The sequence below is a fragment of the Rutidosis leptorrhynchoides genome, chromosome 3, assembly GCF_046630445.1.
Source record: "Rutidosis leptorrhynchoides isolate AG116_Rl617_1_P2 chromosome 3, CSIRO_AGI_Rlap_v1, whole genome shotgun sequence".
Lineage (NCBI taxonomy): Eukaryota > Viridiplantae > Streptophyta > Magnoliopsida > Asterales > Asteraceae > Rutidosis > Rutidosis leptorrhynchoides.
This window is the reverse complement of record NC_092335.1, coordinates 538,470,056-538,542,144: the sequence shown is the minus strand read 5'-3', so window position 1 is coordinate 538,542,144 and position 72,089 is coordinate 538,470,056. Positions and strand designations below refer to the sequence as shown.

The 72,089-nt window shown below is 31.8% G+C and overlaps 2 protein-coding genes across 2 annotated transcripts; both read right to left on the bottom strand.

The window, feature by feature from the left end:
- Nucleotides 1-35,423: 35,423 nt before the first annotated feature.
- Nucleotides 35,424-35,996, bottom strand: LOC139901983 (uncharacterized). Its single transcript, XM_071884642.1, has one exon. It carries the CDS (start codon nt 35,994-35,996, stop codon nt 35,424-35,426), a length of 573 nt encoding a protein of 190 aa, XP_071740743.1.
- Nucleotides 35,997-36,011: 15 nt separating this feature from the next.
- LOC139901982 (uncharacterized) lies at nt 36,012-36,362 on the bottom strand. Its single transcript, XM_071884641.1, has one exon. The coding sequence runs from the start codon at nt 36,360-36,362 to the stop codon at nt 36,012-36,014; it is 351 nt and encodes a 116-aa protein (XP_071740742.1).
- Between the last annotated feature and the right edge of the window lie 35,727 nt (nt 36,363-72,089).

Sequence of the window (72,089 nt, the reverse complement as noted above, 5' to 3'; positions counted from 1 at the left end):
GGAAACCATAACCTTTATATATAAATGGCGGGCTGTTTTCCTAAATCCAAAATAATCACATAACTGGGCTTGGGTACAATTTTTGGGCCGATTACTTTTATCATTTGCACATGGGCTTAATAAATTGATAGTTAGGCTTTTGAAGTTGGGCAATTATCCTTCTTGTTGCCATCGAGACTTAGCTATGTTTCCTGATGGAAACGATTTATTGATGATGATAGTTGATGAAAATAATGGTGATTATTTGATGATACGTGACTAGTACAGATGATGATAATGTGAGGAATCGAAGATGATGATGGTGTCATGAAATGATAAGGTTATGATTTTGTTATGATATCATGCTAGTTTAATTTAATGAGGATAATGATGATAGTTTAGGTTAAGGATAGTAATGATGCACGAAGGTGATGATTAAACAAAGATGGCGATTAAGTAATGATAGTAGAGATAAAGATAAAATGTTAATGAAGATGTTAATTAACAAAAATAATTAAGATAATGATACATAATATGATTTGATAATGATAATGGGTTTATCCTGAGGAGAAGAAGGAGAAGAACGCAGAAATATTGATTATATAGTTGTGGTTTGTGAATTATAGCAGAAAAGCGAGATAGATCAGATGGTTAGTAGTGTGAGTCTGGAACGGAAGGTTGTAGTTTCGAGCCCGGGAAGCGGTGTTTATTATTTTTAAAGCTCGTTACTCTAAGGTAGTATTTTTATTATTATTATTAATTTTATTATTATTATTATTGTTATTATTATTATTATTTTCATTATTAGTATTGTTATTAGTAAAAATATTATTATTATTATTACTATCATTAACATTATTATTATCACAAATATTATTATTATTAACATATATCAAACTTTTGATTTTAAATATAATACTAAACATATATATAGATATACTAATGAAACTAAATGTATAGATATTAATTATTTTAATTATATATACAAAATAAATATATATAACATATAAGTTAAGATATAACGTATATAAATAAAGAATATGTTTCTAAATGAAATTTGGAATAAATTCTATATAACTACAAAAATATAAATATTATATGACTAATAAATGAAATTATGTGACTTCCTTTATATATTTTAATAGATATACATTTGTTATAGGTTCGTCAATCCGAGGCCAACCTTGCATTGTTCAGTTCAGTCGTATGAATATTTTTACTACAAAATATTGGATTGTGAGTTTCATTTGCCCTTTTTACTCTTTACGTTTTTGGGCTGAGAATACATGCAAATGCTTTATTAACTGTTTTACAATATTTATATGCGTGAGTTTCATTACTCCCCTTTTAAACGTTTTTGCAATATATATTTTTGGGACTGAGAATGCATGCGCTTTTATAAATGTTTTACGAAATAGACACAAGTAATCGAAACTACATTATATGGTTGAATGATCGAAATCGAATATGCCCCTTTTTATTAAGTCTGGTAATCTAAGAATTAGGGAACAGACACCCTAATTGACGCGAACTCTAAAGATAGATCTATCGGGCCCAACAAGCCCCATCCAAAGTACCGGATGCTTTAGTACTTCGAAATTTATATCATGTCCGAAGGAGGATCCCGGAATGATGGGGATATTCTTATATGTATATTGTGAATGTCGGTTACCAGGTGTTCAATCCATATGAATGATTATTTTTATCTCTATGCATGGGACGTATATTTATGAGAAATGAAAATCTTGTGGTCTATTAAAATGATGGAAATGATTACTTATGTTAAACTAATGAACTCACCAACCTTTTGGTTGACACTTGAAAGCATGTTTATTCTCAGGTATGAAAGAAGTCTTCCGCTGTGAAATTGCTCATTTTAAAGATATTACTTGGAGTCATTCATGACATATTTCAAAAGACGTTGCATTCGAGTCGTTGAGTTCATCAAGATTATTATTAAGTCAATTATAGTTAGATATATTATAAAATGGTATGCATGCCGTCAACTTTCGATGTAATGAAAGATTGTCTTTTCAAAAAAGAATGCAATGTTTGTAAAATGTATCATATAGAGGTCAAGTACCTCACGATGTAATCAAATGTTTTGAATCATTTATAATCGATATGGACTTCGTCCGGATGGATTAGGTCGGGTCACTTCAGATACGATACTATTTGGGTTATTGTTGACCGCCTCACCAAATCTGCACACTTCCTAGCGATGAAGGAAACTGATACAATGGAAAGACTTGCTCAGCTATACATCAAGGAGGTTGTATCTCATCATGGTGTACCTTTATCGATCATCTCCGATCGCGATCCCCGTTTTGCTTCTAAATTTTGGCGTTCTTTGCAAGAAGCCATGGGAACCCGTCTTGACATGAGTACTGCTTATCATCCTCAGACTGACGGGCAAAGTGAACGAACGATTCAGACCTTGGAGGACATGCTGCGTGCATGTGTTATCGATTTTGGAAAGGCCTGGGAAAGGCATTTATCACTCGCCGAATTCTCGTACAACAACAGTTATCACTCTAGCATTAATGCTGCACCTTTTGAAGCATTGTATGGCCGTAAGTGCTGATCTCCTATTTGTTGGACCGAAGTAGGCGAAAAGTAAATCACCGGACCCGAGGTAGTCCATGAAACCACGGAGAAGATTGCTCAGATTCAAGCTAGACTTAAGACTGCCCGTGATCGCCAAAAGAGTTATGCCGATCTTAAATGAAAAGACTTTGAATTCAACGTTGGTGATCGTGTAATGTTGAAGGTTGCACCTTGGAAGGGTGTGATTCGCTTTGGAAAATGTGGAAAGTTAAACCCACGATACATTGGTCCTTTTGAAATCTTGGAACGTGTTGGACCCGTTGCTTACCGTTTGGATCTGCCAGCACAATTGAGCTCAGTTCATCCTACCTTCCATGTGTCGAACTTGAAGAAGTGTCTTGCTGCACCTGAACTTATCATACCACTTGAGGAACTCACGATTGACGACAAACTTCACTTTATGGAAGAACCAGTTGAGATTATGGATCGTGAGATCAAAACATTGAAACACCCCAACAAGATTCCGATCGTCTGAGTGCGATGGAATGCCAAACGAGGACCTGAGTTTACTTGGGAGCGAGAGGATCAAATGATGCGGAAGTATCCCCACCTTTTCCCGACTCCTCCATCTACCTCAGCTTAAATTTTGGGACGAAATTTTCTTTAACAGGTGGGTAATGTAACGACCCTAGATTTTCCAATGTTATTTTATTAATAATTGTTATTATTAATATGTGTGATAAAACAAATGTATGTTATTACATTTACATGTTACCATGATTGCCCGAACTTGACTTTAATTGCCCGAAACGTCTTTGTGACACCCGGAACTTTCACGAATAATATTTTTAGATATTATTTACATTCATGATTAGTTTTATTAATCATTTTAATTAACTATGGTGATTAGTTAGTTACTTGGGCTTTAATTGGTTTAACTTGTGAATTATTGAACTTGGGCTTGTTTAAAGTAAATGGACTCATGAATAAGGCTTATAAGCCCACCCTACATATTAAATAGACTTAATTAGCCCATAAGACTTGTAAGTATTACTTGTATATGGTAACTAGTTAGTTAAGGAGATGAGGAATCTAGTTAACTTGCCATTCCCATGTAAACACACCAAGTATCCAACTTTTGTAAGGCTTTACAAGCTTGTAACCAACAAACAACTCTCTTCCCCCTCCCCCACTCCAAAACCAACGGCCTACGGCCATTTTATGTGTTCAAAATCTTTTTTTTTTTACTACTTGATACACTTACTTCTCTCATTACACTTCACATTTAGCAAACACACTTACTTTCTCTCAAACTTTCTCTCATTTTCTTTCAAGGTTTTCTTTCTTCTTTGTAAGTAACTTGAAGCATTTCTTCTCTTTTTCTTTAACCAAAACCGAAACCAAGAGACACATAATCATCATCATCATCTTTTGTTACTTACTTGTTTGTTATTATTACTTACTTACTTTGTGTTGTTACTTACTTACTAGCTTTCAAGAATCAAACTTGTTAGTTTGATTCTTCATTTTATCTTGTTAAAACAAGAACAACAAGAACATATACTTTCAAGTTATGTTCTACATTTGTTATTTTTAAAAGCTTTATGTTCATGTGTTGATAAACTCATACTTGTAACTCATGTTAGTATACTTTAAAAGTTTACTTTCTTAAAGATCAAACTTTAGTTTGAATCTTTAAAGTATGAACAACCATGAACAAATTACATGTTTACTTAGTTTACTTCTTGCACTTTAATTTCATGTAATTAGTTTAAATGGTCAAGTACTACAAGTTAGTCTTGATCTCATTAATCTTGAACTAAAAGTTAACTTGAAAGTTCAAGAACATACAAATAAGTTTTCTTTAAATATAACTTTGTATACTTATGCTTGATCTAGAATTTTGGGTCTTGGATCTTCAAGATCTAACTAAGAACCATGTTCTACACCTTAAGATCTTGATTAGTTAGTTTATTTTCAAGTTTAGAGTTCCATATTTCTATTATAGTTCATGTAAGTGTCAAACCTAAGACTTTGATGTAACTTTGGTTCATCAAACTATATGCAACTCTTAAGTGAGTTGTGCTTCATGTCTTAGACTTGCACTAGGGTTATGATGGTCAAGACTTGGTTAAGATGATATAGATACATCAATGAGTTGTACACTTGAAGCTATATGTATCAAGGATGAGAACCATGATGAACATCACGCACCAAGACCACCGGAACTCACTTAAACTTACTGTTTCTGTCCAAACCCTACTGACCTGCTGTTTCTGTAACAGACCAGTAGACCTGTGAAATGTCCCGTTCTTATTGATTAAAAACGTTCCATATTAATTGATTTCGTTGCGAGGTTTTGACCTCTATATGAGACGTTTTTCAAAGACTGCATTCATTTTAAAACAAACCATAACCTTTATTTCATCAATAAAGGTTTAAAAAAACTTTACGTAGATTATCAAAAAATGATAATCTAAAATATCCTGTTTACACACGACCATTACATAATGGTTTACAATACAAATATGTTACAACAAAATAAGTTTCTTGAATGCAGTTTTTACACAATATCATACAAGCATGGACTCCAAATCTCATCCTTATTTAAGTATGCGACAGCGGAAGCTCTTAATAATCACCTGAGAATAAACATGCTTAAAACGTCAACAAAAATGTTGGTGAGTTATAGGTTTAACCTATATATATCAAATCATAATAATAGACCACAAGATTTCATATTTCAATACACATCCCATACATAGAGATAAAAATCATTCATATGGTGAACACCTGGTAACCGACATTAACAAGATGCATATATAAGAATATCCCCATCATTCCGGGACACCCTTCGGATATGATATAAATTTCGAAGTACTAAAGCATCTGGTACTTTGGATGGGGTTTGTTAAGCCCAATAGATCTATCTTTAGGATTCGCGTCAATTAGGGTGTCTGTTCCCTAATTCTTAGATTACCAGACTTAATAAAAAGGGGCATATTCGATTTCGATAATTCAACCATAGAATGTAGTTTCACGTACTTGTGTCTATTTTGTAAATCATTTATAAAACCTGCATGTATTCTCATCCCAAAAATATTAGATTTTAAAAGTGGGACTATAACTCACTTTCACAGATTTTTACTTTCGTCGGGAAGTAAGACTTGGCCACTGGTTGATTCACGAATCTATAACAATATATACATATATATCAAAGTATGTTCACAATATATTTACAACACTTTTAATATATTTTGATGTTTTAAGTTTATTAAGTCAGCTGTCCTCGTTAGTAACCTACAACTAGTTGTCCACAGTTAGATGTACAGAAATAAATCGATAAATATTATCTTGAATCAATCCACGACCCAGTGTATACGTATCTCAGTATTGATCACAACTCAAACTATATATATTTTGGAATCAACCTCAACCCTGTATAGCTAACTCCAACATTCACATATAGAGTGTCTATGGTTGTTCCGAAATATATATAGATGTGTCGACATGATAGGTCAAAACATTGTATACGTGTCTATGGTATCTCAAGATTACATAATATACAATACAAGTTGATTAAGTTATGGTTGGAATAGATTTGTTACCAATTTTCACGTAGCTAAAATGAGAAAAATTATCCAATCTTGTTTTACCCATAACTTCTTCATTTTAAATCCGTTTTGAGTGAATCAAATTGCTATGGTTTCATATTGAACTCTATTTTATGAATCTAAACAGAAAAAGTATAGGTTTATAGTCGGAAAAATAAGTTACAAGTCATTTTTGTAAAGGTAGTCATTTCAGTCGAAAGAACGACGTCTAGATGACCATTTTAGAAAACATACTTCCACTTTGAGTTTAACCATAATTTTTGGATATAGTTTCATGTTCATAATAAAAATCATTTTCTCAGAATAAAAACTTTTAAATCAAAGTTTATCATAGTTTTTAATTAACTAACCCAAAACAGCCCGCGGTGTTACTACGACGGCGTAAATCCGGTTTTACGGTGTTTTTCGTGTTTCCAGGTTTTAAATCATTAAGTTAGTATATCATATAGATATAGAACATGTGTTTAGTTGATTTTAAAAGTCAAGTTAGAAGGATTAACTTTTGTTTGCGAACAAGTTTAGAATTAACTAAACTATGTTCTAGTGATTACAAGTTTAAACCTTCGAATAAGATAGCTTTATATGTATGAATCGAATGATGTTATGAACATCATTACTACCTTAAGTTCCTTGGATAAACCTACTGGAAAAGAGAAAAATGGATCTAGCTTCAACGGATCCTTGGATGGCTCGAAGTTCTTGAAGCAGAATCATGACACGAAAACAAGTTCAAGTAAGATCATCACTTGAAATAAGATTGTTATAGTTATAGAAATTGAACCAAAGTTTGAATATGATTATTACCTTGTATTAGAATGATAACCTACTGTAAGAAACAAAGATTTCTTGAGGTTGGATGATCACCTTACAAGATTGGAAGTGAGCTAGCAAACTTGAAGGTATTCTTGATTTTATGTAACTAGAACTTGTAGAATTTATGAAGAACACTTAGAACTTGAAGATAGAACTTGAGAGAGATCAATTAGATGAAGAAAATTGAAGAATGAAAGTGTTTGTAGGTGTTTTTGGTCGTTGGTGTATGGATTAGATATAAAGGATATGTAATTTTGTTTTCATGTAAATAAGTCATGAATGATTACTCATATTTTTGTAATTTTATGAGATATTTCATGCTAGTTGCCAAATGATGGTTCCCACATGTGTTAGGTGACTCACATGTGCTGCTAAGAGCTGATCATTAGAGTGTATATACCAATAGTACATACATCTAAAAGCTGTGTATTGTACGAGTACGAATAAGGGTGCATACGAGTAGAATTGTTGATGAAACTGAACGAGGATGTAATTGTAAGCATTTTTGTTAAGTAGAAGTATTTTTATAAGTGTATTGAAGTCTTTCAAAAGTGTATAAATACATATTAAAACACTACATGTATATACATTTTAACTGAGTCGTTAAGTCATCGTTAGTCGTTACATGTAAGTGTTGTTTTGAAACCTTTAGGTTAACGATCTTGTTAAATGTTGTTAACCCAATGTTTATAATATCAAATGAGATTTTAAATTATTATATTATCATGATATTATCATGTATGAATATCTCTTAATATGATATATATACATTAAATGTCTTTACAACGATAATCGTTACATATATGTCTCGTTTAAAAATCATTAAGTTAGTAGTCTTGTTTTTACATATGTAGTTCATTGTTAATATACTTAATGATATGTTTACTTATCATAGTATCATGTTAACTATATATATATCCATATATATGTCATCATATAGTTTTTACAAGTTTTAACGTTCGTGAATCACCGGTCAACTTGGGTGGTCAATTGTCTATATGAAACATATTTCAATTAATCAAGTCTTAACAAGTTTGATTGCTTAACATATTGGAAACATTTAATCATGTAAATATCAATCTCAATTAATATATATAAACATGGAAAAGTTCGGGTCACTACAGTACCTACCCGTTAAATAAATTTCGTCCCGAAATTTTAAGCTGTTGAAGGTGTTGACGAATCTTCTGGAAATAGATGCGGGTATTTCTTTTTCATCTGATCTTCACGCTCCCAGGTGAACTCGGGTCCTCTACGAGCATTCCATCGAACCTTAACAATTGGTATCTTGTTTTGCTTAAGTCTTTTAACCTCACGATCCATTATTTCGACGGGTTCTTCGATGAATTGAAGTTTTTCGTTGATTTGGATTTCATCTAACGGAATAGTGAGATCTTCTTTAGCAAAACATTTCTTCAAATTCGAGACGTGAAAAGTGTTATGTACAGCCGCGAGTTGTTGAGGTAACTCAAGTCGGTAAGCTACTGGTCCGACACGATCAATAATCTTGAATGGTCCAATATACCTTGGATTTAATTTCCCTCGTTTACCAAATCGAACAACGCCTTTCCAAGTTGCAACTTTAAGCATGACCATCTCTCCAATTTCAAATTCTATATCTTTTCTTTTAATGTCAGCGTAGCTCTTTTGTCGACTTTGGGCGGTTTTCAACCGTTGTTGAATTTGGATGATCTTCTCGGTAGTTTCTTGTATAATCTCCGGACCCGTAATCTGTCTATCCCCCACTTCACTCCAACAAATCAGAGACCTGCACTTTCTACCATAAAGTGCTTCAAACAGCGCCATCTCAATGCTTGAATGGTAGCTGTTGTTGTAGGAAAATTCTGCTAACGGTAGATGTCGATCCCAACTGTTTCCGAAATCAATAACACATGCTCGTAGCATGTCTTCAAGCGTTTGTATCGTCCTTTCGCTCTGCCCATCAGTTTGTGGATGATAGGCAGTACTCATGTCTAGACGAGTTCCTAATGCTTGCTGTAATGTCTGCCAGAATCTTGAAATAAATCTGCCATCCCTATCAGAGATAATAGAGATTGGTATTCCATGTCTGGAGACGACTTCCTTCAAATACCGTCGTGCTAACTTCTCCATCTTGTCATCTTCTCTTATTGGCAGGAAGTGTACTGATTTGGTGAGACGATCAACTATTACCCAAATAGTATCAAAACCACTTGCAGTCCTTGGCAATTTAGTGATGAAATCCATGGTAATGTTTTCCCATTTCCATTCCGGGATTTCGGGTTATTGAAGTAGACCTGATGGTTTCTGATGCTCAGCTTTGACCTTAGAACACGTCAAACATTCTCCTACGTATTTAGCAACATCGGCTTTCATACCCGGCCACCAAAAATGTTTCTTGAGATCCTTGTACATCTTCCCCGTTTCAGGATGTATTGAGTATCTGGTTTTATGAGCTTCTCTAAGTACCATTTCTCTCATATCTCCAAATTTTGGTACCCAAATCCTTTCAGCCCTATACCGGGTTCCGTCTTCCCGAATATTAAGATGCTTCTCCGATCCTTTGGGTATTTCATCCTTTAAATTTCCCTCTTTTAAAACTCCTTGTTGCGCCTCCTTTATTTGAGTAGTAAGGTTATTATGAATCATTATATTCATAGATTTTACTCGAATGGGTTCTCTGTCCTTCCTGCTCAAGGCATCGGCTACCACATTTGCCTTCCCCGGGTGGTAACGAATCTCAAAGTCGTAATCATTCAACAATTCAATCCACCTACGCTGCCTCATATTCAGTTGTTTCTGATTAAATATGTGTTGAAGACTTTTGTGGTCAGTATATATAATACTTTTGACCCCATATAAGTAGTGTCTCCAAGTCTTTAATGCAAAAACAACCGCGCCTAATTCCAAATCATGCGTTGTATAATTTTGTTCGTGAATCTTCAATTGTCTAGACGCATAAGCAATCACCTTCGTTCGTTGCATTAATACACAACCGAGACCTTGCTTTGATGCATCACAATAAATCAAAAAATCATCATTCCCTTCAGGCAATGACAATATAGGTGCCGTAGTTAGCTTTTTCTTCAATAACTGAAACGCTTTCTCTTGTTCATCATTCCATTCAAATTTCTTCCCTTTATGCGTTAATGCAGTCAAGGGTTTTGCTATTCTGGAAAAGTCTTGGATGAACCTTCTGTAGTAACCAGCTAGTCCTAAAAACTGGCGTATGTGTTTCGGAGTTTTCGGGGTTTCCCACTTTTCAACAGTTTCTATCTTTGCTGGATCCACCTTAATACCTTCTTTGTTCACTATGTGACCGAGGAATTGAACTTCTTCCGACCAAAATGCACACTTTGAAAACTTAGCGTACAATTCTTCCTTCCTCAATACTTCTAACACCTTTCTCAAATGTTCACCGTGTTCTTGGTCATTCTTTGAGTAAATAAGTATGTCATCAATGAAAACAATGACAAACTTGTCAAGGTATGGTCCACACACTCGGTTCATAAGGTCCATGAACACAGCTGGTGCATTAGTTAAACCAAACGGCATGACCATAAACTCGTAATGACTGTAACGTGTTCTGAAAGCAGTCTTTGGAATATCATCTTCTTTCACCCGCATTTGATGATACCCGGAACGTAAGTCAATCTTTGAATAAACAGACGAGCCTTGTAGTTGATCAAATAATTCGTCGATTCTCGGTAGTGGGTAGCGGTTCTTGATGGTAAGTTTGTTCAACTCTCGGTAGTCGATACACAACCTGAATGTACCATCTTTCTTCTTGACAAATAAAACAGGAGCTCCCCACGGTGATGTGCTTGGTCGAATGAAACCACGCTCTAAAAGTTCTTGTAATTGGCTTTACAGTTCTTTCATCTCGCTGGGTGCGAGTCTGTAAGGAGCACGAGCTATTGGTGCAGCTCCTGGTATAAGATCTATTTGAAATTCAACGGATCGATGTGGGGGTAATCCCGGTAATTCTTTCAGAAATACATCGGGAAATTCTTTTGCGACGGGAACATCATTGATGCTCTTTTCTTCAGTTTGTACTTTCTCGACGTGTGCTAGAACATCATAGCAACCTTTTCTTATTAGTTTTTGTGCCTTCAAATTACTAATAAGATGTAGCTTCGTGTTGCCCTTTTCTCCGTACACCATTAAGGGTTTTCCTTTTTCTCGTATAATGCGAATTGCATTTTTGTAACAAACAATCTCTGCTTTCACTTCTTTCAACCAGTCCATACCGATTATCACATCAAAACTCCCTAACTCTACTGGTATCAAATCAATCTTAAATGTTTCGCTAACCAGTTTAATTTCTCGATTCCGACATATATTATCTGCTGAAATTAATTTACCATTTGCTAATTCGAGTAAAAATTTACTATCCAAAGGCGTCAATGGACAACTTAATTTAGCACAAAAATCTCTACTCATATAGCTTCTATCCGCACCCGAATCAAATAAAATGTAAGCAGATTTATTGTCAATAAGAAACGTACCCGTAACAAGCTCCGGGTCTTCCTGTGCCTCTGCCGCATTAATATTGAAAACTCTTCCGCGGCCTTGTCCATTCGTGTTCTCCTGGTTCGGGCAATTTCTAATAATGTGGCCCGGTTTTCCACATTTATAACAAACTACATTGGCATAACTTGCTCCGACACTACTTGCTCCGCCATTACTCGTTCCGACACCATTTGTTCCTTTCATTCTATTAACCCCTGGTCCGTAGACCTCACACTTCACCGCGCTATGACCATTTCTTTTACACTTGTTGCAAAATTTGGTGCAGAACCCCGAGTGATACTTTTCACACCTTTGGCATAGCTGCTTCTGATTGTTGTTGTTGTTGCGGTTATTATTGTTGTTGGGATGATTGTTGTAGTTGCTGTTGTTGTTGTTGTTGTTGTTGTTGTTGTTGTTGTTGGGCCGTTTGTTGTAGTTGCGATTGATGTTGCGATTGTTGGGATAATTTTTGCGATTATTGTTGTAATTGTTGTTGTTGTTGTATTGGTGATTCTTATCACCGTTTTCCTCCCACTTTCTTTTGACTTGCTTCACATTGGCCTCTTCAGCAGTCTGTTTTTTAATTCTTTCTTCAATCTGGTTCACTAGTTTATGAGCCATTCTACATGCCTGTTGTATGGAGGTGGGCTCGTGTGAACTTATATCTTCTTGGATTCTTTCCGGTAATCCTTTCACAAACGCGTCGATCTTCTCTTCCTCATCTTCGAATGCTCCCGGACACAATAGGCACAATTCTGTGAATCGTCTTTCGTACGTGGTAATATCAAATCCTTGGGTTCGTAACCCTCTAAGTTCTGTCTTGAGCTTATTGACCTCGGTTCTGGGACGGTACTTCTCGTTCATCAAGTGCTTGAATGCTGACCACGGTAGTGCGTACGCATCGTCTTGTCCCACTTGCTCTAGATAGGTATTCCACCATGTTAACGCAGAACCTGTGAAGGTATGCGTAGCGTACTTCACTTTGTCCTCTTCAGTACACTTACTTATGGCAAACACCGATTCGACCTTCTCGGTCCACCGTTTCAATCCGATCGGTCCTTCGGTTCCATCAAATTCCAAAGGTTTGCAGGCATTGAATTCTTTGTAGGTGCATCCTACACGATTTCCTGTACTGCTAGATCCGAGGTTATTGTTGGTATGTAGCGCAGCCTGTACTGCGGCTATGTTTGAAGCTAGAAAAGTACGGAATTCCTCTTCATTCATATTCACGGTGTGTCGAGTAGTTGGTGCCATTTCCTTCAAAATTATCAAATGGAACAAGTTAATCATACAGAATATTAAGAGTAGTTAATAGTATTTCGTAGCATAATATGAACTCATTTATAAAAGCTTTTTCTTCATATTAGCGTTTTATAAGTTTAAATTCGGGTAGTACCTACCCGTTAAGTTCATACTTAGTAGCTAATATACAATTCAACTACTACAATTCTATATGAAAAACTGATTATAATAATATTTCGCGTTCAAACTTTTATACAATATTTTACAAACTTACAATACCGCTTATTTTACATATAGCAAGAAATATAGCACACAATAAATTTGATACAAGATGGTTGTGAAGATAATTCTAGCTAGTACACAAGTCGTTCAGCAAAGGCAATAAAGACACGTAATTCATACGTCCAGAAACAAGTCATGCATTCTGGTTTTACTAGGATTACTTCCCATCCTTGATCTTGTGGAACATAACCGTTATGGCCGTTGATAAGACAGCGTGTTGTAACGTCGTCAAAGGGACGAGGGTTACGTAATGTCCAACAGTCCCGTAACAATCTAAAAACCTCATTTCTTACCCCAATTACCGACTCCGTCACTTGTGGAAATGTTTTGTTTATTAGTTGTAGCCCGATGTTCTTGTTCTCACTTTGGTGAGAAGCGAACATTACTAATCCGTAAGCATAACATGCTTCTTTATGTTGCATGTTAGCCACTTTTTCTAAATCACGAAGTCCAATATTCGGATATATTGAGTCAAAATAATTTCTTAACCCATTGCGTAAAATAGCATTTGGGTTCCCCGCAATATATGCGTCAAAGTAAATACATCGTAACTTATGGATTTCCCAATGTGATATTGTAACGACCCGGAAATTTCCGACCAAATTTAAACTCTAATCTCTATATGGTTCCGACACGATAAGCAAAAACCCTAAAGTTGACCCGCACTTTTTCGATCGTTCTATACTTATAAGATTAATATTTACATAAATTAAACCTTACCAACATGATAAGTAATCCAAATTGTTGAGACTTATGTTTTCGAAAAGAGTTTTACACAACGTTTGACCGTCTAGTTTGACCGATGATATCACGAACTATACAATATATGATAATTATACGTTTGTGTATATATATGTATATATACATATTTAACTTGATCTAAGAATGTTTTAATATCTCATTTTGTATTAATAACAATAAGTTATAAGTATATTTTGAAACTACTAACTTAAGTTTTCAAAACGATAACCATACGTAACGTTATTTGACTTAAATACTTATGACCTATAATGTTTATACATATATCGTATAAGTAATGTATTTAATCACTTTTAAAGACTTAAATACATAAAACAATATAAGTATATTTACAAAAGATAGCTATATTTGAATCCTCGTTCCGTTTTCTCAAAGATTTCTATACGTATACCTAGGGTATATGTACCCGTATCATACGCAGCTTCTAGATGTATTTACTATTGGTATATACCAATAAAAATCTGCTCCTTAGCAGCCTTAAATGATTAAGAAACATGTGGAACCAACCATTTGTCAAGTAGCATGAATTATTTAGCAAGAAAACAAAGTTAGGTATTTTTTTTCCTTTATAACCTAAAAACGTTTTTATGCATGCACACCATTTCTTCACCCCATTTTCTCATACTTACACTTCCATTTCTCTCTCAAAATACTCTTAACTTCATACTTGATCATCTCTAAGAATTTTCCCCATCATTTAGCTTCAAAAACAACACTTAAACCTCATAAGAAAACCTTACAAAAACACTTCAAGAAATCCTTCCAAGAACACAAACTTACTTCCAATCTTTCATCCAATTCCATCACCCTTTTGGTTCTAGCTTTTTACTCCTCTTTTACAGCAACCTTGTCCAAGGAACTTGAGGTAGTAACTATGTTCATAACTTTATTCGATTCATATATATATAGCTATCATATTTTGTGGTATACAATTTTAACAACAAGAACATAGTTTGAAAGTTTTCAAACTTGTTTGCAAACTAAATAGATCCTTCTAACTTAACTTTTAAAATACTTCAAGACCTGTAATATAACTTAAGTATATGCTAATTTAACAAGGTATAACTTGGTTTTTCAAAGAACACCTTAAAAACTATTTTTACGACGTCGGAGTGCAACCGGGGGCTGTTTTGGGTTGGATAATTAAAAACCATCTTAAACTTTGAATTGGAAGTTTATTCTCTGGAAAAATTATTTTTACTATAAATATGTTAACACATAAAAATTTCATGATTTAATTCAAAGTATAAGTATTTTTAGAAAAATGGTCATTAAATGATATTTTTTGTAACAAAAATGTTTAACTTCATAAGTTTCACTAAAGTTTCACCTATGCCGTGTGATTTTGAATACAAACTAAGGTATTCACAATTCATAGTCTTAAAGAGGGACTCGATCCAAGGAGATGGCAAGTTGAATCAACGAAAACGGAGTTGTAACGAAGAAACTATGACCGAAACAAAATCGGATATCCAAGACTAGTTTAGCCACGAAAATAATTGGGAAAAATTAAATAAATCACATCTTGTTAAGATAACATGATATTTTATATATATGTACTTATAATTCAATTTTATATGGTTCAGGATTACCCGTAAACAACACGAGAAGATTAATCATAAGATCCCATGATTGTACGCAACACGTCATTTGACAACACCGGTACTTTATGTACGCAACACGTCATTTGACAACACCGGTACCGTGGGTCAAGATTAATCTCGACCAATACATATACGATGGGGGTTTTATTATTTCGTTGGGGGTTTATTAAACATCTAAAAATGAACCATTAAAATTGAATTACTAACATCGAACTGCTAACTACGGACTAAGGAATTATTAAAAGTATTAAAAGTATAACAAGTATATATATGTGACGTTTGTTTAAAAAGAAAAGGTATTGATATATTATATATGGATAGGTTCGTGATATCAACCGGAGACCAAGTCAAAATATATATATCTTCAAGACGAAAGTGAGTATATAGTCCCTTTTAAACTCTAAATATTTTTGGGCTGAGAATACATGCGCTGTTTTTATAAATGATTTACGTTATGGACACAAGTAACTGAAAAATATATTCTACGTTGAGTTGTACCACTGGCATACTTCCCTGTAGCTTGGTAACTAATATTTACAGCGGTATTGTAAACGCGAATCCTGTTGATAGATCTATCGGGCCTGACAACCCCAACCGGACTGGACGACCAGTATTCAACGGTTGCACAGTACTTCGTTTTGTGACTACACTTGGTACGGTGTAGTAAGATTTCATATTAAAGGGAATATGCGACGTGATTGAATGTTAAGTATGGTTACCAAGTGCTCAACCACTTAGAATATTTTTATGAAAATGTTTATATATGAAATCTTGTGGTCTATATATATATATATATCGCTGCCGGCATTAAACCTATATCTCACCAACTTTATGTTGACATTTTAAAGCATGTTATTCTCAGGTATGAATTAAGTCTTCCGCTGTGCATTAGCTCGTACTAAGGATACTACTTGAGGCTATTAAGGACTTATATCATAAGGCGTTGCATTCGAGTCATTGAAGTTCATAGAGACTATTATTAAGTAAATGGCGGTTTATATCATTTGAATATTATGAAATGTCAGGCAATTATGTCAATTCTGGATGTAACTATAGATTGCCTTTTAAGAATAAATGCAACGTTTGTAAGATGTATCATATAGAGGGCAAGTACCTCGCAATGTTATCAACTATTGTAATTCGTTTGTAATCAATATGGACAACGTCCGGATGATTAGTTTCGGATCCTTTCAGTTGGTATCAGAGCGTTGGTCTTAGCGAACCAGGCTTTGCATTAGTGTGTCTAACTAGTAGTTGTTAGGATACATTAAGTGAGTCTGGACTTTGACCGTGTCTGCCTGTCAAAAGTTTTGCTTATCAATCCTAGTCGGAAATCATCTGCTTATCATCCTTAGGGAACTGCCTGCTTATCATTCTTAAGTCTAGACACGTCTTACTGCATTTAGTGCATCGATAGTGTATAGACAAAATTCATATCTTAGCGTATCTGTTACTATAGACATTGCCTGACGTATTTCAAAGATTCTCTGTAATTCATGGGATTTTGATATTATATATACATATGTAAATTATGTATTGAAGAGTACCAAACCCAACTCCTATAATCTATTCCAAACCAAAAATTCATTTCTCCGACTATACAAGATGGATTCTTCATCCAGTTCGAATTCCTCCGACTTCGATAGCTACGCCGATATGGATTTCCATTCGAGCTCCGAGAACAGCGTCACCGGAATGGATCAACCAATTTCCCATCATCTATTTTGGATGAATTGGGGATGGGTTCGTAATATACTAAATCTCTGGAGACAAGAAGAAGGTGATCCATTCCATCCACCAAATTGTCCTCTTAACGATGAACCTGAAGCACTTACCGCGAACCTATTCGAAACACCATTTTCTCGCTCATTTCTAGAGTATCTCGTCATGATTACATACTATCCCATATTTCGAATCTTGTTCATTCGCTCGTTCCAACTGTCAATCATCCCGGTATAATAGAAGAAGTCAACGAGCTTCGCGCTCGGGTAGTGGCTTTAGAAAATACGGTGCGAAGGTTACAAACACCAGCAGCAGCACCAGCAGCATAATCTGTATCACTATCAACAACGCCGACAGTACTTTTGTCACCCCCAAAATCTCAACATCACAAACTGTATCTCGGATATCAACATCACATACCTCAAAAACCTCATCGGAACTTCGAGTATGATCTTCGTTCTATATATCGTTCTACATCGATTATCTTCGCTTTACGTATCGTTTTACCTCATTTATCTTCGTTCGACCTGGTGATTATGTAATCTCTAATGCTTTAGAAGTTATGTAATCTAGTATTAACGATAAATCAAATGAGTTTAATACTTCATTGACTCATTGAATCTATGATTACATCTGAAGAAAATATATATGCAAGTATATTTTTATAAAGATTGTAATTAAAAATTCTTTCGTACAAACTGTTAATGATGAAAATATTTTAACGGGTGGGTAGTACCCGAGGAATATTTAGAATTCACATTAATAAGTTACGTTGTACATTCTCTAAATCTGATTCAACGGTCATTTACTATCCTACTTACAACTACCGATATACGTATCCGTTCACCACAGAATAACCATTTCTATTCAAATTTCATATTTAGATTTTGATCTATCAGAATCCAACAAGTGGCATAATGAAGAAAACATTGGACAAAAATAAAAAGTGTTAGAAACAAACGAATTAATTAATTGAAATTGTGATAGGATTTCACGCTAACTGTTCCGGCTAACTGTTCCCAGTTAACTGATTAACATTTAATTTATCACAATTTACATTCTTGCAATTTTATTTATCATCATTTAATTTCTGTTATTTACTTTTACGCACTTTAAATAACGGGACACGTATGCAAGGTTTCGACTTATCATATCGACCCATCTATATATATATTTCGGAACAACCGTAGACACTCTATATGTGAAGGCAGGAGTTGGCTATACAGGGTCGGAGTTGATTTCAAAATATATATATACTTTGAGTTGTGATCGACACCGAGACCGGTATACGGGTCACGATACGTATTATTTAATTCGAATATTATATATTAAATTATATATGAATCATTGAACCATCGGACTATTGGACTGCTAACTTTGGACAATTAAAATGAATTAAATTAAAATATTGATTATAACATATGAAACTAAATAATTCTTCAAGTTTGCCACTTGATTTCATCCTAAACCTCATTTGTACTTCGACAATTATAATCCTCATTCAAATCTTTTCATGATTCTTGAAAACACCTCGATCGAGAAGTTGAACCAGCCGCACCTCGTTTACGGAAGAAAGATTTATGCATACAGTGATGCACCTGAAAAATTTTCGAAACCGAAGTTATAGTTAAAACGTATCCGCGTCGAATTCCTTATCATTCATTATCAAAAACAATCATACGATTCCTTTTCAAGAAGCTAATTTTGTCACAGCTCCACTTCGACTTCTCAGTGAGACTACTCCTATTATAATCTCGATATTTATACTTTGTCCTTTCGCCGTTGTTACCGGAGAACCTTTTTCACAACATCATCAGCAGACGTACCAGCAACTCGTTATCTCTTTGGCGAGATCCGCAATCAGTATTTTGAAAATCTCGTAGAAATTCTCCCAGTTATACCGAGAACGACTATCCCTAAGAATTACATATTTCGAATGTGAAGTTCTGAAAAAAAATCCTGGACTATGAAGTAGTTCTTGAAATGCTGAAGAAGCAGCAAAAACTGTAAACGACTTTAACAGTCAAAAGTTTAATGATGAAGTACATTGTGTTGGTAAAGCTTAGAAAAAGAGGAGAGTTGGAACTGGAAAACGGATTGAGCAAAGTATGAAGGAGGATGTAGATAAATCACAAGAACTGAATCTGCTTTCAAAGGATTCAAACGATTCAGTGCCTGCTGAAACCATTAGTAAAAACCCTACCCCTTATCCTAAACCTTTCCCGATGATATTCTTCATCATCATCTTATCCTAGATATTATAAGATATCTTCATATCTTCCGTTATACATATTCTCCATATTTCTGGAAATATTTTCACAACTATTCTTATCTGAGAATATTTATCTCTCCGTAATATCTGCGTTACAACATAAAAGAAACTGTGTTAGTTTCTAAGTTCTAAAACCTTCAAGTTTAAAATAGGAATGTTCTGAAGCAGTGTTGGGAACTGATGCATGAATTAGTATAATATAATGAAACTTGATCAACTTCATTATATTACAGTAAGTCATGTTAAGTTTCTAATGAAATGTGATGATTCACAGTACCATCATCATGTGCCATGTTACACGGCTCTTACATTCTATCCAATTCTCAAACATAATAGGAACATGTCATCCTGACAGTTCTATCTTTTCCGGGGTATTCTGGTAATTTGACAAATCAAAATTTGTCCTATTACCATTTCTTTCTTAGAGCATTAGCTATACTCATTTCGAATCTCATATCTACAAATTCCGGACCATTACTCGCTTGACTCGAAGTCAGGAAGAGAAAACGAAAGTATGAAGCTTTGAAAAATAATGAAGAATACAAAGGCCGAAAATCACCCAGGATTTACAAACCGTGTATATCAATACGTATTGCAACGTAAAGACACGGGAGAATTAAAAATATTATAATTCCGAGGAAAGGATAGAAGTAAATAGATTCTTCTGGCGATAAATGAAAGAGAAGAATGAAAGATATGAAAGTTAGAAGTATAACAAGAATTAGAACGGGATGGAGCATTTAAAAGAATACTTTAAGGTATGAGTTGAAGGAGAAAGGATAGAAGATGTGAGTTGTGGAAATAAGGAAGAGAAGGAAATGGATTTATAGCAAAATATTCGACAAAGAAATCGAAACAGATCGCCGCACTAAATCAAAGAAGATCTTGATCGCCAAAGAACCAAATCTTATTACGTAAGATTTTCCATAAATTCCGGAAATCAATCCTAATCACGTCATCGGTTACAACAATTCTATATTTACTCATTTCACTCTTTTGTGATAGCTTCGCTCGTGCGTCTCACATAACCGAATCGTTTTATCTAAATCTTTCAATAATGATAAAATTTCATTATTACCTCATATTCGTCATGAAAACATTCCTATTGTTATTTATGACAACCTCTACCAAATTTCGAGGACGAAATTTCTTTAACGGGTGGGTACTGTAACGACCCGGAAATTTTCGACCAAATTTAAACTCTAATCTCTATATGGTTCCGACACGATAAGCAAAAACCCTAAAGTTGACCCGCACTTTTTCGATCGTTCTATACTTATAAGATTAATATTTACATAAATTAAACCTTACCAACATGATAAGTAATCCAAATTGTTGAGACTTATGTTTTCGAAAAGAGTTTTACACAACGTTTGACCGTCTAGTTTGACCGATGATATCACGAACTATACAATATATGATAATTATACGTTTGTGTATATATATGTATATATACATATTTAACTTGATCTAAGAATGTTTTAATATCTCATTTTGTATTAATAACAATAAGTTATAAGTATATTTTGAAACTACTAACTTAAGTTTTCAAAACGATAACCATACGTAACGTTATTTGACTTAAATACTTATGACCTATAATGTTTATACATATATCGTATAAGTAATGTATTTAATCACTTTTAAAGACTTAAATACATAAAACAATATAAGTATATTTACAAAAGATAGCTATATTTGAATCCTCGTTCCGTTTTCTCAAAGATTTCTATACGTATACCTAGGGTATATGTACCCGTATCATACGCAGCTTCTAGATGTATTTACTATTGGTATATACCAATAAAAATCTGCTCCTTAGCAGCCTTAAATGATTAAGAAACATGTGGAACCAACCATTTGTCAAGTAGAATGAATTATTTAGCAAGAAAACAAAGTTAGGTATTTTTTTTCCTTTATAACCTAAAAACGTTTTTATGCATGCACACCATTTCTTCACCCCATTTTCTCATACTTACACTTCCATTTCTCTCTCAAAATACTCTTAACTTCATACTTGATCATCTCTAAGAATTTTCCCCATCATTTAGCTTCAAAAACAACACTTAAACCTCATAAGAAAACCTTACAAAAACACTTCAAGAAATCCTTCCAAGAACACAAACTTACTTCCAATCTTTCATCCAATTCCATCACCCTTTTGGTTCTAGCTTTTTACTCCTCTTTTACAGCAACCTTGTCCAAGGAACTTGAGGTAGTAACTATGTTCATAACTTTATTCGATTCATATATATATAGCTATCATATTTTGTGGTATACAATTTTAACAACAAGAACATAGTTTGAAAGTTTTCAAACTTGTTTGCAAACTAAATAGATCCTTCTAACTTAACTTTTAAAATACTTCAAGACCTGTAATATAACTTAAGTATATACTAATTTAACAAGGTATAACTTGGTTTTTCAAAGAACACCTTAAAAACTATTTTTACGACGTCGGAGTGCAACCGGGGGCTGTTTTGAGTTGGATAATTAAAAACCATCTTAAACTTTGAATTGGAAGTTTATTCTCTGGAAAAATTATTTTTACTATAAATATGTTAACACATAAAAATTTCATGATTTAATTCAAAGTATAAGTATTTTTAGAAAAATGGTCATTAAATGATATTTTTTGTAACAAAAATGTTTAACTTCATAAGTTTCACTAAAGTTTCACCTATGCCGTGTGATTTTGAATACAAACTAAGGTATTTACAATTCATAGTCTTAAAGAGGGACTCGATCCAAGGAGATGGCAAGTTGAATCAACGAAAACGGAGTTGTAACGAAGAAACTATGACCGAAACAAAATCGGATATCCAAGACTAGTTTAGCCACGAAAATAATTGGGAAAAATTAAATAAATCACATCTTGTTAAGATAACATGATATTTTATATATATGTACTTATAATTCAATTTTATATGGTTCAGGATTACCCGTAAACAACACGAGAAGATTAATCATAAGATCCCATGATTGTACGCAACACGTCATTTGACAACACCGGTACTTTATGTACGCAACACGTCATTTGTCAACACCGGTACCGTGGGTCAAGATTAATCTCGACCAATACATATACGATGGGGGTTTTATTATTTCGTTGGGGGTTTATTAAACATCTAAAAATGAACCATTAAAATTGAATTACTAACATCGAACTGCTAACTACGGACTAAGGAATTATTAAAAGTATTAAAAGTATAACAAGTATATATATGTGACGTTTGTTTAAAAAGAAAAGGTATTGATATATTATATATGGATAGGTTCGTGATATCAACCGGAGACCAAGTCAAAATATATATATCTTCAAGACGAAAGTGAGTATATAGTCCCTTTTAAACTCTAAATATTTTTGGGCTGAGAATACATGCGCTGTTTTTATAAATGATTTACGTTATGGACACAAGTAACTGAAAAATATATTCTACGTTGAGTTGTACCACTGGCATACTTCCCTGTAGCTTGGTAACTAATATTTACAGCGGTATTGTAAACGCGAATCCTGTTGATAGATCTATCGGGCCTGACAACCCCAACCGGACTGGACGACCAGTATTCAACGGTTGCACAGTACTTCGTTTTGTGACTACACTTGGTACGGTGTAGTAAGATTTCATATTAAAGGGAATATGCGACGTGATTGAATGTTAAGTATGGTTACCAAGTGCTCAACCACTTAGAATATTTTTATGAAAATGTTTATATATGAAATCTTGTGGTCTATATATATATATATATATCGCTGCCGGCATTAAACCTATATCTCACCAACTTTATGTTGACATTTTAAAGCATGTTATTCTCAGGTATGAATTAAGTCTTCCGCTGTGCATTAGCTCGTACTAAGGATACTACTTGAGGCTATTAAGGACTTATATCATAAGGCGTTGCATTCGAGTCATTGAAGTTCATAGAGACTATTATTAAGTAAATGGCGGTTTATGTCATTTGAATATTATGAAATGTCAGGCAATTATGTCAATTCTGGATGTAACTATAGATTGCCTTTTAAGAATAAATGCAACGTTTGTAAGATGTATCATATAGAGGGCAAGTACCTCGCAATGTTATCAACTATTGTAATTCGTTTGTAATCAATATGGACAACGTCCGGATGATTAGTTTCGGATCCTTTCAGATATCCCCCATCTTTCGAACGAAAGCCTTTTACAAACCAAGGCATTCTTGGAACGTTCTTCGAATTTCTTACAAACTGATCTCGCCTTAAATAGTTGTGTCGAAGAATTCTGACCGACTCTAGACAAGATTTCATCAATCATGTCTCCGGGTAGGTCTCTTAAAATATTGGGTTGTCTATCCATTTTGTGTTTTTATATTGTAAAATAGACAAGAGTTAGATTCATAAAAAAAAATACTTATTAATACAAGCAATTTTTACATATATTATAAAGCATAAGCACACTATATAACATATATTACACCACACGAATACAACTATCTTATTCCGACTCGCTTGTTTCTTCTTCTTCGGTTTTGGTTCGTTTTGCCAAGTTTCTAGGGATATATGATGTTCCCCTAATACGAGCCGTCGTTTTCCACATTGGTTTAGAAAAACCTGGTGGTTTAGAGGTTCCCGGGTCATTGTTACAACTTAAGGACTTCGGGGGTTGACGATACATATAAAGTTCATCGGGGTTGGAATTAGATTTCTCTATTTTTATGCCCTTTCCCTTATTATTTTCTTTTGCCTTTTTAAATTCAGTTGGGGTAATTTCTATAACATCATCGGAATTCTCTTCGGAATCCGATTCATCGAAGAATTGGTAATCCTCCCAATATTTTGCTTCCTTGGCGGAAATACCATTGACCATAATTAACCTTGGTCGGTTGGTTGAGGATTTTCTTTTACTTAACCATTTTATTATTTCCCCCACCGGTTCTATTTCTTCATCCGGTTCCGATTCTTCTTCCGGTTCCGATTCTTCTTCCGGTTCCGACTCTTCTTCCGGTTCCTCTTCGGGAACTTGTGAATCAGTCCACGAATCATTCCAATTTACATTTGACTCTTCATTATTATTAGGTGAGTCAATGGGACTTTTTCTAGAGGTAGACATCTATCACATAATATCAAACGCGTTAAGAGATTAATATATCACATAATATTCACATGTTAAAAATATATAGTTTCCAACAAAATTTGTTAAGCAATCATTTTTCAAGTAAACACGGTCGAAGTCCAGACTCACTAATGCATCCTAACAAACTCGATAAGACACACTAATGCAAAATTCTGGTTCTCTAAGACCAACGCTCGGATACCAACTGAAATGTCCCGTTCTTATTGATTAAAAACGTTCCATATTAATTGATTTCGTTGCGAGGTTTTGACCTCTATATGAGACGTTTTTCAAAGACTGCATTCATTTTAAAACAAACCATAACCTTTATTTCATCAATAAAGGTTTAAAAAAACTTTACGTAGATTATCAAAAAATGATAATCTAAAATATCCTGTTTACACACGACCATTACATAATGGTTTACAATACAAATATGTTACAACAAAATAAGTTTCTTGAATGCAGTTTTTACACAATATCATACAAGCATGGACTCCAAATCTCGTCCTTATTTAAGTATGCGACAGCGGAAGCTCTTAATAATCACCTGAGAATAAACATGCTTAAAACGTCAACAAAAATGTTGGTGAGTTATAGGTTTAACCTATATATATCAAATCATAATAATAGACCACAAGATTTCATATTTTAATACACATCCCATACATAGAGATAAAAATCATTCATATGGTGAACACCTGGTAACCGACATTAACAAGATGCATATATAAGAATATCCCCATCATTCCGGGACACCCTTCGGATATGATATAAATTTCGAAGTACTAAAGCATCCGGTACTTTGGATGGGGTTTGTTAAGCCCAATAGATCTATCTTTAGGATTCGCGTCAATTAGGGTATCTGTTCCCTAATTCTTAGATTACCAGACTTAATAAAAAGGGGCATATTCGATTTCGATAATTCAACCATAGAATGTAGTTTCACGTACTTGTGTCTATTTTGTAAATCATTTATAAAACCTGCATGTATTCTCATCCCAAAAATATTAGATTTTAAAAGTGGGACTATAACTCACTTTCACAGATTTTTACTTCGTCGGGAAGTAAGACTTGGCCACTGGTTGATTCACGAACCTATAACAATATATACATATATATCAAAGTATGTTCAAAATATATTTACAACACTTTTAATATATTTTGATGTTTTAAGTTTATTAAGTCAGCTGTCCTCGTTAGTAACCTACAACTAGTTGTCCACAGTTAGATGTACAGAAATAAATCGATAAATATTATCTTGAATCAATCCACGACCCAGTGTATACGTATCTCAGTATTGATCACAACTCAAACTATATATATTTTGGAATCAACCTCAACCCTGTATAGCTAACTCCAACATTCACATATAGAGTGTCTATGGTTGTTCCGAAATATATATAGATGTGTCGACATGATAGGTCGAAACATTGTATACGTTTCTATGGTATCTCAAGATTACATAATATACAATACAAGTTGATTAAGTTATGGTTGGAATAGATTTGTTACCAATTTTCACGTAGCTAAAATGAGAAAAATTATCCAATCTTGTTTTACCCATAACTTCTTCATTTTAAATCCGTTTTGAGTGAATCAAATTGCTATGGTTTCATATTGAACTCTATTTTATGAATCTAAACAGAAAAATTATAGGTTTATAGTCGGAAAAATAAGTTACAAGTCGTTTTTGTAAAGGTAGTCATTTCAGTCGAAAGAACGACGTCTAGATGACCATTTTAGAAAAAATACTTCCACTTTGAGTTTAACCATAATTTTTGGATATAGTTTCATGTTCATAATAAAAATCATTTTCTCAGAATAAAAACTTTTAAATCAAAGTTTATCATAGTTTTTAATTAACTAACCCAAAACAGCCCGCGGTGTTACTACGACGGCGTAAATCCGGTTTTACGGTGTTTTTCGTGTTTCCAGGTTTTAAATCATTAAGTTAGAATATCATATAGATATAGAACATGTGTTTAGTTGATTTTAAAAGTCAAGTTAGAAGGATTAACTTTTGTTTGCGAACAAGTTTAGAATTAACTAAACTATGTTCTAGTGATTACAAGTTTAAACCTTCGAATAAGATAGCTTTATATGTATGAATCGAATGATGTTATGAACATCATTACTACCTTAAGTTCCTTGGATAAACCTACTGGAAAAGAGAAAAATGGATCTAGCTTCAACGGATCCTTGGATGGCTCGAAGTTCTTGAAGCAGAATCATGACACGAAAACAAGTTCAAGTAAGATCATCACTTGAAATAAGATTGTTATAGTTATAGAAATTGAACCAAAGTTTGAATATGATTATTACCTTGTATTAGAATGATAACCTACTGTAAGAAACAAAGATTTCTTGAGGTTGGATGATCACCTTACAAGATTGGAAGTGAGCTAGCAAACTTGAAGGTATTCTTGATTTTATGTAACTAGAACTTGTAGAATTTATGAAGAACACTTAGAACTTGAAGATAGAACTTGAGAGAGATCAATTAGATGAAGAAAATTGAAGAATGAAAGTGTTTGTAGGTGTTTTTGGTCGTTGGTGTATGGATTAGATATAAAGGATATGTAATTTTGTTTTCATGTAAATAAGTCATGAATGATTACTCATATTTTTGTAATTTTATGAGATATTTCATGCTAGTTGCCAAATGATGGTTCCCACATGTGTTAGGTGACTCACATGGGCTGCTAAGAGCTGATCATTGGAGTGTATATACCAATAGTACATACATCTAAAAGCTGTGTATTGTACGAGTACGAATACGGGTGCATACGAGTAGAATTGTTGATGAAACTGAACGAGGATGTAATTGTAAGCATTTTTGTTAAGTAGAAGTATTTTTATAAGTGTATTGAAGTCTTTCAAAAGTGTATAAATACATATTAAAACACTACATGTATATACATTTTAACTGAGTCGTTAAGTCATCGTTAGTCGTTACATGTAAGTGTTGTTTTGAAACCTTTAGGTTAACGATCTTGTTAAATGTTGTTAACCCAATGTTTATAATATCAAATGAGATTTTAAATTATTATATTATCATGATATTATCATATATGAATATCTCTTAATATGATATATATACATTAAATGTCTTTACAACGATAATCGTTACATATATGTCTCGTTTAAAAATCATTAAGTTAGTAGTCTTGTTTTTACATATGTAGTTCATTGTTAATATACTTAATGATATGTTTACTTATCATAGTATCATGTTAACTATATATATATATCCATATATATGTCATCATATAGTTTTTACAAGTTTTAACGTTCGTGAATCACCGGTCAACTTGGGTGGTCAATTGTCTATATGAAACATATTTCAATTAATCAAGTCTTAACAAGTTTGATTGCTTAACATGTTGGAAACATTTAATCATGTAAATATCAATCTCAATTAATATATATAAACATGGAAAAGTTCGGGTCACTACAACCTGGGCTACTGAGACCATGATTTTAGATATAAATTTTTGAGTAGATAACTTTTCATATAGTACTCGTCTTAATCCGAGTTACTGTTTAGGATTTATGGCCCTCCGATCGTCACTATGTCCTTTAACGTTGTGCAGAAATTTACGACCTACTCGCACTTAGACCGTCGCCACGGTCAAACAAAGACGAGTTTGCTTCTGGAATTTTTACCACACTTAAGGGACATATAGACGGAGCCATGGCCACTGGTCTCACCTTAATTCAGTAAGGGTAGAGGCCGTGGTGACTGACTGAAGTCAGCCTTTGTTTTAAACTACTTTCATGAACGAAACCTACTTTACACCTTTTGTTAAATGATGAATGATGATGACCCTTAAGACCTTATTTACATACTTTTAAACCTTTTGGACGATTTACTGACTTAGTACTATTTGACTTAGGTTGAGGACTTTCGGACCGTTTACTTGCACACCTTTTCTGAACCGACTTTACGACTACATTATCATTGTGAGTTATAGCATTCCCTTTTTACTTTAACTTATTTTGGGAACTGAGAATACATGCGGATTTTATGTTTTACATACTAGGCACGAGTACTTAAACTTATATATGTGTGGGTTATACAACGGCATAAACATTCCCTTTAGCTCGGTAACGTTTAATCATTGGTTTTTGAACCGTGAACGCGAATCTTAGATATGGATCCATAGGGTTTGACATCCCCACTCGGGCTAGTAGCGCTAGCATTTAACGAGTGTTTAATACTTCGTAGACATACGCACTTACCAAGTGTACTTTCAGGGGGTATAAACGTTAAGTTAGTTACCAAGTGCCCACGGTTAACATATACTTTATCATACTGTTTTGAAACGCTCTTTGTAGCACTGAAATCTTGTGGCCTACCTTACTTACTGTTATACTTAAACTATAGCTCACCAACCTTTGTGTTGATGTTTTTAAGCATGTTTTTCTCAGGTGCTTGAGGTTAGCTTCCGCTGTGTACTAGTCGTGCTGTAGACACCCGCTGCTTAGAGTTGTCATCGCATGAACTACTTTACCTTGCATTCAAACTTTTGTACTTTTGAACTATGACTTGTAACGACCATTGTGGTCACATACACTTATTATTTGCTTCTACTTAGTGAAGCATGCTTTTGGATTGTAAAACATTTGATGTTGGTTTAAACATCACTTTATTATTGAATACAAACTCTTTTTGAAAACGCATATAGTACTTAACCTTGTAATGATCCTGTTGTTGATGATTCGTACATGATGGTTTTGTACGGGGCATCACATGCAAGCAAAAGGGTGTTGGGTAGTACTCTTATGGATTCATTCAAGTTTGCAAATCGAGAATATAAACCAAAAGATATACGTGAGGATATGGGCAACCGGTTTGTCTTGTGCCTTGTGTAGTGTCTTGCGCCTCGTTCATTTCAGAAGACGCAAGACACAAGTTAATTCTTACGTCTTGCTTGTTACCTTTAATTTACTGTTATTTTAATATAACAAGCAGGTTTGATCATTTGTTCAATGTTGTCATCCGATAATCATTTTGATTGTGCGCATTTGAAGTCTGGGTACTTGGGGACTAATTTAATTTGTTGCTGCAATGGATGGAAAAAACGGAATTTTGCCATTGGCTTACGGAATTGGTGAAGGCGAGACAAATGAGGTTTGGTCATGATTTTTTGGCAACCTAAGAGATCATTTAACGAGTTTTGGTATGGGTGATCGTATGTTAGAGCTTACTTTTATATCTGATCGTGCTCCTCTAATAGCACATGGTATTTCAAATGTCTTTTATGAAGCGTTGGTAGAATCCGGCATGTCCTAGGAAACTCCGAACAGCTTTCACAGTGATGGGCTTCGGAAGTTTGGATATGGTTTCAATTTTAGCCTTGTCGACTTCTATTCCTGATTTCGATATCTTGTGTATTAAAACTATTCCTTCTTTGACCCTGAAGTGACATTTAGCCCAATTTAGAACGAGGTTTTATTCTTTGCACCGAGTGAGCATCTTGTCTAGGTTAGAAAGGCAAAAGCAAAGGTATTTCCGCAAACTGAGAAGTCGTCCATGAAGACTTCCATGCAACGCTCGATCATGTCGTTGAAAATTGCTACCATGCATCGCTGAAATGTAGCTGGTGCATTACACAGCCTGAATAGCATGCATCGATAGGCAAATGTTCCATAAGGATGGTGAATCTACAAAATCAAGCAAATAAATGCTTATTTCTTCGATAAAGCTTGAAACTTTATTATTTTAGGGCATATTATCAGGGGTAAAAACATGACTTTTTCACCGATATCACCTATCCGAATCAGACATTTTTATATAGTAATTTGTTGGTTTGATTTGTGAAGTTAACTAATAATAAGGCATTCTTTTTAAAGAGGTAAAATGTTATCCGAACAAATCTTGAATATGTCAGAAAATATTATCCTTATAATATATTTTCCCACCTTATCAACTGCAAGGATCGCAAGTCACAAGGATCGCAATGGTTTGACCATGCGACTGGAAAGCTAACATACAAACATAAGTCGTTTCAACTACCAACTGGTTAACATTCAATGGAACTTTAATGACTCCACCATCCAAACCATCCAATTACCCTTATTTTCAATGCATTTAAACATACTTCGCCCATGGCCAAGTTTAATTAATAAAAATTCTTCTTCTTCACTTACTTCATCTTAAAGCAACGATGAAATCTTGAAGGATATTCGATGGAAGATAGGTGAATGTCTATGAGTTTTTTGGTTTGAAAGATAAATTCATTGGGATATCATGTTTCTCTTTTCTAATGATTAATCGAAACATCTACCCTCACTCATACAACAATTCTATGCCAATTTTATTGCTCAACGATGACAAAAATAGTGACTTTCAGTTATTTAAAAACACCTACAATTGGATGCTAGAGGTATCCGACAGAGCCCTTGGTGTTCCATCGACAAAAACCACCTATTTCACTTCTCAACGAGTAATCGACGCACTTTCTATAGGTTTTCATTGTACGGAATTGATAAATAAGATCTTTAGTCCTCAACAGCATTCTCTTCCCTCTTTCAAACAAGTGAACAACTCTTCAGGACCAAATCATAGCTCCAACACTTTGGCATATCAATTCCCATCATTCGGAGCAACATACTTGGACGATCTCTTAAGGATGGCAACGTGACAACCACTAAAAGCGCAGTGCTGTGGTGCTTACTTGAGCACAATCACATCAACATAGCCTTTATCATGGCTAAGCTCATGAATGAAGCTCTTCATGACAAAAACATGCCTTTCCCATATGGCTTTCACCTATCAATATACCTAGAGATTGAGGGTCGCTGCACGGATACCTAGAATACCGTATCTCCTACCATTATAGGAAATAAACTTGTCCCTTGTAGATCACCTTCGTCTTTTCTTGGTGTTGTCTTTGTGTTGTAATCAATGTTTACCTCATTATGTTGTTTTTCTATTAAATTATAATACTATGTGTTTATGTGAATCATTATTCCTATGAATCATGTTTAAATCGTATTTATGTTGCTTAGCCAGAATAAGTTAAACTGTAAGAACACCCAATTAATCGAGTCACAAGGTTTCCAATTTGTCATGCAACCTTGCGACTCGTGTTGTCTGGGACATGCCATTTCACGATTAGAATTTCCTCGGCCATCACCGAAAATTCAGGATTCGCTACGTCGCAAGTAATAGGGCTTGCGACCTGCGAAGATATTTTGGCAATTACATTTTTATGAACGCGAATCCTTATAGTTGTTTATGAAAATGAACATTTTGATCAATAGGCGAATTATTTGCTCGAGGCGCCGTTAATATCAAAAGTTTAATATAAGTAAAAAATAGTAATGATTCATACTCCGTATTAAAAAAATTTCAAAAAAATTTCAAAAAAAAAAAAAAAAAAAAAAAAGATATAGAGTTATTGCATTAAATGTGATTAACAACAACAAGTGGAAATATACATCGTATCCCTTCGGCAACTTAACCTTTTGGATCCTTCACTATCATCACCGAACACTTCGCATGATGCGAACAATGGTCACTTACACTTCCCAAAACAGCCCTACAACCACCAATATATAACAAGTCATATATATACTTGTATCAATTATCCATTACTTACCTTCCGGGGGATGATTCTCACACACAATTTTTTGATCCTCACACACCAATTGAGTATTATTAGAAGAATAAAAGGTTAAAATAGGTGTGTGAGGATCAAAAAAGTGTGTGTGAGAATCATCCCCCTTACCTTAAACATTACGTAGTAAACACTACTACTATACATATCATACTCCAGTAATTAAAATTCGAAATTGTTTGTGCAAAACGCTAGACGTCACCTTGTCAAAGCTCCATAGCCATGGCTACCAACAACCAAGAAAGAAGCGTTGTATTTATCAACTGCTTCACAAATAACTATACGAGGATCCCCGTCTTGAATCACAACATGTACATCTTCCACCTGTGTATTTATCATTCATTTTAGACACATAAACCAAAGAGATGATTAAATGGTTGAGATTTTATGAAAAATTTTGTTGATTTTTTAGTTCTAAATGCCCGTTTAGTTTGAGTTCCAATGACTGGCAGCTGGATTATTCCTTTCAACTGATAGCTTGAAGATGCTTTTTTCGCTTATAAGCTATGTCTGAGACCAAGATTGAACATATAAATATGGAACTTACTGATTTAGCCTTGCAAACCTCTTTCACCTTTTGAGTCACACTGTCAGACCTTTTCTTTAAGTCGACCTCCACAAGTGAATATACTTCCGAACTTGCTGAAGGTTCATATATGTACCAAACATGAAGCGATACGTTAGAAACTAAGAAATTACACTTCTTAAATACGGAGTAATCATAAGCTCATTCAACTATATAAAGCATTTTAGACTTAAAAATTTTTCAACGTATACCAGTGATGAATTTAGAATCACAACTCAAAGTATGAGCTAATTATATTTAATGGAAGGTTTACCTAAAAAAAACCTATAAACTCCAAAAACGTACGGGTCATTTTCACATTTGGGGATATATGATTTCGACTCCATCCTCAAGTTCTTTTAAATGGGCGTAAGATAATTGCAAGTTCGTTCTTTTTAACTGGGCCTCATTATAAGCTTATGCGCGTAAGTAAATTGATCAGGAACTGTTGTATCAACATAGTTAATTATTAGACTTTTTATAAATATAAATAAATAGTATCATCGTACATAAGTGTCATTATTGGGCATACGTAGACATACGAAGGAGACAATAAAGGTTTAGACCGGGTCAAATATGTAATCTTTAGTAAGCATTTAAAATATAGAAAGGACGAGTTAATCTCCACTAAGAATAAAAAGCTTATGATATTACAAAGATCTACACAATTTTTTAACGACGGAAAGGCACATCCTTTTTGTCCACGACAAACTTCAACTTACAACTTCAAACTTAGACTCTCTTCATACCGTTAGGCAGCCTCATAAGCATCCCAAATAAATTACCTCGTGAAATTCAAAATGTGACCTCTTACGAGGAAAAAACATGTCTTACCACCGACCAACATATATAGTCAGTGGCGAGTTTAGTAAGGAAGCAACGGGGTCCGGTGACACCACTAGTTTTTCAAAATTTATCGCAAAATTATATTTTTTTCGGTATAGGACCCCACTAAATATAATAATAGGACCCCATAAATTTTTAGAGATTATAATTTGATAGTTTGAACTAATGAAGTATTTGAAATTAGCCTACTTATAAGTTATAGTATGAGTATTGAATATATTAAACACATATAATTTAAGAAAATGTCATAAAAGTTATACTTTTTATTTATTTTTCAACTTTACCTTTACGTTTTCTTTTTCTATTTCTATCTACATATATTAAAGGCATAATAGAACTTAATCTTCTTATTATTTTCTATTTGTGAAAGTGGACAATTAATTTGGAACATCCCAAAATAAAATATTGAACTACAAAATTAGGGACGGAGAGAGTAACATTGATCAACCATACCATCCATTAAACAATTACAATAACATTGTAGCAAGTAACTTTCTTGATTATCTTTCTTGTAAATTACTATAGTCAACAGCAATCTCACATAAGTGGGGTATGGGCAGTGGCGGAAGCGGAATTTTTTTCCATCGGGGACAACTTTCTTGATTATGTTTCTCTCTCAATGTTCTATGGATAGAGAGACTGCTTCTGAATGGACCTCCGACTAATAAGTAGGTTAATGGGAGACGCCATGAAATGGATTATCCAATTTTATGATGGTTGTTATAATGTCAATAGAAAAAAATACGAATAACCTTATATTTTACGATATGTTTGTGTTTTGAACGCGACCCGACCGGACCCGATTTGACCCGCCAAATTCAATATTTTGTGCAAGAAAAAGTTATCAAATAAAATTTTAGGACCCCATTGATTTTTGATCCTAGAATCGCCACTGTATATAGTGATAGGTTATGCTGGTATATGACACAATTATATTCCAATTTTCAGAGTAATCGGACCATATAATTAAGCAATAAATAATGAAAATAAACCTGAAGAACTATATATATTATAAAATTATATTTATTGTATTATAACGTGATCTAATCGAAGCAATTTATTTAATGTACCGGGTCCAGCAAGCCCAAGAACCGATACAGGAGAGGCTTTCGCATGAACAACAATGAGTTTGAAAAGTGTGTTTGAGGATTGATTGGTGAAGAAATGTTGAAGAGTCCAATCAAGTGCATATTGGCTATGAGCACTTTCGTCATAACCAACCACAATTACTGGTTTTCCCGCCATCCTTTATCAATTTCACAAAAACAATGAAAACGATAAACTGATAATGTTTAATTGTTAAGTGCCAACACAAGTTAGTTTATTTTGCAAGGTTAATATTTGTCATGTTTGCGTCCATTATGGGGGTCCAGTGATTGATTATTCTCTTTTTGGACTTCTCTTAATTATTTTGTTTTGGTGGCCAAGATTTAATATAATGTGATTTTCATTTATTTTGTCATAAATTGCTATTATAATTTATAAACAATGTTTCCCCCACATAAGGTGTTTAAATACATTTGTATCTTTTATTGTCATAAACAACGTGATATACATTTTTTTTACTTTACATTTTGAAACAAGTGATCAACATGTTCTTCATATGCATTAAATATTAGTATTTGTTTCCTTACATAAGAAAAAACTTTTTTCTATTATTCAATTACTCTTCAAAGAGATTATAAGACCATGAATAACCTGCCTGTGACGTCACAGGCAGATTGTTCACTTTTTGGCCAAAAAGTGCAATCTGCCTGTGACGTGGCAGTGTCAGCCTTTGACACCAAAATAACTTTGACGCCCCTCTAGTGTCAAATAGGTCCCACCAGTTTTATTTTTTCTTTTACTTTTTTATTTTATTATGAATACAAATTATATTATATTACATATTACATATAATTAAAAACATATAAAAATTAACCATTACATAAAATTTAACCATTACATAAAATTTAACTATTACATAAATTTAACCATTCATGGTGCGGAATGCGGACGGAAGGTTCCAAATATGCTCAACTAGATCATCGGTTAGTTGGTCGTGCACCGTCCTATCTCTTATTTCTCGGATGATAATGTCTTGATCCCGTCCTCTATTCGATATCCGTTCTGGACGATTCTCCATATCTTCAGTAATGAACTCTTCCTCCCAATCACTTAACGCAAATCCTTGATCTTCCAAAATCATATTATGTAATATGATACAACAGTCCATAACTCTCCGCATCTTGTTTACCGACATAGTGTGTGCTGCTAACCTTAAAATATGAAATCGACCTTGAAGAACCCCAAATGCCCTATTTACATCCTTTCGGGCACTTGCTTGAAACCTAGTAAACTTAATCCTTGGATCATCTGTCGGACACGCAAAACCTTTGACTAGAGTAGCCCAGTCAGGATATATACCGTCAGCTAGGTAATAGCCTTTTGTGTACTGATTACCGTTTACCTCAAATGGTGCTAGTGGAGATGTTCCTTTTTTAAGTTTATCAAAAACATATGATTGATTCAAAACATTTATATCATTGTTGGAACCCGCCATTCCAAAAAATGCATGCTAAATCCACAAGTCATACGAAGCAACTGCTTCAAGCATAATGGTAGGTTTCTTATGATCACCCCTAGTGTATTGTCCCTTCAAAGCAACTGGACAATTCTTCCACTCCCAATGCATACAATCAATACTCCCGAGCATACCCTTAAAATCATGTTTCTCCTCATGTTTACTATATAATCGTTGAACATCGTATGCATTGGAAGATCTCATGTAACGTTCTTTGTATAATGTAATAATACATTTACAAAAGTTATCTAAACAAAGTATTGAGGTTTGCTCACTCATTTTTAAATATTCATCAAACATGTCGGCGGCAGTTCCATACGCCAATTGGCGTAGAGCCAAAGTCATTTTTTGCAATATTGTAAAAGTCGGCCGACCGATAGCATCGAAACGTGTGACAACCCGGAAATTTCTGACCAAATTTAAACTTTACCTTTATATTATTCCGACACGATAAGCAAAGTTGTTAAGTTGAATCTCAAAAATTTTAAACTGTGTTCATACATTCATTTAACCTCGACCAAATTCCGACCATTCACGAACCATTATATATATATATATATATATATATATATATATATATATATATATATATATATATATATATATATATATATATATATATATATATATATATATATATACTTGAAAATGTTAACAAAGTATTAAACGTATAATACTATACATGAACGTATTTGCCTCGATATATGTTTAATATATTTATCGGCAGAATTAAAAGATAATATCAAATAATTGAATTATCAGATTTATTGTGATATGATTACGGGTCTCTGTAGTAAGGTCCATTATGATTTAAGAAATCTGTTCTTTTTAACAATATTCGGAATTATTGGTAAAGTGATTTACAAGTAAGAATAAAAGTGTCAATTAACGGGAACTAGACAATGGTTAGTGTAGTTCCTGTTCGATGTCCTATTTATATGCGTCAACTATTTAACTTTAATATTATTTAAGATGAAAGTAAAGTTATGGGATATAGATAACTTAGAAAATAAATATCGACGTTTTACTTTAAAATGTTTTCGTACGTTCATTTAACCTTTGGACTTTATCTCACGCTTCATCAATATTTAGTAATTTAAAAACTTGAAACCTATTATATATAAATTTTACTTTTCAAATACGATATAACGATTTCCATTATTTTAACCTTTTAACAAAATGATTCTTAAATATATATTAGTTTTGGAAAACAAAAGCTATCATATTTATTTGATTTAGTACTAAAACGTTTTCATTCTAGAGAAAACTTTATTATCAAAACGTTTTATAAGATACCTTGTTAATGAATTTTGAAGAACTTAATTAAAGCTTTATATTATAAATTACAAAAAATATATTGTGTTTCAAAAACGTAAGCGTAATATGACATAATATTTTCTATCATTTAAACTATTATAAATGAGTCTTGAAATATAATTACTTTTGAAAAACTAAATATTATATTATTAAATAAATATTTCAAACTTATATTTTGAGATTAAAAAAATATATATATACTTTACAATATAACGAGATGTAATAATAACGTAGTCATAAAACGTTTTAATTTAAAATAATATTATTATATAACGAGACGTCGATTTATAAAAGCTAATGACCACAACCCTCCAATATATAAGTTACATTTCTTATAATATGATTCATCGTTGAATAAGTCTAATTTTTGATAAAGGTACACGTCGCGTAACGTAACGTACAAGTTTTCTTAGCGTACGAAAGGACGTTCAAGAAACTGGAACTGGAACGTAAGTTGAGAGCGAACGTACAAGTCATCGGAACTAAAATTACAAGTCAACTATACACCTGAATATTATATAATATATAATTATTTATATAATTTAAATAAATATATATTATATATTAAATAAAAACCGTCGGCAGGAAAACGTTAAACGAATGTGAGCTGGCTGGAGAGTCCATGCGATCGAATGGCCCTCAAGCATAATCCCCATGCGATCGCATGGGGAGTGGTTTGCTGAAACATCTATAAATCGAACTCGTTTGCTGTTTTCTGATTCATTCTTTCTTCCTATCTTAATTCTCACAAACTCTCTCTATATATTTATTATTATTTATATTATTATTAAGATTAAGATTATTATTATTATTAATCTCATTATTATTATTAGTAGTAGTATTATTAGTATTATTATACATAAAATACTACGACGAGGTTCTGCTCGCATGTTTTCAAAACGGGTTTTATGAGCGGGATAGAGCTAAGGAAATTATGGGTTATAGCTAAGGAGGTTATGAGTATTGTTGGGGGTATGCTCGTGAGGTCAATCTAGTGTTTATCATCTCCGTTGCGTCTACGTACTTTCCTGCAATATTGAATCTCAATATTGATACGTGAGCACTCATATCTTATCTTTTATATTTTGATAGTGTATCCCTGACTAGTGCTCGAGTATATATGATTATGCATGCTTGAATGTTTATTTTCGTCGTTAAATAGTTTATGATAAATCATGAATTTAATACATATGCTACTGAGATAAGGTATATGATATGCATGTTGTTGGAAAGCTGGCGAAAAATTAATAACTTTTCATTTAGGAATCGTGTGATTTTGATGAACGGATTAAAAGATATGGCCAACTGAATTTTTGTATTATTATTAAAATGATTATTATTATTACTATCATCGTTATTATCGTCGTTATAATAATAATAATAATAATAATAATAATAATAATAATTATTATTATTATTATTATTATTATTATTATTATTATTATTATTATTATTATTATTATTATTATATGGTATTATCATTAAAAACTGTTATTGTTATTAGTATCGTTATTATCATTAAGATTATTAATAATAATAATAATAATAATAATAATTATTATTATTATTATTATTATTATTATTATTATTATTATTAGTATTATCATTAGTATTATTATAATTATTATTATCATTATCATTAAAACTAATATTAGTATTATCTAATTATTATGAATAATATTATTATCATTATTATGAATGCGTTATAAAAGAGGACTAAAAGCTATTAATCGAATCGATTAAGAAATCATGAGTATAAGTATTATGATGAAATTAAAATATTGTAAGATATTGATAAAAATATTGTTTTTATTATTTTTATCATTAAAGGTATCATTAATATTAAAACTATCATTTTTATTAAAATTATCATTTTTAATAGAAATATCATTGTTATTATAAAATTTCATTATTATTATCATTTTAGTATTATTATAATTAAAAATTACCATTTTTAAATAAAATCATTATTTTTATAAAATATTATTATTATTACAATTAATATTAAAAAGTATCGTTATTTTAAATTTATCATGATTATCATTTTATCATAATTAATATCATCATTAGTAAATATAAATATTGTTATTATTGTTGGTAGAATAATAATAATAATTATTATTATTATAAAATAATACAACTTTTACTTATTATTATTATCAATATTATTTTATCAAATAAATATGCGATACAAAGATATTTTTACCACACGTAATATAATTACATTAATAATACATACTACTATATTTTTATGATATTAAGTGAACTTTATAAATTATATTACTTAAGATATATAAATGTATATTTTATCATATATAAATTTTAACATAAATCTTTATTTATTAATAAATGACTTGTATTATTTTTGCTCTAATAAAATCTGATAAATATATTTAAATATATAAAATGCCTATTTAAGTTATATAATAAACATGTATAGATTTTATAAATCATCTTGGGTCAAATTGACTTTTGTTAACTTTTGCATGATAATCTCGAGCATTAGGATTGTGATACACTATGACCTGACCTAAATTGTTAGACATATATTGACCAACATATATATATATATATATATATATATATATATATATATATATATATATATATATATATATATATATATATATATATATATATATTCTAATATAGGTTCGTGAATTCGAGGCCAACCCTGCGCTTGTTCAGTGCCGTCATATGCATAATTGCTACGAAATACAGTATTGTGAGTTTCATTACTGCCTTTTTAAATGCTTTTGCAATATATATTTTGGGACTGAGAATACATGCGCTGTTTTATAAATGTTTTACGAAATAGACACAAGTAATCGAAACTACATTCTATGGTTGGATTATCGAAATCGAATATCACCCTTTTTAGTTTGGTAATCTAAGAATTAGGGAACAGAAACCCTAATTGACGCAAATCCTAAAGATAGATCTATTGGGCCTAACAAACCCCATCCGGGTTACGGATGCTTTAGTACTTCGATTTTATCATGTCCGATGAGAGTCCCGGAATGATGGGGATATTCTAGACGCGTTTTGTTAATGTCGATTACCAGGTGTTCACCATATGAATGATTTTTATCTCTATGCAGTTTTTGCGAAATGTCTGATATGAGATGATGGTTATGAAAAATGGAAATGAAAATCTTGTGGTTGATAATGCTAAAAACGAACATATATTTCATAGCATTATTCCTCAAGAAAGACAAGCTTTTAGTTGCAATTGTTCTATTTACAAGTGATATTCATTTAAATAATAAAAGGTGAAGACAAAAGACAGATTCGACGAATTGAAGACGCAAACGACCAAAAAGCTCAAAAGAACAAAAGACAATCAAAGAGGTTCCAATTATTGATAAGAAACGTCTCGAAATTACAAGAGTACAAGATTCAAAACGCAAAGTACAAGATATTAAATTGTACGCAAGGACGTTCGAAAATCCGGAACCGGGACCAGAGTCAACTCTTAACGCTCGACGCAACGGACTAAAAATTACAAGTTAACTATGTATATAAATATAATATAATATATAATTAATTATATTAATTATATATATATTATATATATATTAAAAACTGTCGGCAGAGAAAGACTCCAAGGGTGTGAGCTGTAAATTCATCCTCCGCGACTCGCGGAGTTTGAAGAGGATTTCACCGCGAGTCGCGGAGCCCCAAAAGTCAAAAATTCCTATAAAAGCAAACGAATTCTGATCGCAAAATTTACAATATATCCATCCATCTCTCTATCTATATCGTAAAAAATATATATATATTTATAATTTATATTTTAATTTTAATTTTAATTCTAATAATAAGGGTATGTTAGCGAATGTTGTAAGGGTGTAAGTCGAAATTCTGTCCGTGTAACGCTACGCTATTTTTAATCATTGTAAGTTATGTTCAACCTTTTTACATTAATGTCTCGTAGCTAAGTTATTATTATGCTTATTTAAAATGAAGTAATCATGATGTTGGGCTAATTACTAAAATTGGGTAATTGGGCTTTGTACCATAATTGGGGTTTGGACAAAAGAACGACACTTGTGGAAATTAGACTATGGGCTATTAATGGGCTTTATATTTGTTTAACTAAATGAAAGTTTGTTAATGATTAATATAAAGATTTACAATTGGGCGTCCCTATAAATTACCATATACACTCGATCAGACACGATGGGCGGGGTATTTATATGTACGAATAATCGTTCATTTAACCGGACACGGGAATGGATTAATAGCCACTAGAATAATTAAAACAGGGGTGAAATTACATTCAAGGGTAATTGGTGTAATTGTTAACAAAGTAGTAAAACCTTGGTTTACACGCAGTCGATAACCTGGTGTATTCATTAAACAAAGTATTAAAACCTTGTTACAATTCGAATCCCCAATTAGTTGGAATATTTAACTTCGGGTATAAGAATAATTTGACGAGGACACTCGCACTTTATATTTATGACTGATGGACTGTTATGGACAAAAACCAGACGGACAGATTAAATAATCCAGGACAAAGGACAATTAACCCATGGGCATAAAACTAAAATCAACACGTCAAACATCATGATTACGGAAGTTTAAATAAGCATAATTCTTTTATTTCATATTTAATTTCCTTTATTTTATATTTAATTGCACTTCTAATTATCGCACTTTTATTTATTGTTATTTAATCGCATTTTTAATTATCGTACTTTTTATCGCAATTTTATTTTATCGCACTTTTATTATTCGCAATTTCATTATCGTTATTTACTTTATGCTTTAATTTAAGTCTTGTATTTATTTTATATTTTACATTAGGTTTTAACTGCGACTAAAGTTTTAAAATCGATAAACCGGTCATTAAACGGTAAAAACCCCCCTTTATAATAATAATATTACTTATATATATGTTTGTATTTTTATAAAAGTAAACTAATATAGCGTTGAGCTTTGTTTAAAAAAAGATTCCCTGTGGAATGAACCGGACTTACTAAAAACTACACTACTGTACGATTAGGTACACTGCCTATAAGTGTTGTAGCAAGGTTTAAGTATATCCATTCTATAAATAAATAAATATCTTGTGTAAAATTGTAGCATATTTAATAGTTTTTCCTAGTAAAATATAAGCTATTTTATATACACCTCGCATAACATCAAGTATTTTTGGCGCCGCTGCCGGGGACACTCTTAAACGCCGGAAGCGCAACGCTAATATAAAAAAAAAAGATTTTTTGTTAACTTTTATTAAAATTCGTTTTTGTAAAAATACGTTTTAATTATTCAAAAATATAAAAAGAAAAACAAAAATATAAGTATTTTTTAAGATTTTGTTAAATATTTAAGTTTTATAAGTTTCTTTATTTTTATTTTAATTTATAAAAATATAAGTTTTATTAAATATCTTTTATTTATAGAAAAAACAGAAAACAGAAAATAAAAATAAATAAATAAAGAAAAAACGCGTCGAAGATTAAATCTGTCAACTGAATTTCTGAACCCCGCGAGTCGCGGGGTTTGAAGCATTAAATACTGCAAGTCGCGGAGCTTCTCTGACACGCGAACAGGAAGCCCTAATTCGGCATTAATTACGGGTATTAATTAATTATTATTATTATTTAACCCCAATTATTATTATTATTATTATTAGTTTTATTTTAAGATTTACTTTTTATTTAATTTATATATTTTAGTTAAATTAGTTTAGTTAAATTGTAAAATTAATAGTTTAATTAAATAAAAAAAATATAAAAATAATATTTTTATAAAAATTGTACTTTTTACAACTTTTTGTATATTTTTATATTTTGTCCCTTTTTAATCGTTGTAGCATAATATTTGTATTTTTAGCTCATATTTAATTTTAAACTTAGTTTTTGCTATAGTTATTTTTACTCCTAGATTTTTAGGCTTTGCCGTAGAATTCCTTAAGTGCTTTTTCTTTAGACTAAGATTTAGGTGCTTTAGAATTTTGCGACGCCTTTTTAAGTTTTAGTTTCTTTTTAAGTTATTTCCATTTGGGATTTAGTTTTTCCTGTAAGCTTTAATATTTTTAGACGACTTTTACTATGTACCAATTATCATTCCAATTAGTAATTTCAATTTGCGATTATAATTTTAAGTTAGTTGTAGTAATAAGGTTAGGTTAGTCAAGTATTTTTAAGTTTTTATAAGTTTCTTTTATTTTTCCGTCACCTTTTATTTTTCAACCATTTTTTCTTTTTCGACCTTTTTCGACGAACTCTTTTTCTCTCTTATTTCTCGCTATTCTAGTTTTAGGACATAGATTTTTATTCTACTTCTTATCTAAATTTCTTAAAATTACGAAAATTTATTTTAAGTGGTTAAATTAATAGACATCAAAATTTTCTGGTTCGTAGTAATAGTTGGATTTGTACGTGGACCGGGTTATTGGAGCCAAACAGTCCTCAATTATATTGAGACCAAACGAATCCTGCCCCTCTGCTGCATCTTTTGGCTATTCGAAACGTGGGCAAAATCAGAAAAGTCTATTAATTGGATAACTTATTATAATTTTTCTTTCCTTTTTAAAACTAATAGGATATTCAGTGAATGCACCGAGCAAGACGTTCACCACCTTTTGTACGTTCACCACCTGTAACTAGATCAAGACATTTAGCAAATATAACCGCCGTTGATTTTTCTTTAGAATCGTCATCCAGTCGACCAAGAACTTCAGTTCAAATTTCCGATAATCCATTTTTTGAACCCGACATCACAATTGAGAATCCGGAAAATATTCAGGAACGGTTCGTAGATCCTGAACCACTAAATTTTCCTCCGGAACCACCAATCATTCAAACAGAGATTGTTGAGGAACGGACCATTAAATCAGAATCATCTAGTGATACCGATTCAACAAATTCAATTATGGAGAATCTGGAACCTTTAAGTATGGAAGACCGAATGAGAGCTAAACGCACTGGCCAAGGTCACGCAATTACTCATCCAGACATTAATGCGCCAGATTATGAAATCAAAGGACAAATTCTACACATGGTGACTAATCAATGCCAATTTAGTGGTGCGCCGAAGGAAGATCCAAATGAACATCTACGTACCTTTAATAGGATCTGCACACTATTTAAAATCCGAGAAGTAGAGGATGAACAGATATATCTCATGTTATTTCCCTGGACTTTAAAGGGAGAAGCCAAAGATTGGTTGGAATCGTTACCTGAAGGGGCGATCGATACATGGGACGTTTTAGTTGACAAATTTCTTAAACAATTCTTTCCTGCATCTAAAGCCGTAAGACTTCAAGCAGAAATTGTTACGTTTACACAGAAACCAAATGAAACTCTATATGAGGCGTGGACAAGATATGGAAAGTTGTTAAGAGGATGTCCGCAACATGGTTTAGACACCTGTCAAATAGTACAAATATTCTACCAAGGATGCGACATCACTACAAGAAAAGACATAGATATAGCAGCTGGTGGTTCTATTATGAAGAAAACTGAAACTGATGCTTACAAAATTATTGATAACACTGCTTCCCACTCACATGAGTGGCACCAAGAAAAAGATATCATTAGATCATCTAAAGCAGCTAGAGCCGATTCTAGCCATGACTTAGATTCCATTTCCGCAAAGATAGATGCTGTGGAGAGACGAATGGAAAAGATGACTAAAGATATTCACTCAATACGAATTAGTTGTGAGCAGTGTGGAGGACCACATTTGACAAAAGATTGTCTCAGTATTGAATTAACAATGGAACAAAGAGAGAATATTTCATACATAAACCAAAGGCCTGGAAATAATTATCAGAATAATTATCAACCGCCAAGACCGATTTACAATCAAAACCAGAATTATAACCGAAATATTCCATACAACAACCAACAAGGTCCTAGCAATCAACAAGTATCCAATAATACTTACAACCAGCAAAGACCTAATTTTCAAAACAAACCACCACAACAAACCGATGATAAAAAGCCGAATTTAGAAGATATGATGACAAAGCTAGTTGAAACTCAAACACAGTTTTTCACATCTCAGAAACAAACCAATGAACAAAATGCTCAAGCATTTAGAAATCAACAAGCTTCTATTCAAAATCTGGAACAAGAAGTGAGTAACCTAGCAAGGTTAATAGGTGAAAGAAAACCGGGAAGTCTACCTAGTGATACAAACGCTAACCCCCGAAATGAAACAGCTAAAGCCATTACCACAAGAAGTGGTACAACACTTAAACCACCTGAAATACCTGTAACTTCTGATGAAACTATTCCTACTCCACAAGAACCACAACCTGATCAAGATAAGGAAAAAGAACCGGTAGTTGAGAAGGTTAATGAAGATAACAAAGTTAAGGATAAACCTTATGTTAAACCATACCAACCACCACTTCCTTACCCAAGTAAAATGAAGAAAGAAAAACTTGAAGCCGAGCAATCCAAATTCTTGGATATGTTTAAACAGATAAATGTAAATCTTCCTTTCATTGATGTGATTTCAGGAATGCCTAGATATGCTAAATTCTTGAAAGATCTAATCTCAAATAGAAAGAAAATGGAAGAACTCTCGGCTGTTACTATGAATGCTAATTGTTCAGCAGTGCTGTTGAATAAGATACCAGAAAAACTATCTGATCCAGGAAGTTTCACAATTCCATGTTTTCTGGGTAGTCTTAGTTCAATAGAAGCATTGGCAGACTTAGGTGCTAGTATAAATCTAATGCCGTATTCACTATACACTAAACTAGACCTTGGAGAATTGAAACCAACCAGAATAAGCATACAACTAGCCGATAGATCAATAAAATATCCTAGAGGGATAATGGAGAACATGCTAGTTAAAGTTGGTACTTTAGTATTTCCAGTAGATTTTGTTGTTTTGGACATGGAAGAAGATTCTCAAGTTCCTCTCATATTAGGAAGACCATTCTTAAACACGGCTAAAGCAATGATAGACGTGTTCGGTAAGAAACTGACCCTAAGTATAGAGGATGAGAGTGTTACCTTTTCAGTTGATAGAGCAATGCAACAACCACAATCTGCAGATGATACATGTTATTATATTCAAACTATAGATGCACATGCAGAATTATTAGAAGAATTTCCAGAATTACAAGGAACAGGAGAATGTTCTTTAGGAGAAGGTAATGAACCAATTGATGAAGCTGAAATGTTAGCTACACTTATAGCTAATGGATATGAACCAACAACAGAAGAAATTCAAATGCTAAAAGAAGAAGACAGATATCGATATAAATCATCGATAGAAGAACCTCCGAAATTAGAGTTAAAGCCACTTCCAAACCTTTGGAATACGCTTATTTACATGGTGAATCTGAATTACCTGTAATAATATCGTCTTCTCTTACTGAAAATGAGAAATCACAACTCATTTCTGTGTTGAAAGCTCATAAACCAGCCATTGCATGGAAGATTCATGATATTAAAGGAATAAGTCCTTCGTATTGCACACATAAAATCCTTATGGAAGAAGGTCATAAAACGTATGTGCAACGCCAACGAAGACTAAATCCTAATATGCAAGATGTAGTTAAGAAAGAGATTATTAAACTGCTAGATGCAGGTTTGATATATCCAATTTCTGATAGTCCATGGGTAAGCCCAGTTCAATGCGTACCTAAGAAGGGTGGCATGACTGTCATTACAAATGAGAAAAATGAGCTTATTCCTACTAGGACTGTAACAGGATGGCGTGTATGTATTGATTATAGAAAATTAAATGACGCCACCAGAAAAGATCACTTTCCCTTACCTTTCATTGATCAAATGTTGGAAAGATTAGCCGGAAATAGTTACTATTCTTTTCTAGATGGATTTTCCGGATATTTTCAAATTCCAATAGCACCCGAAGATCAAGAGAAAACCACATTCACGTGCCCTTATGGTACTTTTGCTTACAAACGCATGCCATTTGGACTTTGCAACGCTCCTGCAACCTTTCAAAGGTGTATGATGGCGATTTTTCACGACATGATAGAAGAATGCATGGAAGTATTCATGGATGACTTTTCAGTCTTCGGTGATACATTTAAATCATGTCTAGTTAATCTGGAACGAATGCTAATTAGATGCGAACAATCAAATCTAGTACTTAATTGGGAGAAATGCCATTTCATGGTTAAAGAAGGCATCGTTCTTGGACATAAAATTTCAAAAGAAGGAATTGAAGTGGATAGAGCTAAAGTAGATGTAATTGCTAAACTTCCACATCCCACCAATGTTAGAGGAGTTAGGAGTTTTCTAGGGCATGCCGGTTTTTACCGACGTTTCATAAAAGATTTTTCTAAAATTGCCACTCCTATGAATAAACTCCTAGAAAAGGATGCGCCATTCATCTTTTAAGATGAGTGTATCAAATCTTTTAATATTCTTAAAGAGAAACTCACTAATGCGCCGATCATGATAACACCAAATTTGAATCTACCATTTGAACTAATGTGCGATGCAAGTGATTTTGCAATGGGAGCCGTTTTAGGACAAAGGATTGAAAAACGATTTCAACCTATATATTATGCTAGTAAGACGTTACAAGGAGCACAAACGAACTATACAACTACTGAAAAAGAACTCCTTGTTATTGTCTTTACTTTTGACAAATTTCGATCATATCTCGTTCTAGCAAAAACGGTGGTCTATACCGACCATTCTGCTCTTAGATACCTATTTTCAAAACAAGATGCTAAACCAAGATTAATCCGTTAGATCTTACTCTTACAAGAGTTTGATATTGAAATCCGAGATAAAAGAGGAGCAGAAAATCTCGCCGCTGATCATCTTTCTCGTCTTGAAAATCCCGAATTAGAAGTTCTGAATGAATCGGCCATACAAGACAACTTTCCTGATGAATATCTATTGAAGATAGATTATAAAGAAATCCCATGGTTTGCAGACTATGCAAACTACTTAGTTTGTGGATTCCTTGAAAAAGGATTATCGTACCAAAGACGAAAGAAATTCTTCAGTGATATAAAACACTATTTCTGGGAAGATCCACATTTGTTTAAAAGTTGTCCCGATGGAATAATACGCCGATGTGTATTTGGAGATGAAGCTAGTAAAATATTAAACCATTGTCACACAGGACCAACAGGAGGGCATTATGGGCCTCAACTAACAGCAAGAAAAGTTTATGAAGCTGGATTCTATTGGCCTACAATTTACAAAGACGCACACCTTCTTTGCAAATCCTGTGATGCATGTCAAAGGGCCGGAAAAATAAGTCAACGTGATGAAATGCCACAAAATGTCATCTAAGTATGTGAAGTATTTGACATTTGGGGTATTGACTTTATGGGTCCATTTCCAAAATCTCATAATAATCTATATATACTCGTAGCCATTGATTATGTATCTAAATGGGCGGAAGCACAAGCTCTCCCAACTAACGATGCACGAGTTGTAGTCAACTTTTTAAAACGTCTTTTTGCAAGGTTTGGAACACCGAAAGCTTTAATAAGTGATCGGGGTACTCATTTCTGTAATAATCAACTTGAGAAAGTTCTTAAAAGATATGGAGTAACTCATAAAATCTCCACCGCATATCATCCACAAACAAGTGGACAAGTTGAAAATACCAACCGAGCTTTAAAACGTATTCTAGAGAAAACCGTAGGATCAAATCCGAAGGAATGGTCCATTAAATTGGAGGATGCACTCTGGGCTTTTAGAACAGCCTACAAAACTCCAATTGGAACCACACCTTTTAGACTTGTTTATGGAAAAGCATGTCATCTTCCAGTAGAAATTGAACACAAAGCATTTTGGGCTTTGAAGACATGTAATCTTGATTTACATGAAGCCGGACGTCTACGATTAAGTCAACTAAATGAATTAGAAGAATTAAGACATGAAGCATACGAAAATTCGTTAATCTATAAAGAAAGAACGAAGAAATGGCATGATAAAAGAATCAGAAGTTCAAAAGAATTTAAAGAAGGAGACAGAGTTCTTCTTTTCAATTCACGATTCAAGCTATTTCCTGGAAAATTGAAATCAAGATGGTCTGGACCATTCATAGTCAAAAGAGTTTTCCCATACGGAACGATAAAATTAATAAATTCAAATGGGATTGAATTTAAAGTTAATGGTCATAGAGTTAAACATTACATACATGGTCCGATGGAAGTCGACAACGAAGTTAATCACAATTTCGACACCACAGCTAACTAAGTGTGGGGAGAATCAAGTCTTTAAAGGATAATATGTATTTCTGTTAGAGTTAGATTGTCTGTTTTCGTGTAGTTCTCGAAAATGGAACACGTATGGTCTTTCCCTAGCAGACCCTAAAGAACTAGTCTTCTCCCCCCATTCTGAATTTTTATTTTTTTTAGGTTTTTACGAAATAAAGACTGCCTGTGAACTAAACCATGGTCTAATGCTACACGCTTTGATCACTAAAAGAAATAATGACATACTACCGAGTGAAATAGTATCAGTAATCAGAGAAAGAATGGACGGAGTTAGAAAAGAATCCAGATGCGAAGAAAATAAGTTACAATTTGGTAAAGGAAAATCAAAATCCGCAGCGAAAAGAAGAGCACGACACCTAGAAAGATGTCACAAATGCGGAAAATGGTCACATGGAGGTAAATGTTCCAATAATCAAACCTATTCAAATACCGAATTTGTTACTTTATGCAGAGACGGACCGTTCATATGTTTAGAAGAAAAGATACTGAATGCTCGAGGTTACGCCTATGTAGCCATGGAAAACCAATTAAACCGACTATCTTATGAATGGGATAGATCATATAACTAAGAAATCTATTTCACAGGTATGTCTGTACAGTTTTTATTTTTATTTTTATTTTTAACCTTTTGATAATAAACGCTAATTTGTTCGCTAAAAAGTATTAAATTGGTATTGAATAAAATTAGGTTTGGCGACCGAAATTATTGATATCATTCAAAAATTTATTACATCACTGCGAAATTTAACGTTTATTCTTAAGGTATAAATATCTTTAATCAATCAACCCAAAATATTTCAAAAATTCGTCATGAGTTAAATTAGGTCTTGGAACCGAAATTACTTTACCGAAAAGAGGGGCGCATATTTTTGATAATATTTGATTGATTAAAGTGGGATAAAAAGACAAAAAGATTTTTAATTTTATTTTTACCATGTTTTTAAAAATTAATATTTAAATCTTAAATTAATATTGTAAACTTTGTAAAAACAATATTTTTAAAATTATAAATATTTGAAAAATTAATATAAGTTTGGTGTGAATTTTTAATTTTTAAAATATAAATTTTTAATTTTATGCATTTTAAATTTTAAGTATGGTGTGAAGAATTGTTATGTAGTATAGAGTTGAATGATCGGGTAGCAAGTTTAACCGATCGTTCTTTTATTAGATTTTTGTTAGGCGGTTCGATGCGCCACATGTCTTTACTGGACATGGCTCAGGCTTTACGTATATATACGCCTGAGGAGTTAGCGTCTGCCGATTGTAGAGGATTGATACTAAACGGTAGAAAGATAGATGAAAATTTTGATACACACGGTGTGTGGAGTCAAATGACAAGCCATCACCGTTTCAAAGGGGGAAATTACTCTTATTTGGATATAGATAGAGCCGAATTAAGAGTGATACATAGGTTTTTAGCTAATTCGATTACACAAAGGGGTAAAAACAAAGAAAAGGTAAATGAACAAGATTTGTTTTACCATATGTGTATTCGAGACCCACAAAGCGCTGTAAGTATACCATATTGTGTGGGTTATTATTTATCAGCTATGGTTCAGGGGATGCGACCACATAGCATAATAGGAGGTGGTATTTTTATTACTTTGATTGGTGAATATCTCGGTGTGGATATAAGTCGGGGGGGATTATTACTAGAAGAGCCGGAACCCCGCGATACTATAGGTTTAAATGTATACCATGGTGCGAAAGTTTTGAAGAGGCGAAATAACGCCGCAGTACGATACCATGGTAGACATCCACAGGTGGAGAGAAACCAGCAGCAAGGTAATGTAGGAGGGGGGAATGAGATGCAAGAAATGCATAGGTTTATAGCTTCTCAGGAATACGAAAACGCTAGACAGAGAGCATTTGAAGATTGGCAAGTTCATCAGAACCAGATCATAGCTCATTGCCAACATATAGGTAGAAACTATATTCCTACACCGAAACCCATCTTCCCTCCTTGGTCTATAGAGATGCAGCCACCATATCCTACGTATGACCCTGCCGAAGCATTCTATAGCACCTATGGTTATGCCTGGAACCCCTATTGGTACCAATATCATCCTTAGTTTACTTATTTTTTTTTTTATTTTTATTTTGTAATTTGTAATTATTGATACGTTTAATACTTTTGTTAATATTGTAATCATTTTTATAATTATCTAACTTTTATTCTTAGATTTTAATAATTTTTGAATGTGGGGTAATATACCAAACTTCAAAAAGATGTATATATGTTTGCAGTTTATCTTATGTATACAACAGGGTAAAACAACGCATTTTCAAAGACTGGCATTAAGTTCAGCAAAAGAAACTAATTTTGACGACAAGATGCAAAATATATGTGAAATAACAACAAGACGGAATGAACAAATGATGTGCACCATTTATCATTCAGCAAACAAACGCCAATATATTTGGAAACTTTGGTAAAATTTAATCATTTTCACACAAATCACCCTCAATAATTTAAATTGTTACTGATTTCTTGCAAATGAGGGCATTGCAAGATCTTAAGTGTGGGAAGGGGTTAAATTCTTTCGGATTTTAAAAATTTTTATTTTATACACTTGGTTACTATTAAAAATACTAGTAAAGCAGTAGTTGTATTAGAATCTAGTGCTCTCTGATAATAAAGAACAGCCCTGGTCTTATATACTGACTACCCAATTCTAGTAAAATTTTTCAAAATTTTCAATTAAATGAATTCAAAATCATGTTTATACATATTTATGAACGATAAAACTAGGTTTTAACACCGAAATTATTGTTACCTCGAAAAGGACATAAATTGAGAAACAAACTAAAATGTTAAAATTCATTTAAAATGGAATAGAGGACGATAAAAAGGAAAATAAAAGCCAAGTGTGGGAAAATTTACCAAGTTATCTTAAACATATGTCACATATATCTGTAACAAATAACTGAAAATACTTTTGCTTTGGACTAAACTAAACTGTTTTACCCGATGAAAGAAAAGAAGAGATGGATCTACACGATGAATCAATTCCATCATTAAAAGGAAGTAAAGTCTTCCGAAAAAGACACGCGCTTCTTGATTTAGGTCATGAAGTTGTCGTTCAGACCAGCTGTAGGTTGACGAAAAATCTAGAAAAGTCATCACTAAAATCAGCAGGAAATTCACGGACCTCAGCATTAAACAGAGTCGCCAAGTGGTCAGATTTATCCTAACCATGAGAAGGATTTATCTCGTACAATGGGGGGGCACCATGCAAATTAGCTGGATAAGACTAATGAATCAGATCCCCAGAAAGGATAATCTCCTTAAAGATTAAAAATCAGCTTTTAAGACTGATATTACTCAATCCTAGAGATTGACCTTAAAGATTGAGAATTACAAACTCATGGAATTCAATGATATCTAAACTCGAGCTTGAACGAGAAAATATTTTGATCAAAATTACAAACCGATTTGTTTTCTGAAAACCCTATTTTCAATGCGTTCATTACCATTGAACGTAAAATCCTAGGAATTCACCTGGAATTCATTAGGTCACCTGAACTAAATCGGGTGTCAACCGTAAGAACGGTGGTTGCATAGCATGGTCAAAGACAGGACCTTGTGCCAGACCGAAAAATTATAAGGGTGAGCTTTACTATTGCTCCTACAAAGGATAGTAATTGCGTCCGACACGTTATAGACCATAATCAAAAGCATGTCACGGGACATTGCCTTAACAGTTGCTTGTTCAACGCTTTCCTTTACAACCGGACGGTAGTTTATCGAAAGGTAATATACGGGACAAGTAAACTGGACGTGTTGCTTTCTAAATACAAGGTTAGCAAGTGGGTAACACAAAACAGCAAGTTTTGAGCTAAAATTTTCAATTCTGAAACCCACCAAACCCACAAAAATATTTTGCAAACACCGGTAAAGGGTTATTCCGGAAAACTTATCTAGGGTAAAAACTAGATTTCAAAAGATCAAATGTTTTCATAAAGATCCAATTTCATTAATGGATCTAAATTTTTATAGTCATGTGGAACTGTAAACCATATCGTTACTACCATTGTTTATATCACCGTATAGAAATCACTGATGTACAAAGTGTGAAGAATAAAGAAGTGATTCTTGTATTTCAAGACGATATTGCTTGAGGACAAGCAACGCTCAAGTGTGGGAATATTTGATAATGCTAAAAACGAACATATATTTCATAGCATTATTCCTCAAGAAAGACAAGCTTTTAGTTGCAATTGTTCTATTTACAAGTGATATTCGTTTAAATAATAAAAGGTGAAGACAAAAGACAGATTCGACGAATTGAAGACGCAAACGACCAAAAAGCTCAAAAGAACAAAAGACAATCAAAGAGGTTCCAATTATTGATAAGAAACGTCTCGAAATTACAAGAGTACAAGATTCAAAACGCAAAGTACAAGATATTAAATTGTACGCAAGGACGTTCGAAAATCCGGAACTGGGACCAGAGTCAACTCTTAACGCTCGACGCAACGGACTAAAAATTACAAGTTAACTATGTATATAAATATAATATAATATATAATTAATTATATTAATTATATATATATTATATATATATTAAAAACCGTCGGCAGAGAAAGACTCCAAGGGTGTGAGCTGTAAATTCATCCTCCGCGACTCGCGGAGTTTGAAGAGGATTTCACCGCGAGTCGCGGAGCCCCAAAAGTCAAAAATCCCTATAAAAGCAAACGAATTCTGATCGCAAAATTTACAATATATCCATCCATCTCTCTATCTATATCGTAAAATATATATATATATTTATAATTTATATTTTAATTTTAATTTTAATTCTAATAATAAGGGTATGTTAGCAAATGTTGTAAGGGTGTAAGTCGAAATTCTGTCCGTGTAACGCTACGCTATTTTTAATCATTGTAAGTTATGTTCAACCTTTTTACATTAATGTCTCGTAGCTAAGTTATTATTATGCTTATTTAAAACGAAGTAATCATGATGTTGGGCTAATTACTAAAATTGGGTAATTGGGCTTTGTACCATAATTGGGGTTTGGACAAAAGAACGACACTTGTGGAAATTAGACTATGGGCTATTAATGGGATTTATATTTGTTTAACTAAATGAAAGTTTGTTAATGATTAATATAAAGATTTACAATTGGGCGTCCCTATAAATTACCATATACACTCGATCGGACACGATGGGCGGGGTATTTATATGTACGAATAATCGTTCATTTAACCGGACACGGGAATGGATTAATAGCCACTAGAATAATTAAAACAGGGGTGAAATTACATTCAAGGGTAATTGGTGTAATTGTTAACAAAGTAGTAAAACCTTGGTTTACACGCAGTCGATAACCTGGTGTATTCATTAAACAAAGTATTAAAACCTTGTTACAATTCGAATCCCCAATTAGTTGGAATATTTAACTTCGGGTATAAGAATAATTTGACTAGGACACTCGCACTTTATATTTATGACTGATGGACTGTTATGGACAAAAACCAGACGGACAGATTAAATAATCCAGGACAAAGGACAATTAACCCATGGGCATAAAACTAAAATCAACACGTCAAACATCATGATTACGGAAGTTTAAATAAGCATAATTCTTTTATTTCATATTTAATTTCCTTTATTTTATATTTAATTGCACTTCTAATTATCGCACTTTTATTTATTGTTATTTAATCGCATTTTTAATTATCGTACTTTTTATCGCAATTTTATTTTATCACACTTTTATTATTCGCAATTTCATTATCGTTATTTACTTTATGCTTTAATTTAAGTCTTGTATTTATTTTATATTTTACATTAGGTTTTAACTGCGACTAAAGTTTTAAAATCGACAAACCGGTCATTAAACGGTAAAAACCCCCCTTTATAATAATAATATTACTTATATATATGTTTGTATTTTTATAAAAGTAAACTAATATAGCGTTGAGCTTTGTTTAAAAAAAGATTCCCTGTGGAACGAACCGGACTTACTAAAAACTACACTACTGTACGATTAGGTACACTGCCTATAAGTGTTGTAGCAAGATTTAAGTATATCCATTCTATAAATAAATAAATATCTTGTGTAAAATTGTAGCATATTTAATAGTTTTTCCTAGTAAAATATAAGCTATTTTATATACACCTCGCATAACATCAGTGGTCTATTAAAATTATGGAAATAATCGATTATGATAAACTAATGAACTCACCAACCTTTTGGTTGACACTTGAAAGCATGTTTATTCTCAGGTTTGAAAGAAATCTTCCGCTGTGCATTTGCTCATTTTAGAGATATTACTTGGAGTCATTCATGACATATTTCAAAAAACGTTGCATTCGAGTCATTGAGTTCGACAAGATTATAATTAAGTCATTGATAGTTTGAAATATTATGAAATGGTATGCATGCTTGTTAACCTTCGATGTAATGAAAGTTTGTCTTTTAAAAATGAATGCAATGTTTGTAAAATGTATCATTTAGAGGTCAAATACCTCGCAATGTAATCATATGTTTTTGTATTCGTCCTTATGGATTAGGATGGATCGTCTCTGTGACGACCCGAAAATTTCCGAACAAATTTAAACTTTATCCTTATATGATTTCAACACGATAAGCAAAGTCAGTAATGTTGAGTCTCGAAAATTTTGAATTATTTTATGAAATCATTTGACCTTCGACCAGTACCGACGATTCACGAACAGTTGTGTGTAAATAAAAAATAAAATATATATATATATATATCAAAATAAATATAAGAGTTTATATATATAATATTTTGAGATTAATAAAATACACTTCAATCAATTGAAATTAAAAAATGTAAAATAATAAACAGGATAACTAAGTATTGTTAAAATGAATAAATATATATACGATCCTTATTAATAATTATGATTATATGGTAATATATATATATAAATACTAAATATTCAACATATATTATCATATAACCTAAGATAATAATAATTAAATATAATTACAAGTTAAAAATATAATTGTTATAATATTTTTTATTACTAATATTAATCACAGTATTATGAATATAATCATTATTACATATACATGTTAATACATGTAATTTAGAATACTAATGTTGTTATTATTGTTGTAAAAAAAAGAAGAAGCATGATTACTATAATAGTAATTATTAATATTATTATTTGAAATGTAATTAAAAAGTTATGATTAAAGAAATAAAGATGAAAAATATAAATATTATTATAAGAATAATTCAAACTATAATTATGGTTATTTACTATTATTATTATTATTATTATTATTATTATTATTATTATTATTATTATTATTATTATTATTATTATTATTATTATTATTATTATTATTATTATTATTATTATTATTTTTATCAATATTAATATTATTAATATCATTAATATTATTATAGTTATAATTAGGAAAGAACACAACCTAATATTATTATCATAAATAATATTGATATTTCTATTATTAATATTATTAGTATTTCTATTATTAATTCTGTATTTTTAATAATTATTGATTATTAGTATTAATTTTACTAATATATTTATTAATTAATACTCCCTCCATCCCAGATTAATTGTCCAGTATTCCTTTTTGGGACGTCCCAGATTAATTGTCCAAGTCCAAATATGGAAAGTAAATTTGATAAAGTTTACAATATTATCCCTAATAAATTAATTAAATTACAAAGGTGAGAGAGATTTCTAATTAATTAGTTGAGGGTAAAACAGTAAAGTAAGAAAAAAGTACAGTGTGATAATGACATTTCTTAAACTGTGTATTTTTGTCTGGGGACAATTAATCTGGGACGGGGGAGTAGTAATTATTAAATAAACTAATAAATTAAGAAGAATTACGTACGAATCAGTTTAGCATAGTTTTCATTCTGTAGTTAATTGATCCTTGTTTTCAAAAATCGTACAAATCACACAATCAATCAACGGAACGATCCAAGAAGCTGTTAGCAATCCCTTTCTCTTTTATTTATTTTTTTAATTTTTTCTGTACCTGACTTAAATTGCTGTCTGACCTTTATTTGCTATAAAGATTGATCAAATTCAATGATAAAGGAATACCAGTCGATTTTTACCCTCTCTATCAATTACAATTACCACAAATAATTTCGGTCTGATTGAAATCAAACTCAATTTTTTTTAAAGCTTGACGTGTCTCTGTTCTTCAACTTTATGACCAAAATTCGAATTTTAATCAATTTCCACAATGTAAAAATGCAGTTACATTTGAATACCTTACTCAATCTATCTACCAATTTTCAGATTTCAATTGTTTATTTTGGTTATTAATTGTCGAGTCAAAGTTTTTTGCTTTTAAAAGTCAAACAGAAGTTCATCGACTAAATTAGAGATACCTATTGAAATTCCAGTTAAATTGATAATCTCAGAGGTTTATACGAATCATTTGAAACACAACTTATGTTATAATATTTATCTAAAAAGTTCTTAAAATCAAAAATCAAGAATTATTTTTTTTAAAAAAACCGTAGCTGCAGTAGCAGTATTTTCCTGATTTTTTTTTCTTCGTTTTAATTAATAAAAAAAACATTTGATACTGATTGATTATTATTATTATAAAGAATCTAAATCCCTGTTTTGATGATTTGTATAAATTGCCGACTTAGTATTTAAGAAGAAGAAGGTAGAGCATAAAACTCGAATTATAAATAAACTGGTGGTTTTTAAATCAGAAAGGCATGATTGGAAGAGTGGTCTGGTGTGGAGTGGTGTGGTGTTAGCGAGGGGTCACGGGTTCGAGTCCCGGCCCGGTCAGTTTATTAACTTTTTAGCCTTGAAAGGTAGTTTTTCTTTCTTATTATTATTATTATTATTATTATTATTATTATTATTATTATTATTATTATTATTATTATTATTATTATTATTATTATTATTATTATTATTATTATTATTATTATTATTATTATTATTATTGTTATGAATTATTATTATTATTATTACTATTATTATTATTATTATCATTAATTAGTATTATTGTTATTATGATTAGTTATTATTACTAACGAAGTAATTATTAATATAATTTATGATATTATCGTTATTATTACTAGTATTACCATTTAAAAATTTATTAGTATTATCATTTCTAATATTATGGTTATTACTAGCATTATTATTATTGTGTTGTTATTGTTAGTATCATTATTATAATTTCAAGACTATTAAACATATTAATAAGACAAATATATAATAAAAGATGATATATTAAAAATTATAGATATTGATTATATGAATACATGTAAAATTATAATTATGATTACTAATTAATGTTATAAGAACCTATAGTCATTAGTATAGAAATTAAACACGAAGATTATGATTATTATGACCATGAACATAATGGTTTTTATAATGTTGTTAAAATTATAAATATAGAAATTTTGATATAAATATTATTATGAAAATGATTATAAATTTAATCAAGTTATGATTTAAAGGAATTACAAAAATTATTATAACTATTGGTATCATTATTAATATTAATATCAATCTCCTTATTAACATTATTATTATTATTATTACTTTTATTATTATTAATATATATCCTTATTATTACTAATATTAGTATTACCAAAATTATGAATTTCACAAACAAATGATTCTTCATATAAAAACAATATATTTAATATATAACTTCACTATATTAATATTTTTATTTAATTAAGTAATGAAATATATAAGTTATTAATATAAAAACTATATCATTAATAATAATATGTATATTTGTTCGATTACAAGTATACGTTTTAATATATAAATGAATGATATAGGTTCGTGAATCCGAGGCCAACCCTGCATTGTTCAGTTGTTCAATGTCGTCATATGTATTTTTACTACAAAATACAGTATTGTGAGTTTCATTTGCTCCCTTTTTAAATGCATTTGTAATATATATTTTTGGGACTGAGAATACATGTGCTGCTTTTATAAATGTTTTACGAAATAGACACAAGTACTTAAAATTACATTCTATGGTTGGATTATTAACCGAATATCGCCCTTCAAGTCTGGTAACCTAAGAATTTAGGGAAATGGCCCCTGATTGACGCGAATCCTAAAGATAGATCTATGGACCTTGACAAGTCCCATTCGGGGTACGGATGCTTTAGTACTTCGAGATTATTATTATACAGATGAGAGGTTCTTTTTGGGGATATTTTATGCATTAAGTTAACGTCGGTTACCAGGTGTTCAATCCATATTAATGATATTTTTGTCTCTATGCATGGGACGCTTATTTATGAGAACTAGAATTGAAAACCTTGTGGTCTATTAAAATGATGGAAATGATTATTTATGTTAAACTAATGAACTCACCAACCTTTTGGTTGACACTTTAAAGCATGTTTATTCTCAGGTACGAAAGAAATCTTCCGCTGTGCATTTGCTCATATTAGAGATATTACTTGGAGTCATTCATGAAATATTTCAAAAGACGTTGCATTCGAGTCGTCGAGTTCATCAAGATTATTATTAAGTCAATTATAGTTGGATGTATTACGAAATGGCATGCATGTCGTCAACTTTTGATGTAAAGAAAGTTTGTCTTAAAAAAAACGAATGCAATGTTTGTAAAATGTATCATATAGAGGTCATGAACCTCGCGATGAAATCAACTATTGTGAATAGTTTATAATCGATATGGACTTCGTTCAGATGGATTATGACGGGTCTCTACAGTTGGTATCAGAGCGGTGGTCTTAGCGAACCAGGTCTGCATTAGTGTGTCTAACTGATAAGTCGATAGGATGCATTAGTAAGTCTGGACTTCGACCGTGTCTGCATGTCAAAAGATTTTCTTATTATATCGTGTCGAAAATTACCTGCTTATCATTCTTAGAGAATCACTTGCTTATCATCCTTAGTCTAGACACATCTTATTGCATTGATTGCATGATTAGTGTATAGACAAAATTCATATCTTAGCATATCTGCTAATTCATATCTTAGCGTATCTGTTATTGTAAACTTTGTCTGACATTTTCCGTAGATTCCTCCGTAACTTATGGAATTTTAATATTATATATGCATATGTAAATTATGTATTGTAGGGTACTAATCTACATCATATTCTATTTCTTATCGAAAATCCTACATCTGATCGTACGAGATGAATCCATCAACCAGTTCGAGTCCTCAGATTCCGATAGCTATTCCGATAGTTATTCCGACAACTATTCCGATATGGAGTTTCACCTAAGCTCCGAAAGTAGTGTCACCAGAATGAATCAACCGATCATCCATCCCCAATTCATCTGATGAGTTCGTAGTCTACTTAATCATTGGAGACAAGAAGAAGCGATCCCTTTCATCCACCATATTGTCCTCTGGGCGAAGAACCTGAAGCATTCACCGGCGAACCAATCCGAAACACCATTCTCACTCTCATTTCCCGAATATCTCGCCACGATTATATTCTATCTAAAATTCTAAACCTTATTCATCCGTTGGTTCCAACTGACAATCATCCCGGTGTAATAGAAGGAGTCAACGAGCTTCGCACCCGAGTTATAGCCTTGGAAAATATAGTGCAAAACGTACTAGCTTCAGCAACATCACCGGCACCAACAGTATCATCAATAACAGCACCAGTACCATCAACAATCCATGCCTCAACATCTCATTAAGTACCTCGAGTATAATCATCATTCTACGTATCGTCCTACATCAATTATATTCGTTCTTCATGGCGATTATATAATCTCCAATGTTTTAGATATTATATAATTCTAGTTCTAACGGTAAATCAAATGAGTTAATATTATATCTAGTCATTAAATCCATGATTACATCTGAAGAAAATATATATGTATATATATTTTCATAAAGATTGTAATTGAAAATTCTTTCGTATAAACTGTTAATGGTGAAAATATTTTAACGGGTAGGTAATACCCGAGGAATATTTAGATTTTACATTAATAAGTTACATTGTACGTTCTTCAAATCTGATTCAACATTCATTTACTATCCTACTTACATCCACAGATATACGAATCCGTTCACCGCAGAATAACCATTTTTATTCAATTTCATATTTGGATTTTGATCTATCAGAATCCAACAAGTGGCATAATGAAGAAATAATTGACACAATAAAAATTGATTAGAAACAGACTAATTAACAATATGAAATTTTGTTAAGAAACCACGCTAACAAGATCCTAGCTAACTGTTCCTAGCTAACTGTTAATTCCGTATTACATTTTATTTTATCGCAATTTATTTATCGCAATTTATATTATCGCAATTTAATTCTCGCAATTTTATTGATCGTCATTTAAATTTCTGTTATTTATATTATGCACTTTAAATATCGGGACACGTATACAAGGTTTTGACATATCATATCGATGCATATATATATATATATATATATATATATATATATATATATATATATATATATATATATATATATATATATATATATATATATATATATATATATATATATGTATTATTTGGAATAACCATAGACACTCTATATGCTATAAGGTTAGAGTTCGCTATACAGGGTTGAGGTTGATTCTATAATAATATATATACTTTGAGTTGTGATATAGTCTGAGACATGTACACGGGTCACGATACGCATTAATTAATCCGAATATTATAAATTAAACTATATATGAATTATTGAACTATTAACTGTGGACTATCGACTGTGGACTATCAAGATTGGACAATTAAAAATGAATTAAAATATTGATTATAACATATGAAACTAAACAATTCTTCAAGTTTGCCACTTGATTTCATTCTAAACCTCATTTGTATCTTGACGATTCCAATGTGCGTACAAACCATTCATGATTCTTGAAAACACATCAATCGAGAGGATGAACCGACCGTACTTCATCTACGGAAGAAAAGATTGATGCATATAGTCATGCACCTGAAAACACTCGGAACCTGATTAAACATTTAACACGTCTCTGTGTTAGCTCCTTTGGCATTGCTATTATCGAAAATAACATTGCATTTTTTTTCAAATTAGCCAATTTTGTCACAGCTCCAACAAGTTAACTTCGACTTTTCACTCGGATTAGCTTATCATAACCCCGATATATAAGTTGTCTTTCGTCATCGATATCGGGAAACCGTTTATATCTCACCACATTAGCAGTAAATTTACCAACAAATCCGTTGATCTTTGACTTTTCGAAAAATCACTATATTCAGTGAAACTCTATCATTTACTCATTTACATCTTATAACGAGGATTACTATACCAACTACCGGGAATTAGCAATCAGTATTTTGAAATCTCGCAGCATGTCTACATCAACAGTTATAAGTATACATATAATCCTTATCTCTTAGAATTATGATCTTTCACTCTGAAATTTTGAAAAGCACCCCAGTCTACAAATCAATACTTCAAATTCTGAAAAAGCTGAATACAACAGCAAAAAAAAAAAAAAAAAAAAAACTGTACAAGCCGAGTACAGCAGCAAAAAAAAAAAAACTGTACACGACCTTACCCGTCGAAGGTATAAAGATAAAGAATAGTATGTTGGCAAAGCTCAGAAAAGTTGGAACTGGAAACCGGATTGAGCAAACCAAGAAGGAGGCTGTGGATAAATCACAAAGTCTAAACCTGTTCTCAAAGAATTCAAATGATTCAGTACCTGCTGAAGTTATTAACGAATGCCTGGCTTCTGACTCTAAACTCTTGCGGACAAATTATCTTCATTATCCATCGGTATTAGAAATTTTAAGATATCATCGTATCTTTCTTTATTAATATCCTCAATATTTCTGAAGATATCCTCATAAATATTCTCGTTCGATATTAATTATCTCTCTGCGCTATCCGTATTATATCATAAAAGGAAACTGTTTTAGTTTCTATATTCTGTGAACCTTCGAATTTAAAATATGAATGATTTTGAAGTAGTGTTGGGAACTGATGCATGAGTTAGTATAATATAATGACACTTGATCAACGTGATTATATTACAGTAAGTCATGCTGAGTTTCTAATGGAACGTTATGATTCACAGATCATAACGTCATCATGTGATATGTTACACAACTCTTTCATTCTGCTTAATCTCCGAACGTATCAAGAAATTATATTCTTGATAGTTCTATTCTCAGTGATTCTGGTAATTTGACAAATCAAATTGTGCTATTACGTTCCTTCTTGCTTAGAACCTTATGATCAATCGAAACTTCATACCTACGAGTTATGGACCATTATTCGCTTGACTTAAAGTTGGGAAGATAAAATAAAAGCATGGAGCTCCGAAACATAAGAAGAAATATAAGGCCGATCACAAACACAGAAATTACAAACCGTGTATATCAATGCGCATAGCAATATAAAGACATGGGAGAATGAAAAATACTATAACCCCAAAGTAATAGTGGAAGTAAACAGATTCCTCCGATGGTAGATGAAAAAGGAGAATGATCGATATGAAAGTCAGGAATATATCTAGAATTAAAACTGGATGAAGCTAATCGACTGATGATTTGGAAGAATGAATTAAAGTATAGGAAATGGGAGTGGTGGGAAGTAATGGAACGGAAGAAGTTCATTTATAGTGGAAATACCAGACAAAGCAATCGAGACAGATGATCGCATTCAATTAAAGAGATCTTAATTTCCTTACTCGCCGAAGAATCAAATCTTATAGAATTTGAAGATTTTCATTAAATTCCTTGAATTCCGGAAATCAACTGTGACTACGTCACCGGTTAAGATGAATTTGCATTTACTCATTTCATTCTTTTGTGATAGCTTCACTCGTACTCTCTGAGTAATCGAATTATCTCATCATATTACTCAACAGTAATAAAACTCTATTTATCAGCTCATATTTGTCATGAAAACATACTTATTGTTATCCATGACGACCTCGATCAAATTTCGGGGACGAAATTTCTTTAACGGGTAGGTACTGTGACGACCCGGAAATTTCCGAACAAATTTAAACTTTATCCTTATATGATTTCAACACGATAAACAAAGTCTGTAATGTTGAGTCTCGAAAATTTTGAACTATTTTATGAAATCATTTGACCTTCGACCAGTACCGACGATTCACGAACAGTTGTGTGTAAATAAAAAATAATATATATATATATATATATATATATATATATATATATATATATATATATATATATATATATATATATATATATATATATATATATATATATCAAAATAAATATAAGAGTTTATATATATATATAATATTTTGAGATTAATAAAATACACTTCAATCAATTGAAATTAAAAAATATAAAATAATAAACAGGATAACTAAGTATTGTTAAAATGAATAAATATATATATGATCCTTATTAATAATTATGATTATATGGTAATATATATATATATATATATATATATATATATATATATATATATATAAATACTAAATATTCAACATATATTATCATATAACCTATGATAATAATAATTAAATATAATTACAAGTTAAAAATATAATTGTTATAATATTTTATTATTACTAATATTAATCTCAGTATTATGAATATAATCATTATTGCATATACATGTTAATACATGTAATTTAGAATACTAATATTGTTATTATTGTTGTAAAAAAAAGCATGATTACTATAATAGTAATTATTAATATTATTATTTGAAATGTAATTAAAAAGTTATGATTAAAGAAATAAAGATGAAAAATATAAATATTATTATAAGAATAATTCAAACTATAATTATGATTATTTACTATTATTATTATTATTATTATTATTATTATTATTATTATTATTATTATTATTATTATATTATTATTATTATTATTATTATTATTATTATTATTATTATTATTATTATTATTATTTTTATCAATATTAATATTATTAATATCATTAATATTATTATAGTTATAATTAGGAAAGAACATAACCTAATATTATTATCATAAATAATATTGATATTTCTATTATTAATATTATTAGTATTTCTATTATTAATTCTGTATTATTAATAGTTATTGATTATTAGTATGAATTTTACTAATATATTTATTAATTAATAGTAATTATTAAATAAACTAATAAATCAAGAAGAATTACGTACGAATCAGTTTAGCATAGCTTTCATTCTGTAGTTAATTGATCCTTGTTTTCAAAAATCGTACAAATCACACAATCAATCAACAGAACGATCCAAGAAGCTGTTAGCAATCCCTTTCTCTTTAATTTATTTTTTTAATTTTTTCTGTACCTGACTTAAATTGTTGTCTGACCTTTGTTTGCTATAAAGATTGATCAAATTCAATGATAAAGGAATACCAGTCAATTTTTACCCTCACAAATAATTTCGGTCTGATTGAAATCAAACTCAAAATTTTTTTAAAAGCTTGACGTGTCTCTGTTCTTCAACTTTATGACCAAAATTCCAATTTTAATCAATTTCCACAATGTAAAAATGCAGTTATGTTTGGAATACCTTACTCAATCTATCTACCAATTTTCAGATTTCAATTGTTTATATTGGTTATTAATTGTTGAGTCAAAGTTTTTTGCTTTTAAAAGTCAAGCAGAAGTTCATCGACTAAATTAGAGATATCTATTGAAATTCCAGTTAAATTGATAATCTCAGAGGTTTATACGAATCATTTGAAATACAACTTATGTTATAATATTTATCTAAAAAGTTCTTAAAATCAAAAATCAAGAATTTTTTTTTTTTAAAAACCGTAACTGCAGTAGCAGTATTTTCCTTATTTTTTTTCCTTCATTTTAATTAATAAAAAAACGTTTGATACTGATTGATTATTATTATTATAAAGAATCTAAATCCCTGTTTTGATGATTTGTATAAATTGTCGACTTAGAATTTAAGAAGAAGAAGGTAGAGCATAAAACTCGAATTATAAATAAACTGGTGGTTTTTAAATCAGAAAGGCAGGATTGGAAGAGTGGTCTGGTGTGGTGTGGTGTTAGCGAGGGGTCACGGGTTCGAGTCCCTGCCCGGTCAGTTTATTAACTTTTTAGCCTTGAAAGGTAGTTTTTCTTTCTTATCATTATTATTATTATTATTATTATTATTATTATTATTATTATTATTATTATTATTATTATTATTATTATTATTATTATTATTATTATTATTATTATTATTATTATTATTATTATTATTATGAATTATTATTATTATTACTATTATTATTATCATTAATTAGTATTATTGTTATTATGATTAGTTATTATTACTAACGAAGTAATTATTAATATAATTTATGATATTATCATTATTATTACTAGTATTACCATTTAAAAATTTATTAGTATTATCATTTCTAATATTATGGTTATTACTAGCATTATTATTATTGTGTTGTTATTGTTAGTATCATTATTATAATTTCAAGACTATTAAACATATTAATAAGACAAATATATAATAAAAGATGATATATTAAAAATTATAGAAATTGATTTTATGAATACATGTAAAATTATAATTATGATTACTAATTAACGTTATAAGAAACTATAGTCATTAGTATAGAAATTAAACACGAAGATTATGATTATTATGACCATGAACATATAGGTTTTTATAATATTGTTAAAATTATAAACATAGAAATTTTGATATAAATATTATTATGAAAATGATTATAAATTTAATCAAGTTATGATTTAAAGGAATTACAAAAATAATTATAACTATTGGTATCATTACCAATATTAATATCAATCTCCTTATTAACATTGTTATTATTATTATTATTACTTTTATTATTATTAATATATCCTTATTATTACTAATATTAGTATTACCAAAATTATGAATTTCACAAACAAATGATTCTTCATATAAAAACAATATATTTAATATATAACTTCACTATATTAATATTTTTATTTAATTAAGTAATGAAATATATAAGTTATTAATATAAAAACTATATCATTAATAATAATATGTATATTTGTTCGATTACAAGTATACGTTTTAATATATAAATGAATGATATAGGTTCGTGAATCCGAGGCCAACCCTGCATTGTTCAGTTGTTCAATGTCGTCATATGTATTTTTACTACAAAATACAGTGCTTTTGCAATATATATTTTTGGGACTGAGAATAAATGCGCTGCTTTTATAAATGTTTTACGAAATAGACACAAGTACTTAAAATTACATTCTATGGTTGGATTATTAACCGAATATCGCCCTTCAAGTCCGGTAACCTAAGAATTTAGGGAAATGGCCCCTGATTGACGCGAATCCTAAAGATAGATCTATGGACCTTGACAAGTCACATTCGGGGTATGGATGATTTAGTACTTCGAGATTATTATTATACAGAAGAGAGGTTCTGTTTGGGGATATTCTATGCATTAAGTTAACGTCGGTTACCAGGTGTTCAATCCATATGAATGATATTTTTGTCTCTATGTATGGGACGCTTATTTATGAGAACTGGGAATGAAAACCTTGTGGTCTATTAAAATGATTTAAATGATTATTTATGTTAAACTAATGAACTCACCAACCTTTTGGTTGACACTTTAAAGCATGTTTATTCTCAGGTACGAAAGAAATCTTCCGCTGTGCATTTGCTCATATTAGAGATATTACTTGGAGTCATTCATGACATATTTCAAAAGACATTGCATTCGAGTCGTCGAGTTCATCAAGATTATTATTAAGTCAATTATTGTTGGATGTATTACGAAATGGCATGCATGTCGTCAACTTTTGATGTAAAGAAAGTTTGTCTTTAAAAAAAACGAATGCAATGTTTGTAAAATGTATCATATAGAGGTCATGAACCTCGCGATGAAATCAACTATTGTGAATCATTTATAATCGATATGGACTTCGTTCAGATGGATTAGGATGGGTCTCTACAGTCTCATGTGGTATCAAAGCAGTGGTCTTAGCGAGCCAGGTCTTGCATTAGTGTGTCTAACTGATAGTTGTTAGGATGCATTAATGAGTCTGGACTTCGACCATAGCTGCATGTCAAAAAGTTTTGCTTATCATTTCTTGTCAGAAATTGCATACTTATCACTCTCAGTCTAGACACATTTTACTGCATTGATTGCATAAATAGTGTATAGACAAAATTCATATCTTAGCGTATCTGCTAATTCATATTTTAGCGTATCTGTTACTGTAAACTTTGCCTGACATATCCCGTAAATTCCTTCGTAATCTACGAAATCTTTTATTCTATATATATAGATATTCTGTATAATTAGAATACCATCCGATAATCGAAAATCAGTTCATATCAAAAAATCCTTTATTCAATCGTACGAAATAGAACTCGCCACTAGTTCAAGTCCCTGGGATTCCGATATGGAGTTTCACTCGAGCTCCGAAAGCAGTGTGACCGGAATGGACCAACCAATTAGTCTTCATCTATTCTGGATGAATTGGGGATGGGTTTGTAGTCTACTTAATCATTGAAGACAAGAAGAAGACGATCCCTTCCATCCACCACATTTCCCTCTTAGCGAAGAACCTGAAGCACTTACCGGCGAACCTGTTCGAGACACCATTTTCTCTCTTATTTCCAGAGTATCTCGTCATGACTATATACTACCTCGAATTTTAGATCTTATTCATCCGCTCATCCGAACCGACAATCACCCCGATGTAATAGAAGAAGTCAACGAGCTTCGCGCTCGGGTAGTAGCTTTAGAGAATATGGTGCAAAGGTTATGTAAGATCCTGAAAGTTTATGCATCTGAAAGTGTTCCTGAAAGTTGTCAGTAAATGTGTGCATCAGAAAGCGCCACAAAAAGTCTACCTAACACTTATGCATTTTCAGAATTTATATCAGAATCAGACTCAGACAATTTTAGTCCCTGAAAGAAGTTGCTGTTTCAATTTCAGTCTCAGTTCAGTGGGACGCCGTCCAGTTTTTGGGATGCCGTCCACCAATGTAAGATGGGACGCCGTTCAGCCATTTTGGACGCCGTCCAAATGGTCTGACGGGCCAGCTGTTATAATTTGTCTAAATTAAAAGGGGTACTTCGGTCTTTTCACTTGTGGACGGGTTTTATACTTCAAAACTGATCTAGAACTCATTCTTATCCTCTTTTCCACCAACCAAACTCTAGAGAGAGAGAGAGAGGAGTTTCTAGAGAGAAGAAGCTTGGGCTAGTGATGAAGATGGTGATTTTTGCCCAAATTGGAAGCGGGTTTTGGTTCTCCTTGATGTTTCTTGTTACTAGCTCGGTTTTGGAGTTGAGGTAAACCCTAGATTCGATTTAATTACTTTGATTTTGATTTGGGGTTAGGTTTGTGCTAGTTAGGGTTATAAACCCCTTTCATGGTGAAATTTGGGGGTTTTAGGCATTGCTAGTATAAGTAAACCCGATTATTGTAGGTTTAGGGTTTGATGATGAATTTGAAAGTATTCGTCATAGTTTGGGTGTTAATTCACTAGATTGTAAGTGTGTTGGTATTTTAGATGTTCATAAGAACATGTTTGTAAGACAAAATGGGTGTTAACCTTGATTTGGTGTCAAACTAAGTTATGTGGTATGATAATGCTAAAAACGAACATATATTTCATAGCATTATCCCTCAAGAAAGACAAGCTTTTAGTTGCAATTGTTCTATTTACAAGTGATATTCGTTTAAATAATAAAAGGTGAAGACAAAAGATAGATTCGACGATTTGAAGACGCAAATGACCAAAAAGCTAAAAAGAACAAAGTACAATCAAAGTGGTTCAAATTATTGATGAGAAACGTCTAAAAGTTACAAGAGTACGAGCCGCAAAACGCAAAGTACAAGATATTAAATAGTACGCAAGGACGTTCAAAAATCCGGAACCGGGACCAGAATCAACTCTCAACGCTCGACGCAACGGACTAAAAATTACAAGTCAACTATGCACATGAATATAATATAATATATAATTAATTCTTAAAATTATATATATATATATATATATATATATATATATATATATATATATATATATATATATATATATATATTATATTATATATAAAATCGTCGGAAAATAAACAAACAAAAGTATGTGAGCTGGATTCCTGCTCCATGCGATCGCATGGCCTGGAGGCCTAAATCCCATGTGATCGCATGGCTTACTTTTTCCGGCCACACTCCTATAAAAAGCAGTTTGGTGCTCGAGTAAAACATACATCTTTCTCTACTCTCTATCTCACGTAATATATATATATATATATATATATATATATATATATATATATATATATATATATATATATATATATATATATATATATATATATATTATAATTTTAATTTTAATTTTAATTTAATAATAATAAAGGTATGTTAGCGAATGTTGTAAGTGTGTAAGTCGAAATTCTGTCCGTGTAACACTACGCTATTATTAATCATTGTAAGTTATGTTCAACTTTTTTAAATTAATGTCTCGTAGCTAAGTTATTATTATGCTTATTTAATGCCGAAGTAATCGTGATATTGGGCTAAATATTAAAATTGGGTAATTGGGCTTTGTACCATAATTGGGGTTTGGACAAAAGAACGACACTTGTGGAAATTAGACTATGGGCTATTAATGGGCTTTATATTTGTTTAATTAAATGATAGTTTGTTAATTTAATATAAAGATTTACAATTGGACGTACCTATAAATAACCATATACACTCGATCGGACACGATGGGCGGGATATTTATAAGTACTAATAATCGTTCATTTAACTGGACACGGGAATGGATTAATAGTTAATGGACTAATTAAAATAGGGGTGAATTATATACAAGGAAAATTGGTGTAATTATAGTTTAAGTCCCCAATTAGTTGGAATATTTGACTTCGAATATAAGAATAATTTGACGAGGACACTCGCACTTTATATTTATGACTGATGGACTGTTATGGACAAAAACCAGACTGACATATTGAATAATCCAGGACAAAGGACAATTAACCCATGGTAATAAACTAAAATCAACACGTCAAACATCATGATTACGGAAGTTTAAATAAGCATAATTCCTTTATTTCATATTTAATTGCACTTTTAATTATCGCACTTTAATTTATTGTCATTTTAATTATCGTATTTTTTAATTATCGCAATTTTATTTATTTATCGCACTTTAATTTATTGCAATTTTATTATTGTCATTTACTTTACGCTTTAAATTAAGTTATTTTTATTTTTAATATTTTACATTAGGTTTTAACTGCGACTAAAGTTTTAAAATCGACAAACTGGTCACTAAACGGTAAAAACCCCCTTTTATAATAATAATATTACTTATATATATATTTATATTTTTACAAATATAGTTTTAAAAATATAGCGTTAAACTTGGCTAGCTCCCTGTGGAACGAACCGGACTTACTAAAAACTACACTACTGTACGATTAGGTACACTGCCTATAAGTGTTGTAGCAAGGTTTAGGTATATCCACTCTATAAATAAATAAATCACTTGTGTAAAAAAATGTATCGTATTTAATAGTATTTTGTAGTAAAAATATAACTATTTCGTATACATCTCTACGCACATCAAGTATTTTTGGTGCCGCTGCCGGGG

Coding starts and splice junctions, on each gene's coding strand:
- LOC139901983 (XM_071884642.1), bottom strand. CDS start 35,996: ATGGCGGGTTCCAACAATGATATAAATGTTTTGAATCAATCATATGTT.
- LOC139901982 (XM_071884641.1), bottom strand. CDS start 36,362: ATGACTTTGGCTCTACGCCAATTGGCGTATGGAACTGCCGCCGACATG.